The sequence below is a fragment of the Salarias fasciatus genome, chromosome 5, assembly GCF_902148845.1.
Source record: "Salarias fasciatus chromosome 5, fSalaFa1.1, whole genome shotgun sequence".
NCBI lineage: Eukaryota > Metazoa > Chordata > Actinopteri > Blenniiformes > Blenniidae > Salarias > Salarias fasciatus.
In genome coordinates this window covers 7,581,429-7,641,314 of record NC_043749.1, presented here as the reverse complement: position 1 = coordinate 7,641,314, position 59,886 = coordinate 7,581,429, and the positions used below count along the sequence as shown (strand labels likewise).

The window sequence follows — 59,886 nt, the reverse complement described above, 5'->3', positions numbered from 1 at the left end:
TCCTGGAGCGAGCTCGCTGAGTCACTGAAAAAATAGGAGATTGCGTTTCAGTATTTGATGATCCCAAACCCCCGTCCTCCTCTTGAAACTCCCATATGTTTCAAAGAAATAGCTGAGGCTTGCTGTGCCAACCATTCACTGGCCGGAGAGGCAAAAAAGTCTCCGCGCAGAGTTATCCACAATGACAGAAAGGAAAAAAAAAAACTGCTTAAAATCCAAGTCTTCAGTGCAGCTGCCAGGCGCTCTCTCCAAGTCTGCTGAAATCCTCTCGGGGTGGCTATCGGGTGTTAATCGTACAAGCCCGGATGAGTTGAAAGGGAAGATGACATTTCACAATCCTCCGATTTTCTTTACAAGCTGCCGGGAAGTGACCTGTTGTGACAGCGATTCAGATCCAAGTGCCACCAGCTAAAATCCCATGTACACCACTTGTGACTGTGATGGAGCCCGGGCGCTGGAAAACTTTGCTTTCAAGTGGAAGAGAGGAGAGAGAGAAAGGGTGAAGAATCGGATTTCAGTGGTCAAATTAACAATGGCTTTTTGTACGTGGATGTCAGGGAGGCCATCGGAAGAGGTGGACATTTAAATAAACAGCATCAGTCTGATCTACATTCAGACAGGACACTGGTCTGGATCGATTTGCTCCTGGATTTTTACAATAGTTAAGATAATTTAATAATTACCGCTTTAACATAATGCGTTCATCATTTAAATAAGTCACAACCCATTCCTTTTTAATGTATTTCTTGAATTTAAATCTTATTAAATCGACCTATTTGTGTTGAATTTATCACACAAAAAAAAGAAAACAAAAACATGATTCTCCTTCATATCTTACCTGGTGAAAGTTGTCAGAACATTTTAGAGAAGTTGACAGCAGCTCTGGAGTCCAGGACAGGACAGCGTGGCGCGCACAGACCACACAGGCGCGATGGCGCACAACCCGTCTCCCTTTTTATTCCACTATCTCGTGGACTGACAAAGCCCCAGCGACTGCCCATATTTATCGAAATAGATTCAAAGGTTTGTTAACAGCAAACCCGCGAAGACAATCGCCTCCGATGGGAGACTCATTAATTTCCCTGGGTGACAATGTCATCCGCTGAGTGGACTCTATCGACTTCCTGATCAGAGATAATCAGTCTGACAAAAAAGGAGGAAACATCTCTTCATTGTGAGGTTAGGTCAAAGACACTCAGTCTGATTGAGTTTGCATGTTGCCCTCTAATCACACAAGACAGAACAGACGGAACACAACAACAGCCCTGACGGCCCGAACGCACTGGACGCGGAAGCGCCGCGCGCGGTAGCGCCGCGCACTGCGCTTCTGATCGCCTCCCATGTTAACCTATCTGACCGGCCGCACCAAACGCGCAGTGGAGCGCCGCGCGCGCCGCGGCTCGCGCTCTGCAGCGCGCCCGCTCCGCTTCGTTCTATTTTTCACGCGAGCCGCGAGCGCAGGGAGCGCCATGTGTCAAGCTGGATCAAGCAGATCGGACCAGACAGGAAGTCGGAAACAGAAAAGGCAAGAGAATCCGGTCAATTTTCAAAATATAACAAATTAAATAACGATTAGTTACGGGCGGTGTTGCTCGTCCGTCTATAATTTGTCACTTGGGTCTAATCAAGACAGATGGACACAAACAGACATACGCATGTACGCACCCACACACACCACACACACACACACCACACAACACACACACACACACACACACACACACACAGCGACAGACATTCACGTGATGCAGAAAAAAGAGGACAGGAGGAGAAAATGTTCTCCACTGGTCACCAAAACACACACATCCATACTGGCAGAGCGAGACAGAGGGAACAGGGAACAAACGTGAAAACCGAGAGCTGACGGAGCGAGCCGAGTGCAGCCGATGTGTGACCAGCGCGGAGAGCGCAGGCGCCTCCAGTGCGAACAGCCAAGCGCCGGCGCGGAGACGCGCGCGGCGCGCGCGGCGCCTCCGCTACGCTTCCGCGTCCAGTGCGTTCCCGGCGTGAGATGATTGAAGACATATTCTGGCACCACCTACTACCAGTGATTAATAAGAGACACTGCAGTGATTCAGAAAAGCAAATGAATTCTACAACATGAATTAGATTAGTAGCACTGATTTCTATTGATTCCTAAGTTTTCAGTGTTGTTCTTGGCACATGGCTTTATGTTGCTTTCAGCTGTGGACTACTTCTTCATAATAACGCTGAATGTACCCAAACAATGGAAGATAAATCCTGAGAAGACACACACACACACACACACCCACACACACACACACACACACACACACACACACACACACACACACAAAAACTGTATAAGCTGCATTAGCAAATATTACATTTCCAATATCTTACCATTACTTTCCCCAACATAAATACATTCTACTTTGAAAAATTAGGTTTGTATCCAAAAATGGAAAAACTCACAAAAAGCTTTTTCTTCCTGACCTGAAAATTAATGAAAAGGCAACAAGGACTTCATGAGTAAAATGTATGAACAAACCTTGATTCTATTCATGCACAATATTTCATTAACATTATTGAGATGATAATGGGAACCTTTCTAAAATAATTGTAGTCATTCTCCTGCACTCTCCGAAGTGTTGTAAAACATTAGATTTTCACACTGCATACATGACACACACGTCTGCTAAAGAAATAATAAAGAAGGATGTGGAAAATAAGTTGGAAATATCACAGATGCTTTGACTCCAGTTAAGACCTGGAGTCTGAATGAAATTATTCCCAGATAAATGTTGTGCTTTCTTAAGAATGCATTTATTAACATCAGTTATAAAAGTTAATTTAAGAAGAAGAAAAAAAAAACAGGTTACAGAATCTAGTCATCTTCATCACAAACTCCATCAACAGAATGGCAAATTTGGCAAACCTTTTGGTTTTCTGATAGTTTTAAATAACGGAACAGTCTTATTAGAAATTTCAACATCAATTTCAAAACATCACACACAAGCGTGTTTAATCAGTGGTCTTCAAACTAGTTAAAGTCACACAATGCAGCAAAGTTAAAACAGACATGAGTCACATTTAGAACAGTTTCTGAACATTAAAAGCTTTGGAGGAATCGTGGGAGGCTTTGTGGAAAAAGCCTTGCGAACTGAAGACAGACGTACGGAGCCAATGGCAGCAGGTCACAGTGGCGACACAGGAAGTCAGATGTGGCATTTAAACACAGGGATGATGGGTCGTGCGTAGCCACAATAATATGAGGGACGGGGCCTTATTCTCATATGAAGCCGTCATGCCCTTGTCCAATCACGTGAAGCAGGAATTCACATTTATCGCAGTGTTGTCACCGTCGCTGCCACGCCGAAGTATTTACACTGTCTGCATTCCTCATGTGATTCTCTCGTCTAAAAACTCTCACTCAACATCCACATGGAGAAAATACACAAAATACTTTCCACATTGTCTGGTATCAACAGTATGGGAAAGGTAGCAATGAGATTTTGCTTGGTGGTGTTTCCAGTGTTGCGAAGTTGGAAAAATCTTTGTTGTACAAAGTTGGTAAAAGAAATGGAGAAACAGAAATAAAAAAACTTTATCTTGTGGTTTTAAGCAGGATGATTCTGGAGCTGGAAAAAAAAAGTGAAAATATGAAAACATTTAATAAACATTTTCTGTTCAAAGTGACTAATATACAGAATAGTTCTTAGTCTGAGAGATACATTCTTTACAGCATTGTTGCACATAGAATAAATAAAAATATAAAGTTAAATATTAGTAATACGATTCCTTGGAATCCTTTGCAAAACTGGCAAAGGATTCCAAGGAATTGCAACACTGGGAACCGGTTATCAGAGAAAACCAGTCTTGGATCCCAGACAGAGTAAGCCCTGCATGGTTAACAGTTTTTGGTGAATAATGCAGTCTAGGTAATCTCACAGGTGATACCTGATCAAGTAATCAAATGAATCCAAAATAAGGTAATTTGCTGAAAGCTGCAGTGGATTTTTATAGGCAGGGAAATTGGTGCAATTCTGAAAGAATTTTCCAGGAGAGTTTCAATTTTCTTTTCAAGTTCAATCCATGTTCTCAATGTAGTTTCGAAAGCATCACTTGTGTCTGAGAGAGAGCTGCATCTCCAGGGACCACATAATAACATGATGACAGTTATTTGCCACAGTTCAGGCAGGAAGAAATGAGACTGAAGAAGTGGAAAATCATCTGTCTGGAGACAATTTCATTTCATCATAATGACTGGATTTTTTTCTCCACTTTATTGCAAACTAGTCTGAACTATATCTTGCATGTTTCTCTTTTGGTCTCTCAAGTTTTTTAACAAAACGATAAGTTTCATTTCTGCGGACTTTCTGTTTTCTGTTTAATACATTTAACGTAGCGAAATAGCGAAGATTTTGAAATATTTAATAAGCTGCTTTTAATAACCTTGCATTACTATAGTTATTACAGCTTTCTAGAATTTAAAAACGTTGCACATCACCATGCTCACCTTTCAGATTCATCCCAGCAGAGAGATGAACATGACCACACCCATGAACTGTGTGAAGAGAATGAGCGGCGTGCAGAAGGACCACACCGGCCACAGAGCGATGTTGAAGCTGCAGGAGAAACACAGAGGCGTTGATCAGTTAAACAACATTATCTTACCTTGTCCGTTTCAACAAACGTTGCTGATAACAGTAAACACGTATGTTTCCATTCTCAACCTTGGGATTTGTTTAAGCAGGATTAAATTTTAACTGAATGCATTTGACACATATTCCAGCTAAAAGCAGCTGGTGACTCACTGCAGGACAAAAAAAAAAAGATGAAAATAAATTATTTCACGTAATCACGAGGACTTGAAATGTCAAATTACACTTGAAATCTTACTTAAATTCCACGATTGATCGGGATTAACTTTGAATGCATAATCCAACAGGACAAACAATTCATTCTCAAATTTCTTAAGCACAGAGTTTTCAGCCAGGTCACACCACAAAGTTAGCATGGTAAAATTCCTATAATCTTAATTCATCCTGAGAGCTGATGAGTGAAGAAAATCACACTGACCACTCGGGCTAATCCCACATTACACCGGCAAATAAACGCTTTATCTCCATGTCCTCCACCAACTATCTCTCTGTTTGAACTTAAACAAAAAAGGCATATATCAGATTAACGAGCGCCTTTTGCTCGGGAACATGAAAAGGAAACTCCAATTCAGGTCTTACCAGTTTGCTTACAGTTATGAAATGTTTTGTGACGGATGTACCATGAAATGAAGTGATTTTAGCGACATTCCACCCTGCTTCAGATTATCTCCTTTCCAAATGTGTTTCATCATCGATGTGAGACATGCAGCATGGTACTCTGAACTAGAAAAGTCTCTTCATTTGTAAAGCTGTTTGAACACACACGTCTGGAGCAGTGTATCACATTTGGTGCTCTGTGCTGAAATTATTTTCAAGTGTGAAAAGGTCTTATTTCTGCCTTTTGAAGCTTCATCGTCAGCTTGTCTTTATTCTGACAGCAGTAATGAGCCGCATTACCAACGCTCTCATGGAAAACTGAAATAAATTCATTTTGTCGACCTGCCACCCGAGTGGTGGTACCTTGTGCCATATGCATGCTGCCCATATTTACACACTGTGATGAAATCAGTGTCTCACTCCACCATGCTGTGTAGTTCATGTGTGTTTCTGTTGTTACCTGCATGACGCAGAAATGAAGGCCGCGGTGGTGATGGGAGGGATGGGGGATACTCCTGGTCGTAGTGCTGGATGCCTCTGAACCACTCAAGGTACACATACAAAACGCGGCCAGAGACAAGCAGATCCCGAGGAGAACCAGACCCGCATTGAACCACCAGCTGGAAGAGCAAGGGTTAAAGTGAAGGTGGCTCCTTTAAAAGTCAAAGTCAGCCTTTCACAAACCAGGAATCAGACACCCAAAGCTTTATCAATATGGGATCCAAAATAATAGAAAAATTATTGTAAAGAAGAGCATCTATCTTCATATGGAACACACATGTTTCCTTTGAAAAATATTTAATAAATATGCCAATCATTGTGTTTTAGTAACTCTGTCAAACAACACACAACAGTTGATTGAGAAACTGTCACTCAACCACTGGATTTACATTTCTCCTATATAATGGGAAAGAACTGACAGTGCAGGCGAGCCTGAGTGTGACCCTCATAGTTCATTCACCTTTTAATATCATCGTTTTCCAAGATGGTGCGAAGGAAATCTACATAGTAAGTCACAGCTACAGATGCCACAATCCAGAAAACAGAGTGTTTGTTAAAGCGAGGAAGTGGTTTGGCATCTTTTCTTCTTGACCTGAAAAGTAAGGAAAAAATAAAAAGGATTACATGAGTAGAATGTATGAAGTCTGAAACTCTGATCACATCCATGCATCATTATAATATCATTAAGATAATGATGGTAACATATTTAAAAAAAGATGAGGAGTGATGTAGGGATAAGTCCAACATGGACGGATGGTAAAACATTGAAAGACTCATGGAGAACTGAGAAGTAAAACCTGCTAAAATGGTTAAATTGAAAATGGTAAAGATTAAGAAGCAAATATGAGATTTGCCTTGCCCTAGTTTCATGTGCTAAATCCCTGCCTTTCAGGTTTGAGTAGCATCTCAGGTGAAACTGAGAGCGATTAATCTCTATAATTTACTGGCTGATTAAACGTATCAGAGCTTGTTGTTGGCTGCTGAAGTGGTTCGGCATGCTGGTCCACTCTGTGGGGGGTGAGCAATGAACTCAATGCCCCAGTCAAGAAGCAGACCTGATCTTTACATTTACATTACTTACTACTCCATCATCTATACAAGAAAGAAAGAAATCATTTTTACAGTGATGGAATGTGCATGTAAATGCTGAAACTTTTGTTTTTATAACAGACATTACTTCATTTTGACAATGACATGATGCTTGGATATGAAACTTTGCCAGAGCACAGTTTTTTGCTATTACATTGCTATGATGACACAGCTGAGAGAAAAAATTATCACTGCCAGCCTTCCAGAGAAATCCCATACAGCCTGGTCTGAACTTTTGTCTACACTTTCAGCTCTTTGACCTAGTTTATCACATGCAAGACAGTTTACTCCACTTTATGACATTGACAAGAAGTAAACAGTCTGAAGGTCGTCAACTCTATCCCGAGAGACAAGTCAACATCTCCTCACTGAGACAAAGCATCCGCGAACACATCCTTATCTGACTTCCACCCATTTCAAATGGATCTCTGCTGTTTTCTCTGAATGTTCTGATATATCCTAACTTCATCTATAACAGACTCTCTGTATCATCCTCGAGTCCAGTGAATTCCATCTTCAGCAGAAACAATCGGCTGCTTTAGCGCCAGTTAGTTGGAAAATTGTTCAGTGTTCAAACAGTGAACAAGATATCATAAAGACAAAGACAAACTGTCATATTTTTCCACCAGCACAGCTAGATTTTAACAGACTTGTTCATTCGCTGCACACAACTCTGAGAGTACAAATGTTCTCATCTCAGAAGCAAAAGGATAAAAGTTGACAGCTCGAGTAGTGTAAAAACAACACTGAGCAGCAGTGACACGTGCTCTTGCTGAGTAAGGTTAGCTGAGTTATTCACAGTGCGATTGGAGAAGCCTCCATCAGGTCCCATCATTTCAACAGTCAAAACAGTCAACTTGATGTTATCGACACTTACGCTTTTCTCCGTCCCCCCGATGCTGCTGCCTGTGCAAGTAGCTCGACATTTCTGTTAAATCGATTTCTCAGCGTTGCGAGCTCGCTATCGTTCAACATTTTCGACTGTTAAATGTTAATTTAAGCTAACTAGTTGTAGAGGCGACGCTTCCTGTTCACCGAGGCGCTTAATTATGACGTCATAAAACGGAGACAGTTGTAGTTTTTGGCTCATCTTGGTTAAACGAAGCACATTTATGGTTAACAAACAAAAACAAACCAATAAAAATCAGAAGCAATGTGCATTAAAAGCCCGAGAGCATTACGGTTTATACAATTACACTTTTTAAATTTACTTTTTTGTTGACATTCAGTAACAAGGACTAAAATACCTGTCAGCCTTTCTGTTTGCATGCAGTATGTATCTGTGGGTTTTCTCTAGGTTCTTCATTTTCCTCTCACTGTCCAAAAACATGTATGGAGGTTAATTCTCTTTGGTCTGCAGCTGTCCATCCACAGGTTCAATGTTGGGCTCTTTGTGAAAGTCATTTTTTGTCAAGGGCCTTTCTGGCTGCCACCAAGAACATATTAAAAAGATATTTGTCTCTCTTTGGCCATCTTTCGGCCATGAGTCCAAAAACATTTTTTACAGGTGACTTCCAAATGTTATTGTATTGCATTATGCATTCCCTTCCGTTAACACAACAACAACAACAAAAATGCATTTGCATGAAATGCCTTTCCACAGTTTTTCCAGAATGTCAAGAGGAGTTACCTTCATATTGAATCTTCTGGCAACAAAAATCTTTTAGAGGAAAAAAAAAACATTAAAAAACATGTATTAATTTTACATCACCTTTTCCTTTCCATTGTGCTGACATTGTCGTCAATCAGAAATACTTACTAGTATTTCTTCCCATGTGAGGCACATGGTATTAGGAGCCTGGATCAAAGTTCATCAAGAGTATCAGAACAGCTGATCGGCTGATCATGCCAAAATCAAAACAGGTACAGTTTTTGATATTTGCCTTAACAATCAGTCTGAGCAGTTTCTTGAGAGGACAAATGTTATTTTTACATTTGAAAGTCTGCTTTTGTTAGACAGAAAGCTCTGGCTATTACACTGAAATGTCTAACAATCATACAGCAGTTCTTAGGACATTTTCTTACTGCTAAATAGTGTTTTTTTTTTTTTATCTCTAACAGCCTTATCCAACGTAGCTTGCTAAGGATATCCAAAATATTGACTATTGCACTAAGAGCACATTATTGCACAATTGAACCTTTCCAGAAGGAAATGTATTAAGAATAAGAATCAAAATATTTTTAATCCTTATGACTATTTACATTTTCTTGATCAAAAATCAGGGCTGCTGAGTTAACAAGAGACCCCTAATTTGCTGTAGTTGTGAATGAGTGTGTGCTTGTTGTTGATGTCTCTCAGGGTGTACTCAGCTTTCTATATAGTTTCAGATGGAATGGGGCTCCTGCTCCATATAAGTGGGCCCATGATGGAAGAATGAAAGATCTATTAGCAAAACAAACAGAAGTCTTCTGTACATTTCTCACACAATGAGCACAAATCAAATTGAACCGCTCAGCTGAAAATAGCACATCAGCACCTTCCAGGTAATTGCATATAGACACATTTAGGTTTTTTCTCTAAGTTTTATGCAGTACTACTGCCACCATACCTCAAAAACTGCAGGACGCATAGTAGCTGGCTATATTCCAAAGCCCATCTTGAATGTCTACCTTCACATAGCTCTGGCAAGAATCTGACACTTTTGATACTGCTGTCCTACTTTTGAACCCTTTGAATTAAAAACTTTCAATTAGGCAGAGTGAGAGCTACGAAGGGAATGTAGAGCAAGGAACCGTGAATACTTCATGGATGGCTGCTACCATTTATTTTTACCTCAGCAGCAAAAACACTGGCTGCCCACTTTTGGTGTAGTGGTTATCCTCCCGATCTTAAAATGAATATCTGAGTCTAACAGGGGGGCACTTGTGGAGTTTGCATGGACTCCCTGTGTATGGGTAACAGTGATAATTTGAGGTTAACTGATTTCTAAGTCACCCAGAGGAATGAGTGTGTGCCACTTGTTTTTCTAAAGTCAGTTTGATGAAAATTGCTTGTTGGTGTAAAGGTTGGGTGTGCAGCTGTCGCTGTGTTCGTCCTGTGACGGATTGCCCCCAGTCGGGTGGGATTGGCTCCAGCGCCCCACGGCCTTAAGCTGAATCGAGCTGCTAGGATGATGGATGGAGAGCTGAAGGATTGCCCATCAGCTGCTGCGTTGGTTGAACTATACCTAACTGACATCGTGACACCAAAGATAACACAAGTGGGTTAAAGCAGCAGTCAACTTTACATACGTAGCTCAATATCGAGTTACTAATCTTATTATACACCTGCAGTTGGTTCAAATTTTGATTCAGTACAGCTTCAAGCCTTCAACGGTCTTCTGATGCCCTCAAAACTATTACAATTAACACTCACCACAAAACAAATTGAAATAATACTCAAGTCGAAACAAAGTTTCCCATATCTGGCCACAATTGTAATAAGAGACATAATAGCTACTAAGCCTGAGAGTAATGAACTTCATAGTCAACATCCAATTTGTGCGTCGAGTAATGTGCTGGCATTGAACCTTCAATAGGAGGTAAACAGAAAATGACATTCAGACAACAACAGCTTCCTTGAGCAAAAGGTCACAGGGTTCATCCTGGAATATCTTCATGGAAGAAATAAAATATTTGTGACTTGCTTTCCAGGAAAGGATTAGTTTCAGTATCCTGTGGGGTTGAGATTCAAACAAAAGAATTAAGCACTACTGAGCTCCACTGGACTAGAAAACATCATTTTAATACTAGCAAACCTGAGTAACAGCTTCACTAAAACCCAAAGTATGCAATATACGATTACAGGTGAGCAGTGTGATGAATGAGCATCAGTGTTAAACCAGCTGGATTAGAAGGGCTTCATAAAGCTGGGCAGATTTCCTCCTGTAGCTCCTCCTGGTTGTGTGTGAGCGTGCGTGTGAGCGTGCGAGTGTGTTTGTACAGGGGTAAAGAGACTCATTCTAGCCGTGGAAAAATCAGACAGCATTAAAACCTCACCCGAGGCTGACACCAAGCGTCTTGCCTCTATGGAGCTTCTGTGTCCCCGGCCAAGCGAACCCCGTTCGGGGTGCGGAGGAATGTGCATTAGCTTCGTCCCGTGTGAGAGTCAAATTCACCTCAGGTGCACCGCTCCCATTTCCCTTCCCCCACGCCAACATCCAATCCCACAGATAAGGTGCCACTTCCCAGCCTCACCGTGCGCTTGGAATGTGTAACAGAGCAGCCAGGAAACAACATTTTATACATTAAACAACATAAAGGTGGTGTGCAGAAGCTTTACTGGACTCATGACCATCAGCAAGAGACAATGCAGTCAATAGAGCATTTAATCTTGAGGTTATGTCATCTGTATAAAACATCTGCTGGGAGATGACAGACAAAATCCATGGCTTTTTAAATTTTAAAAGACTAACAACATGCATTAGATGCCCAAAACAGATGAGATGGGTTACTTCACGAGTCGAACTCGTTCTTTCAGAACTCTAAACTTTGGATTGTTGTTGATCTTCTTGTTAAAAATTGCAAGAACGTCCTGCTCCGTTTTGAAATTCCTATCACCGGTGAAAGAGTAGTAGGCTGCCAGAACCTGCAAAAGATGAACAGGTTCGAAATATCAGGTAAAACACTAGATTTACTTTAAAACTGTGATAATATATGGAACACCAATACAAACACACCACACACAGCTCACCTTCTTCTTGAGTTTCTTCACAGGCAGTTCCTGGTCAGGTGACTCTCTCAGGATTGCCTTGATGTTCCCCTTCCAGTTGAATTTTCCTGGAAAGCAAACAAAAGCATAAATGAATTTCCAGGATGACGAATCTGGAACTGAAAGCCATTTCCTTTCTGCACACAAGACAAGCACCACTGACCTCTGGTGGCTTTGTGGTTTATTCCCAAAAGTCCAGCAGACTGGTGTTCCTGCCTTACTTTTCGGCGTTATGACCGAAAAACCTCCAGCTCCAAAACATCCGCTTCAATCAGCCCACTCACTATCAGGCTCCCTCAGAGCTTATCAACATTAAATTTTTTAATTTGCTTATCCCACAGTGACAGTACAAGCTTTGCTGTAAATGTGCCAGTTAGTGAAGCTTACTTTTCGTCTTTATTCCGTTTGCAGAGTGAATAACTCACTAATCTGAAGTTGATGTCTTTCGAAACACTGAACACGGAGCCAGAGTAGGGAAGCATGTTACCTGTCGAAGCAGGCTGATCCTCACTCTCCTCTGGTGTGAGGTTGTCCTCAGTCTCTGCTGCTTTGTCCACTGGAAATAAAACAGATTCAGAAAGTAAATCTTTTCGTGCACATGCTAGAAAAAAATAAATGACAAAAAAAAAAAAAAAAAACAACAAAAAAAAACCACTACAGAGTTGCATTTAGAACAAGACGGACGGCTTCTTCCGGAATTGAGTCCTTCAATTTTCCAGGTAAAAAGTCATGTTTTTCTCTGTGTGTGGATGCTGTTTTGGAGGTTACTGAATTTTGATTAAATAAAAATTTTCTGTCCTAACTGACTCATATCAAAGGTTTTAGGATCGACATTACAGAAAAATGTCTAACTTACACTTCATTTTCTTGCTGGAAGTCTTGTTTTCAGCTCCAGGCAGGTTCTGCTCTTCATCCCCAGCTGCTTCTTCTTCTTCTCTGTGCTTTCTCTTCCTCTCCTTTTTCTTTTTGCCAGTCTCTGTTTCCTCTGGCTCCACTGCCTCAGCAGCTCCTTTCGCAGCTTTCTTGTTTTTTTGTTTCCGGAGCTCTTTGCGTTCCCGTTTGTTGAGCTTCTTCTTCTCCTCAGCATCTGGTTGGCCGTTCTGTTTTTCGTTCCCATTAGTCTTCAGCTGAACGTCGGAGGTTTTCTCTTCGCACGTTTCTGTCTCCTGGGCGACCTCCACAGCCTGTTGCACGATAGACAGTAAAAGTTACATTTATCTCATTTCCATGGGACAGCTGTATCTACAAAGTGGAAATGTCTCTCAAATCCCGGTTGTTTCTTACCAAGGTAAAATAAATTAAATGTTTCATAGTGACGTATTGAATTTTACCCTCTTGGACTTTAACAGAACTAAGTAAACTGCCTTTGCTGCCTAACGGTATCTGTGCAGAGTTTTTTCTTCTGAAATCAAACCAAACAACTTCATTAACCATTAAACAGAGGATCTTACAGTATCGGATGCATTGATTATTCCCCACACTTCTTCCTGCAGACTGGGGTTGTATATTTTAACACTGTTTTTTATCCAGTTCTGAAGAAGAAGAAGAACAAGAACAAGAAGAAGAACGAAAATTAGACCATGCGTACATACTAATCCGGTCAAATTAACAATAAGTGATTATTATCGCTGTTGTTTTGAGTCACGCTCACCTGAAACTTTGCCTTCTTCCTTGGCACGTTATCGTATGTGCTGATCTGCCTGAGCACATCTTTCAGCTTCGCACTGACTCCAGGTTTGTTCATAGCCTCATGGACTCTCTATGAGATCAAAAACAGTCAATTGTGTGTTGTGAGGGGAAAAAAAGTAAATTCAGCAATATTTCTATATTTCATGACACTAAGGCTTATTTTGACACCACTTCCTAACAAACATCCAAAGCATTCAAACACTACACTCACTTTAAACTCATGTAAAATAATAAAAAAACATTCATATTCATGTTAACAATGTTGGTCCCCGAATGCTTTAATGTTATTACTGTTGTTTAACTGTGTTATAACATGTTCATGGCACAGTAACCTTGGTTGTCTTGAAAGGCACTCATAAGTGACATGTATTATTAATAGCATTATTAATGTTAGGCTCATTCTCTTCTCCACGTGCATAAAGCAGATGTAATGATGATGATCGCTGAGTAAGGGTTACCTGAATCCACTGCTGTTGTTTCACATCTCCTTTGTTTGCCTTGGCTTCGAACCCTTTGCCTCCATATTTTTGATCTTCACTGATGCATTTAATGTGTTCTTTGTAGTCATCGCCCCTGATCAAAACACACACACAATCACCACATTAGATATATACGCAGACAGATTCAAACATGCCCGGACAAAAACTGCAGCTCCTACTAACCAGAAGTCTTTGCCACAGTCGATGCAGGACAGGACCTGGCAGCCCCGGCACCAGCTCACGTGCTTATCGACCTGACCTTTTTTCAAAGACTCTCCACAAGCATTGCAGGTGAAAAACACCATTTTAACCTCACTTCTCCGGTGGTACTCAAATAAACAGCTCCGCAAAACCTGCGACTAAACGGACTGCACCGGCGTACAGGAAGAAATGGACGTGAGCGTGAAGCAGGAGCGCAGAGAGCGGCTCCGGGCTGGCGTCCGAGAAACAGGAGAAGCTAAAACTAATTCACGAAGGAAAACGAGAGAAGAAAGAATCCTGTCTGGCGGTAAAGAGGCGCGTGAGCATTGACGACTGGTCCCATAAAAATAATTCTGTTTCAATGTCCACGCTTCGTCGCCGCAAACTTTTCAAAACACACGTGACTAAACGCCAGGACGCGGCTGCTGCAATTTTAGTCTTCCGTGTGAAAGCGACCCCAAAAACACAGTTCCGAGTGAATGTGATTGAATACAGGCATAATAATAAATAATATAATAATAATAATAATAATAATAATAATAATAATAATAAAGGAGTCCAAAAAACAGAACCAATGCGAGCCTATTAGGGCAGGTGATAATAATAATTAATTCGCTGAAAATGTGATGCTTGGAGGTCACAAAGTAATAAATAAAAGTGTTTGATTCCTCCGTTGGATCGGTGTGATTATTTCATAAGAGAAAAAAGCATTGAATTTTTTAAGGTCTTATTTATTATTCATGAATTTCCACATAAATATGCACGTTTGTAAAGCATCAATAAAAGAAATTGGTAAAAGTCTACACTTTCTAGGTAGAGGTGCAATTGAATCTTGACTCGAGTATGAAATCATTCTTAGAAATCTTTGTGTGTGTGTGTGTGTGTGTGTGTGTGTGTGTGTGTGTGTGTGTGTGTGTGTGTGTGTGTGTGTGTGTTTTTTTTAGAAATATTTGATTAAATCTGAAAGAATGGTAAACAGTCCATAAAATGCAATTATGTGAGGTATGGATATATCAAACTATGATACAGTGGCATTAGATATGACTTAATGAAAAATCATCTCTATCTTAATGTTATTGCAAACTTCCTCGTTGTGGTTCCCTCATGACATGTATAATTGTATAATAACAGATTCAAAATTATGAGACTTTTTGATTTGAAGGCATGTGAATTATTATATCAGAGTCTGAGTAAAAACCTTCCTGTTTGTCTTTAACCGTTTCTGGGTTTTTCTGTTGAGAGAAGGTAAATATAATTTAAAAGAATTGTTTACTAGTGAGTTGCTTGATGTGGGAGCCAATGTACATTATAAAAGGGGGTTTTGTTCTGGGAGTTAAACCCATTTTAAATGTAGTAGATCACTGTTAACCTTTTTAACTGTGAATTACAACATAATTAAGGGTAATAGAGAAAAACAGGAATATCATTGTTCATGTTATTTTCCATCTATGCTCTTTAGATCTTCTCTCTTTTGTTGTTGAGTTTGTTGTTTTTGGTTGTTCTTTGTAATATAAACATATTTTAGGTTATTCATATAATTTATAGAGCATAAATTAACCTTCACTGTTTCCTATATTGGTCACTTAATGTTATTGTTTATGGTGTTTGTAATTTCTTGTTGATTTATGACCAGAAATAGACCATTCATTCAAAGCAGGATAAGGAAATCAAATAGATCTTTTTAGATTAAACAATTTGAAGACTTAAACATATATAAACTTGAACTTCCGAGAGGAACAACAATTCGACTTGACAGGAGCAGGTTCGATCCGGACTCTTATTCGAGTTGTACAGGAAGTGATGTAATGTTTACTGAGCTAAAGTGACCCTTCATCCAAATAAAAGGTGGGCTCAGTTAAAAACTGTTAGGTGTTTCTTTGGGCACAAAATGAGCAGCTATGATTAGGGCCAGCTGTCGGCTGTAGCTGTCAGTCTTTGTAGCGCTGTTGCTGCTCCACTTTACTGTACTTTGTTGTTAGTTAGCTTAGCTTTGGAGTTAGCTTAGCAATTTTTGCCTGGGCGGTCTCGGAGCTCAGACATGCTGGAGTCTGTGGATTTATGAATGAATATATGCGACCAGAAGAAGCAGATGTTTATTGTTTTTCACTTGTGCCGTCTTGTTTAGGCCTACCAAGAAGAAGACAGGGCTGAGAGGGTGAAGCATGGACACCCTGTCCAGCCACAGCTCCTACCTCCTCCAGCAGCTCCAGGAGCAGAGGATTCAGGGACTGCTCTGTGACTGCATGCTGGTGGTTAAAGGGTCTGCTTCAAAGCCCACAAAATGTCCTGGCTGCTTTCAGCTCTTATTTCAGGTACCTTTGTGTCACTTCTCAACAATCAGTGGCATGAACTTAGTGAGCTTTCATGATTTGACATATTCTACTTTTACAGGTAGAAAAGATTCAAGATTTTATCCATCGAAATGTTTAAAGCAATCATCAGGAAACATATATGCATCTATTTATTCACTTAATTCAAAACGCAAGGTAGAAATACTGTGCTGGGCTGTAGACTTCACAACCACATGATTTCAAATCAGTCTCCTAAAATTAATTTCTAAAATGACTTAATTTAACTTTGAGCGTAGGCAGGCAAGATTACTTGTATAGCAACATTCACACACAAGGGAATTTACCGTGGATTTAGAAGGAAATTAAAGAAATGCATCAAAACAATGTGATTCTCAAGCTTAATATTAAGTTATTATGAAAAACATTCAAACAAGACGATTAAGAAAGTCTTGAAAATGAAAATGAGAATAAAAACTTTAATAAGACAAAGATAATGAAATAAGTAAAGTGTATTATTTAGTAATAATCATGATTAAGTGTCAAAGTTTCAATTAAAATACCGTAATTGAGTGTGTCAGAAAGAAGCTTAATCCACAAGTGAGAAGTGCAGTAACTAAAAGCTGCTTCTGACTCTCAAGCCATTAATAAACTTCATCCTTAGGACGCCAGGGTTCTGGACCTTTCATAGAAGATATTGAGTTAAAGGCAGCGTATGCCCTGGAAAGCTCATTAGTTACATGGCTAACACAGAGAAATTGACCATCAGTATGTTTACCCACCAACTGGCTAAATACCCACCCATTAGTTGAATCACTCCTTAGAACTAAAGATCATGGGGTGGTTGGTTTAAATTAACAATACAAAGCAAAAGAAAAGGTTTTTATTGTAGAATTGTGATATTCTGTTGTTTGCAGGTCTTTGTTCCAAAACTCCCCGAGTCAGAAGAATGAAGTATTCAACCTGATTATCCAAGATGTCAGTGGCATCGGTCAAATATTGGACTACATGTATACCTCTCATCTGGACATTAACCAGGATAATGTACAAGCTCTACTGGACATCGCTCAGTGTTTGCAGGTTCCAAATGTGCAGAGCATGTGTAACACGTTTCTCAAGCCTTGTCCTCCACCAGTGGAAATACCTTCATTTTCTCTGGGAATGCTTGGCTCAGAGGCCGACTGCCTCTTGGGGAGTGGTCTTCCTCATGACGTCGACCTGCAGTGTCCCACCGAGTCCCATCGGCCCAGCTTCAGCAGTGATCTGGATCACACCAGAAGGATGCCGGTTTCTGTGCCTAACAGCAGCACTAATTGTGACTTAGTGAACAGCTCTCAGGCCCCTCCTGAAAAACAGCTGGTTCATGGTTACAAACTTCGTAACTTTTACAGTAAACAGTATTTCAAACAAAGTGCAATTCTGACTAACAGCGCAACCTTGAATCAAGGCGGCGGCCCGCTGGCGGCGGTGGAGGAGCAGCAGTGCCAGCTGGGAATGAACCAGGGCAGCGGCCAGCACTCCTGTGAACTCAGGCAGTACGGTTCAGTCCACAGAAAAGAACCCCATCTCCTCTCTAACGCCATCCGATAATTTAAACACGCCCGACCTGACCCAGAGACTCCATGCTCAACAATCCAGTTCGGCCAAAGAAAACGGTGTACCTGAAGAAATACAACTACCTTCGTCTCAGAAGGCCCTGTGAGGAGATGTGTAACGAGTCAGTTATCGATCCCGTCCTCAGCTGTCCCAAAGAGAGCCACCAGGAAGAGTCAGCGGTCCAGCCTGAAGCTCCAGAAGCTCCGGCAGGAAACGCCCAGGCGGACAGAGAGGAGACTCCCGTCACTACACCAGACGCTTCACTTCCCAGTCCTCCACCCGCCAGCCAGGACGAGCAGAGTCTCCAGAAGTCGGCGCCAGAGCCGCCGCGCAGCCTGGGAACAAGCAGTACTGTTGTGAAGTTTGTGGGAAGATTTTCAAACATCCCAGTAACCTGGAGCTGCACAAGCGCTCGCATACTGGTATCTTCTGGCAGTTCTGCTTTCTAATGGCAGCAATCTGAATAATTGTAAAAAGATCATCGTAATTTAACCACTTTTTTCTTTTGCAGGAGAGAACCTTTCCAGTGTAACATCTGTGGGAGAAGCTTCTCTCAGGTATTTTGGTGTGTCATTCTGATTGACACAGTTCATGTATTGAGGGTTTTTTTTTTGGTAACTGATTTGTTTGTTGTTTTTTTTACTGGTCATGTTTTGCAGGCTGGAAATTTACAAACGCATTTGCGGCGACATTCTGGAGAAAAGCCATACATCTGTGAATTATGTGGTAAGAGGTAAACCAGCCTCCTTTTTTGTATATCAAAAATATAATGACTTAAAAAACATCCCCCTGACATTCCTGTCAACTGTAATTATTTGAAGAATGCTGTATCCATTTTATTGCATCGTATGATGAAAGGATCTTTCTGTCATGATTTGCAGTTGGTGTTTTCTCCTGTTGTATACAGTCCTGATTGTGCCTGCAGTTGTTTTACTGCTGGTAACTGAACACGTGTCTGTATTTTCTAGTTTTACTGCATCGGGTTGATGTTCATCGGCACAAAGTGGTCCACACCGGAGAAAAGCCACACCTGTGTGATATATGTGGGAGAGGTATGTCAGTCAGAAATCATCTTTATCTGCAGAATCCACTTCTCTTTGGCATGCGTGTCAAACATACAGCCTGGTGTGTCAAACATGACTGCCTGAGAGTCTGATCCAATCTGTAGGAGGAATTCTGACAGTTTAAACTTACAAGGGTGGATTTCAGGTTGTTCATGTGTGGAAACTTAAATTAAATGTAAACATTTTAGGAATATATTTGTGCTTCTTCCACTAAAATTAAGTATTAGGTATTTTAGGCCTTTTTTTTACCTGAGAGCAGACAGGGCTCCATAGCCTCTCCACTAAAATGACTTGAAATAAACGATTGTGTAGAATTTCATTTGGTCTGTAGGAGGCGCTGTGCTCCAGTTTGATGGTAGACGTCACAGCAGCAGTGTGTTTCAGAGTAAATGGAGTTGCTTGGTGGTAGGAGGTCACGGATCTTAAGAGTTTTTACTGTGAAATGGCTTCTTTAAGCCAGAAGCGCTACACTGGACAAACTAAAGATGTTTTCAATGTCATGATTGTTGCTCAGGATTCAACAACTTGAGCAATTTGAAGGAAGCACAAGAGGACTCACGCAACCGATAAAACATCACCTGTGACCAATGTGGAAAGTCCTTCAACACACACAGAAAACTGCTGAAGCACAAAGCTCGCCACACTGGAGAGAAGCCTCACAGCTGTGCAACCTGTGGTGAGAAGAATTACCTTTATGTCATACGATTGCATACGAAATGTCACTGAATAATAATTCAGATGATAAGTGTACAGTGTGATTAATTCAAAAATCCAATACACTCATTGCACACGTTTGTCTGCATGAGTTTTTTAATTTTTTTTCTCTTTAAATGAATGCAGGAAAGTGCTTCGTTGGCTCAGGAGACTTGCATCGTCACATCCGATCACACACTGGTGAGAAGCCCTACATCTGCAGCACCTGCGGGAAGAGCTTCACCCGCGCCGCAATGCTGAGGAGGCACGGCGACATGCACTGTAAGGGGCCGTTGGTGGACAGCCCGACCAGCGTCAGCACTGAGCAGACACAAAGCTCGGACAGGACCAAGTTCTCCAAACGCGCCCGCCGGCGCCAAACCCCCCCCTGCTGCCGCCGAGCCACACTTCTCCACCATGACCCCCTCCGGCGGGGTCGGAGAAATCCCCGCCGTCCGCAGCGTTCAAGCCCGCCTTCAACTCCGCAGATAGAGAGTCCGTCTCCCAGCATGCATCTCAGTCCCGCGTCCAACGCCGCTTCCGGAGCTGCGCTCCCTGGTTCCCATCACCTCCTGTCATCCAGCCACCAGGACCGGAGCGCAGCGCTGCCCGCTGCCGACCGCCTCAAACTCGGCGGCAAAGCCCACCTGTCCCAGGAGGCCGAGTACGAGCCGTACGTGGAGAACGGCGGCATGTCGGTGGACCTGGGCCGGGGGATGGTCGGGAGGTCCTACCTGCCTCCCACGGACAATCACAACAGCTCCCTCACAGGATCTTCCCGGCCCTACAGGTCCAGCGAGGGCCAGTTTACAATCCAGCGTAACTCTCTGGGGCTCGCAATGAAAACTCTGCAGAATGACAACGACATGGAGCAGTAAAAATAAGAGCTGCACTTACACAAATGTTTGACAAATTTCTGTTTGGCACCGTCATTCTTTGCTGGCAGTAAATCTGGTACCGTTGGAAGACCTGTTTATTTCCCTGAGGCAACATGCATTTGTGGGAAAATCATCAGAGAAATGTTCATCATAGACTCATTTCCACTGTTACAGGCATAATCTCAAAAAAAAACAAACAAAAAAAAAAACAATCCAGAACTCACAGTGTGTGATTTTTTTAATGATTTATTTGTGTTACTGGGGTTCATAAGTATTTGCACTCATGAGAATCAGCATAATTATTACTCTGAAAGAGCTGTCAGTCTACCTTAAAAAGTCCATCTTAGCCCACGACTACGTAGTGTTATGGTTAAAATCATGCGTTGCACAGAAGGTTCCCCTGTTGAAGTCAGCACTTGTGCAGGCCCGTGCAAAATTTGCCAGGGACCATCTGAATGATCCCGCGGGGTCATGGAGAAAGTCATGTGGTCAGATGAGACTAAAATGGAACTTTTGCTATAAACTCCACTCGTCATGTGTGGAGGAAAAAGAAGGATAGTACAATCCCAAGAACACCATCCCTACTGGGGAATGGGTATGGGGGTGGAAGCATCATGCTTTGGGGGGATTTTTGGCAAAGGGGACAGGACGACTGTACTGTATTAAGCAGAGGATGGATGGGGCCATGTATCGTCAGATTTGAACAACAACCTCCTTCCCTCAGTCAGATTATTGAAGATGAGTCGTGGCCGGATCTTCCAACACGACAGTTATGTCTCTAACAGTGGAAATGGATCTACGATGAACATTTCAGACCTCTCTCTATTTTCTAAGTGGGAGAACTTGCAAAATCACAGGGGGTGTAAATAATTATCCTCCTCACTGTATGTCTTGACAAAATTCACTCTGCTCATCCCACAGGTGCATGTTCCTCTCTAACAGGGCTGCCTGTAAGTGTGAAATAACCAGACCTTTGTTTGGGATATACAGCTAAGAGGCATTGCTCCTTCAGGTAAGTGATCTACCAAACACACATGTCCTCACTTCTTGTGTGGAGTTTATTTTGACGGAAATTGAGTGTGCACTTTTCCTTTCAGTTTGATTTTTCACCCGGGTCTCGATGGTTTTAACAGATTTCAGTCCCAAAGCTGCAGCCTGTGGCTCTGGAGCCGCATGTGGCCCTCCAGCCTCTCTTCGTCTCTATAGCACAGTTCTTGATAAAGTCTTGGATAATTTTAAAAAACGATTTCAAGAAAGGTCGTTTTTGAATTAAAGGAGAAACATTCATTTTCCATGTTGCCATTATACTTTGAGGCTCTGGGTGAAATGATTCTTGATGTGAAGGGCAAAATGGCATTTTTGAACATAAGGTTGCAGAACTTGTCCCACAAGAGTACGAAAAATACACATAAAATGTAACATTTCATTGCTCTTTGTTGATTCATCACAATATCCATCCATTCACACAACCGTTCCTGCACTTAAGGGATACTTCTTCCATTCAAGGTGCTTGTACGCCATTCGGAGTCTTGCCAAGGACTCTTTGAAATCGAGGATCAACCCACAAACCTGCTCTCCCGCCCGAGCCTCTCACCTCTTTAATAATATGAGTTTTCATCTGGAAATGTGCTTTTGGTGTTGGAGTCACTATAATAAAATAAAAATGGGTGCTTCAGAGCTGCACTTCTGAACTCAACTGTTATTATGAGACTGCAAAAACGTTTTTTGGAAAAGAGAGAGTGGCTTCTAGTGACATGAGCTTTGAGGGCCAATTCATCAGAGAAGCAGTCGAGGGAACTGAGGTTTGCAGGTTCAAATCCCATGACTGAGAGGTTACCACTTCACCGTTACTGCTCACCTCTTTTATTGTAAGAGTCATAAAGATAAACTCCTAAAGAGAGATCAAAAACTAAACTCCTGACTTCATTTAGAACAGTATGTTAGAAGTATTGTGCTTTTTTTTTCACATTTTGTGGATTAAGTTTAAATGGAAAACGATAAATCTACTTTTTCGGCTGAGAAAGTTGTTTTTTTATCTTAATTACTTTATCTTACATTCCACACAGAGAAATGCTTCAAAAGCTATATCAGTGGTTAATAAGTATTTTTAGGATGTGTTTCTGTTTGTTTATGCTGCACTGCAAATTTGAAAATGTTGACTTATCAACTCTTTATCATACAGTAATTTTATCATTTATCTTATTACTGGAGAAATTCAAAGATTCCTTGTGTTTCTTGTTTTGTTTTGTTTTTTTGTTTAAAGATCATTTTGTGGCATTGTTTTCATTGTTTAGTTGTATTTAAAATGTAGCAAAATGAGGAACTCAACTGTAAAACATGTTTTAAAAAGATTTATCTATATTTATTTACTAAAAAAGGAAGCAAAGAATCAACATGGCCTGTTGATTCAGTTAAGATAAGATTTATCTGAGTGTCCTCAGACCATTGTGTCCATCATACATTTAATAATGTATTTTACTGCCCTCATTTAAATGGCCTTGTTTCACGGTCCTGTGATTTTCACTGCCTTCTACTTCCCCTCCGTGATCCTTCTGTTGTAACTTTTTTCACTGGCCAAATGAGTCATTTGTAATTTCTGTCGCAGTTTAATGTTGACGATCAAACCTAAGTGCCTTTTTCATTTCCACAGCAGGATGCTGCGTCCCATTAGGAGCTTTTACTGAGCAACCCCCCGCCTGCAGCTGCACTGCAGATGGAGCTGGAAAGCCACATCTTGCCCATCAGGAGTGGTACTGCCAAGAAAAGTTTGACACAGGCTGGAATATCATCATATCTCTTTTGTTTTGTTCAGGTTTTCTAATCTAAGGTAGTCCTGGAGCTGGTTCTTGCTGACACTGTGTGAAGCCAAGGGGCAGCTGGGGCAAGTCACAGTTCTTTTACAGGAAACCACACACACTTACATTCACTATTTAGACTCATCAGTTTCACGTTATTAGGTGAGCACAATGCACCAGCAAGCATCGGCTAACCCTGCTGCAGCATGTGAAACCGTAAGAGCCCTCGGAGGCAACAACATCCACTGAGAGATCGCCGACTGATAATTGGCCGTCATTGGTCGCAACATACAGGCCCGGTCCCTACATAGCTGTTGGATTAGTTGCCTAGCAACACATAGGAAAGGTCTGTTATGTTGGTATTCATTCTCCAGCAATGTCCTTTAAATCAGTCTTCCAAACAGTGATGGACACAATACAATGGAGCATACCTGACCATGAATTATCTGTGTGTGTAAGTGTTTATTTCTCAGCCATGGTGGCATGTGGCAACATGTTCCTTTGATTATATTTATCACTGTTTGCTAAAATAAACTAATTCCTCCTCTGAAGGTTGCGAGAAATTCACCACACTACGACCAGCTCAAGTGTGTCCTCACTTTCCAGCAGAGAGAAAAGTGTGAAGTGGAAACTAACTCTCACCTGTCCTATAAAAAAAAAGGACAGAAAGCAACCGAGTGTCTCAAAGCAGATTTTCAAGCTTGTTTGGTCTGTTTAATTGCTGTATAGTGTATTCTGAACACATATACATACACAAACACAATAATTCAATGTTTTCTAGAACTTTCTGTACTTCCATTCAAAAGCTGCCATTAAATGATCAGGGGAGATCAGGCTGCATCTCTGTCATGTCACGTGATGCATTTTGCTCCAATATGGTTTCCTTCTTCCTGTTTGATGACTTCATTTAAAACTTTCCTGACTGTGGAGTTTGCAACAGTGTATCAGTTTTAAATGATGTCATCATCTATTTGACCTACATATGTAAATGTGCAGCTATGCAAATTAGATGATGACATCATTTAACACTGTCCTGACTGACTTTGCAACAATGTATCAGTTTGAAACCAACTCCTTTTTACAAAACCCAATAAGTGCATCATATTTAATTTCATTAATAAGCATTTAATTTAATGTTATCATTATTTCACATTATGCACTTTCATTTAAATGATTATGCCATCGTAAATGTAACACACCTCAGCTTTCAATTCAATTCAGCTTTATTTATAAGTACAACACAGTCATTTCTAGGAACTTTTACAGATAAAATTCAAACAGTACCACATGAACAAGCATAAGAAACCGAGGAAAGGGAAAACTCCCTTTATCTATAATCCTTATTTTAAAAAATATGGTAATTGTACATAATATATTCAGCTTTTTTTAGAAAGTGCTACCAAGTTTATTATGTGTTTGGGCAGGTGATGACTATATGGAGTGAGCTTTAACCTCGAGCAATACTAATTATTTAATCAGTTTCTTTGTTTAAATGTTTTTATTCATTCCATCTGCGCATCACTTGGCATGAAAAAGTCTCTACAATAAGTAAATGAATGTTCTCCTTTGAATAAGTCAAATTAATACATTAATAAATGAATTACTGATATTTAAAATTCAGAAAACAATATACAAATGTAAACACTGTAGTTCACATGTTTTACTTCCTTCAACCTTTATGATCTGATGATAAGGTTTACAGTTTTATGCGAGCAAAACAAAACAAAATTCAAAAGCTTAATTGAAAAAATCTTAAGCATTCATTTGTATTGTTTTTTCAACCACATAGTAACTACACAAGTGAATTATTTCAAACCAGGCTGATATTTAATACCAGTAAACAATAGTGCTTGTTTTGCATTCATAGCATGATAATAGGGGCATAAGTGTTGTTGGTAAAATGAGTGACATTGAAGCTCTCTCTCCGTCTCTCCGTCTCTCTCTCTCTCTTTGCTGCTCGCTCTCGTTCCCCATCGTACTGAAGTTAAGCCTGATTATATACGCCATCTAACTGGTGTAAAATGAGACCCATACTAAAGCCATTTTGCACAAGAAAACGTTTCCAAAGCCAGTCTTTGTTCTCCTATCTAATCATGTTTCACTGCTTTGTGTTGTCACAGCGTATGAGGATAGGTTTTAATTACCAAGTGAGTGGAAATGTATAAATCTATTCAATTTGGGCAACTGTGATATTATTTGTTTCTTTCTTTCTATTTTTTTTACTGTAGAAAATGAAACCTCAGCGCACATTTGTAAGAAAGATCCTCCGTCCACTTCTCGATTCTGTAATGACACAACAGAAAAACCTCCCCCATCCTGCTTGAACGTCATGGATGTTTCTAACTATCCAGCTCTGCTGCACCGTACTCATGTTTATGATTATTGCTCTTGCATCAGCAGCAGCAGAAGATGCAGACGTGTTCTGGCAGCAGTTCCAAGAGCGAGCAGTAATTGCTGCAGAGCTGTGGCTTGTTGCTGTGTTGGATGAGATGGATAAGTGGCTGACCTAGTCTCCGCGCTATATTCCTCTGTGTGTCACAATATAAAAGGGGCTTAAGCGGAGGAGCAATGCAATTGTTCCCACTGTTGCTCTGCCGTCGCGCTCTGCTCTGTTTCTGACTGCTTTTCACTGCGACTTCAGATCGTAACCTGCTCAGCTCCGAACATGCAGATCGACTCGGAGGGCGCCATCCATACCACGCATAACTGCAGTATATGTAGTATAGTGAGGTTAATATGACATTGATTTGTTCAAGCTATATCATCAGGTTCACCTGCTAAAAGGTGCTGCAAAGCATATGTCCGAAAAAGAGTTTCTGCTTAAAGGACACATGTCCTGGAGGAATACCAGCCCATACAGTTGTACCCTGAAAATGTTTCCCTTGCCTAATATCTGCTGCTCTACTTCCTCTAAATCTTGTCCTCTTTCTGCACCCAACACACACACACACACACACACACACACACAACACGCACACACACTGGCCTTAGCTACTGTACCCAGGTGTGTTTTCTCTCTAGGTCTGCAGTACACTGCGAGTTCCCTGAGACATTTGGACACCTGTCAGTGTGTGTGACATGTTGTTCTCCGTTTTGCCCCCTCGAGCAATGAATGCACATACAGTACAGCTCAGGACATAGAAGAAGGGCGAGCTGGCTGTGCAGGTAATTATCCAGCGGTTTGTCAGCATAAATGCCACCAACTCTTTTCCAGATATTCCTCCAGCGCACTGAGCTGACAGGAAGAGACAGACGACAAACAACTCTCTCTGTTGACTGTTTATTGGTCTTTTGCTTGTACAAGGTTTATTCCTGTTCAGAAGTTCACAGAGGTGGAAAAACCACTGAACATTTCATCTTTATTTAAAAAATGTTTGTCTTTTAAGCCAATCTTCAATCATTTTTTCACCATGCTTTAATTCAGATTCTTCCATTGTTTTTTTACCCTGACACTCTCCTCTTTCTTCAAAATGATCAGAATTCTCATGACATAATTCCGTGTTCTGAATTATGTCATATGATTTAGATCCTCATGCTCCTCACGACTACCGCTAAACAATGTGGCACAGTTACAAACGCCCCCACCATCGAACCCTGGCGTTGTAGCCCACATACTGTACAGTAGGCTAACATTCCCATCAGATCAAATGTCAAACGCTCGCAAAAGCCATGGACAAGCCACAGCTTATTACTTGAAACAGATCATAACTAATGGATGGAGAACACATGCGGGACCTCATTCTTCTTCTTCAGGTTCTTTTGATTTCCTCTTGTGCAAATGTGAACCAATCGATCCAACAATTCCCTAATCACATGGACAGAGCCCTTCAGGCAGATTGTGTGTGAGGGAGAGGGAGAGCGAGGGTGGAGGGGGGTAAATTGAAAGAGGAAGGAGCGATGGGGGAGATGTTGTAAAATTAGCCACGCTGTCAGAGCAGTTTGCACTTGGCTTTAAAGGAATTGTCATCAGTGCAGCAGACCAGGGAAGCCCCCCCCCCCCCCCCCCCCCCCTCGCTCTCTCTATCATTCTGCCTGCAGTGAGACTCAGGCTTTCTCCTTTCATTTTCCCTCACTTTGCCTTGGCAAACTCATTAGATGTCAAATGGCCCCAGATCCTTTAGATCTGGATAAATAAAGACGTTCAGACAACCAAAGGCTCATCACCCATCACCCAAAGTTACCTGTGTGTTTGTGTGTGTGTGCATGTGAGTGTGAGTGTTTTTGAGTTGATTCATATGTGAAAGAGAGCATGCATGAGCGAAGCCCTGCTTTCTTCCTGGATGTTATATATTGCATAATATTGCAAACAGTGAGTCATGTGTGACTTGGTTTTATGAAACTGTAACTTCTAAGTGATTGCTCCAAAGTTTGGGAGTATGGCCTAATCACTCGGTCATCACAGAGTGGGTCTGTACACAGCATCTCTCTTTTGGTTGCATGTATTTAGATTTTCATGTGATATGATTTAAGGTTTGATTATGATCGGTTTGTCTGTAGCAGTGATTCAGTCAGAGAGGATAATTAGCCTGAAGCCATAAAGATACTCAGTATAACATCATGATCTGGAGTAAGATATTGCTACAATAACCATGTGTATTGGTTGAAAGCAATAAAAAAATAACCTTTATTTATTTTATGACTGTTTTTTTTCCTCTGACAACATAAATCCACAATATCACTAAGTGACTGCTGCTGAACAACACTACTTTTCATGTGTATTTTGTTCCATTTCATTTTTATTTATTCATACATTACCATAGTTTTAAACTTCTTTTTTTTTGGCACTATTTGTATTTATTTGTGCATCTCTATTCAGAAAAACATACCAGTGCCATTACAAGCAACCCAGAGATAGTTGTTAATTAACTCTTGTATTGTTTTCCCATTTGTTGCACCTTTTATCCTCCCAGGACAAATGGAGTCTGAGGTTTTGACTGATTCAAAGCATGAGACATAAATCGTACACATATATTTTACACTTTCCTTGTAACATATGGTATAGTAGGCCTGATTCATATCAAAACATTCATTTTTATTCAGAATACTGTGATCACAGAGCAAATCAGTTAAACACATAAATCACCAGATATTGTCAAAATGAATTTGATTTGCAAAGAGTATAGTATTAAGCTACACATTGATTTTTTTTTAGGCGATTACATGAAATTAAACTAAATGACACATGAACACTTGGAATTGGAATTTGTGTCTAAAGTCAACAGTTTGAAGACTGACACATACTTTTAAGTTTCTCAGTGCTGTTATCCTCCTAATATAAGCACTCATAAAAGAAGTCTCTGACCTAATTAGATTAGAAACGTTCAAAATATTAGTGTGATTTTAGAAAATTATATTCAGTATAATACACGTGTTTCAACCTACCACCGTGACAAAAGCATTTTAAAATACAGATGATTTTATATCAGTTCATACAAACAAGGGGAAAACACATTTTGTTGATTTACAATGACAGCAAACAAAGTCAAAAGGTAATTAGTTCAGACGAAAAGACCAAATGTGCGTAAAACGCAACACAACAATGAACCCCTCAATATCAAAGGAAGCGCGTAAAATCAATGAAATAACGAACGAGTGCCATCCAATGGCAAAAAAACTAGACGCCACTCCTTTTTCCGAAGGCCAATCCGGGGCTGTCTCCATGGGAAAATACTGTAAATCAAGAGAGAAAAAAAAAGAGGGGGAAAAAAAAGGAAAAGAAAAGCGAGAAGCACCAGAACTGCTCGGGTTTTTCCGGACGGAGTCGGGATGACAGCTCGGAGCGTCTGACTGTAAACGCGCCACAGATATCAATCTGGTCCCGGTTTGCGGTTTGGGGGTTTCAGGTTGTTCACATTCAAACAACAAGGAATAAAAAGAAAGTAACTCGCAGCAGAAATGGACACCGCAAACCAGGTGAGAGGAATATCGACTAAAACCTTTGTTTTTTTCCCTCTGCTCCCTATAAGGTGGTTAATTACCGCTCATTTGACTATCTTGCCTTTAATTGGTGGTAGTAATAAGATGTTTTCTTTCTCCATCTTCTTGCAGCTTGCATCCGGAGGGACGTTTCAGGTGCTTAAATTACCACTGGGATTTATCCGTGTTTTGGAATGGGTGAGTTCGAACTTATTATTTTGCATACGTAACTTAATCATGCAATGCACCATGGATTATATAATGTAGGGTGTCTGCTGTGTGGCGATATCAAAGCCTGTGTTTTCCTTTTCTGAGTAAACAATAAAGTATTGATCCGATTCTTACAGCTCTCTGGTGAAGCTTAAACTTTATCTCCCACTGCGTTTTTCCTCTTCAATATTTTTGGTAATTTGGTGGGATTTTTTGGTTGTGCTACTTCACACCTTTACCCGCAAATGTCTCAGCCATGATTATTCTCACCGTGACTAAACGTTAAGTTTATTTAAGGATTTATAGTGCCTGTGAGAACTACGTGCCAAGGAAAACCGCGATGTCCCTGTTCTGTTCACTTGTGCGTAATTTGGATGCGCTGTGCCAACCCAGGCGCGCTTTGCGCCACTCCACATAGAACTGGCCCAATTTAACCCAAGTGAAATGATATAACAGGAATCCACAACAGGAACGGGGTGGTCCTAGTCTGACTGACTCAAAGCTTTACTACCTCTGCCTGTCTGTGTGCTGGTTGGTTGTAGACTCTTGTGTTTGTTGTACAGTGCAAAGGAGCCTGGAGCCAAAAAAAGATAAGTGCATTTCTTTGATGTGAGTTAGAGAAAATTACTGTAGCCATGAGGGTATTCAGCTTTTGCTAAGATACTGTGTGTGTGTGTGTGTGTGTGTGGTGTGTGTGTGTGTGTGTGTGTGTGTGTGTGTGTGTGTGTGCGCGCGCGCATGTGTGTATTCCCAATTTTGCAAATACCATCAAATTTGCAGAGGTTCCATTTGCAGCTAATTTCACCCCATAAAATAACGTTTCTCACTGAATGAACCTATCTGAGACTCACAATGCATTTTAACGGAGACGACACAGATGTTTATCTGTGAGGTGAGTGAAGTGTGTCCCTTTCGGCACTGTGGATGTTGAGGAGATTCACTGTGATATTTGTGGACAGAGCCAAAGAACATGCAGATGATCCAAAGCACCATCTGTATGATGAAGATAACACTCTGCTGTAGCTTCCTGTGACTGACCGCTTATTGCCCATGGTGTGTGTGTGTGTGTGTGTGTGTGTGTGTGTGTGTGCGCGCGCGGGTGTTCATATCAGCATTACTGCATAGTGAATACCAACTTGTAACATACGGTGATATAGCTATGTATTCATACAAGATTGTATACAGCACAGTAATTACACACACACACACACACACACACACACACACACACGCACACACACTCATACACCTCTACATTATTATAAAAGTGACCTTCTCTTGCCTGCACTCCCACCCTCACCTTAGCAGATGGAAACTTTCCCATTGTCTCTGCTTGCCAGTGGCTTCATAGCAATTCAAATTATGACCCAGCAATTCAGATTTATTCCACATCGCCGACAGTGGTGCACTTGAAGCAAGGCCGTTCCTTTATAATCCAGCAGAGGAAAGGGATCTGCACTCCACGGATCCTCACTGTACTTTTTAGCCCCTGCCTGGAGTTTACATGATGTAACTGTACTATTGGTCTTCATTTATATTCATCATTGAACCCAGAGTGGCACAAGTTGTGAGATGGATACGTTCCAACAATAAAACAAACAAACAAACAAACAAACAAATGCATGAATATGTGATAACTGCCAGTAAAAGCATCAGTCTGTTGGTGATAGTGCATATTATTTTTCTATATATGACCAAAAGCAATTTCCCTTTTTGTCATGGTGAATATATTTGGGCATGCATGACATTTACAGCAGTAACTGCACAGAGATACATGCTCACGAAGCCTTTCCATGAAACTATCTGAAATACAAAAAACATAATCATACAAAAAGTAAAGAAGTTTGTGTTTGGTAGTTAGTTATTATTGGAGCAATGCCTCTTACCAACCAACGTTATGCTATTGGAAAGCCTTTTATGTCTCCTGAGTGTGACCAGGCTGGTGTGGAGGAGGTGCCAGGCCACTGTGCCTGTGGTAGTTCTTCTGCACACTACTGAGGCTTCTGTTTATGAATTAATTCTCATGTTACCATTTTTTTCTTCTTTCGTCAGTCTTCAGTCATTCAGTCCACAGGTTAACATGGACTTTGACATGTTTGTGGAGGAAATAAATGAACATCAGGGAGCGTCTCAGCACAAGCAAGTCTGAATTTTGCAAAAAAAAACCCATAAAGAAATAAAAACTTGATCTGAAAAGAAAGTCATTGAAGAATTTTGAATTTATGAAAACAATGCTAGCCACACTACTTTTGTCTTTAAATTAGTGAGAAAACAACGAGTTCCCTCCTTGGAGTGTAACCCTAAATGTGTGTCAGCTTTGTTTGTTTACGTGTCCATGGGCACTGAAAGCTATTGTTTAGGCAGCCATTGACATTTATTTTGCTAATGATGAGGCCTTGACTGTATGGCTGATTGGTCATGTCGACAAATAGAGTTGTTTAAAGGTTATGCTTAGCTTAGTTAAGATGTTGGAGAAGACTAGTAGGTTTCCTGCATCGTCAGTCAGCGCTGCATTTGCACGATGAGGAGTCGCATCCTTAATCAGTCATGTCTGCAGGAAATGTGTGTGTGTGTGTGTGTGTGTGTGTGTGTGGTGCATGCAGGCTCATGGCCTGTTTGGCACACTGTCAGTGGCTGGCATATTCCGCTCCAAACAGCTGTAAGGTCCCTCCTCTCCACCATGGACCAACTCATGCAGAAGCTGTCCTTTGAGATGTGCCCAAACTCTTCACTGTTTATGTCTTCAGTGTGTGTGTGTGTGTGTGTGTGTGTGTGTGTGTGTGTGTGTGTGTGTGTGTGTGTGAAATGGAAATACAGGAAACGAGAGCAAAATTGTACAGTTGCTTGAGCACATGATGCAAATGATAAACATGCATTTTGTTCTGCACTGGAGCATCATCAGGGCCGCTGTACCATCTCCCATAGAGGAGTTTTACAAGTAGCACTGTACCGACTCATGGGATTCCTGTACTGGAGGAGAGCTCCGACTGATGAGTCAAAGAGACCCATCATGAGTCTAGTTCATGACTAAGAAGCCTTCTCTCATCTAAAACCCATTACTGACCCACTACCCTATGATGTCCGTGCCAGTACACAACTGTACACCAGCTCAGTTTCCCTCAGGATGCTCACAACTAAATATGTGTGCATTTTTTTTTTGTTCTATCTAATTGTTCAGTGAGCAACCTACTGAGAAATGTATCTGAAGGATAAAGTAAGGCTATTTAAGTAGCAAAGATTCTGCCTGCTTCTTTCCCACGTTTTTGTACTTTTAGTTGATTTCATTAAAGCTAGTTAATTATCCATAGAATTCCTGAAAATGCTTACAAAACTGCCTTAAAAGCACTTTGTATCAACATATTTCACTGCACTGAAACATCACATGAGCCATGCATGCCACATACTGAAAACATTGTCTCTTTGTCTGTCAGCGTTGTGACATTTTGTCAGTGTTTGCGTTGTTGCTCTGTACAATTTTAATGAAATGCTCTTTGTTTTTTATTAGTACATCAGCCTGAAAATGTTTCCAGACCATTCATAGTTGTAGTTGTTTTTAATTTCAATATTGGTAACTTTTTTTTAAAGAAAATATAGTCCTGCTCTACTCCACAGTGATTATAATCATGTGTCTGAAAATAAGATAACTAGATATACAGACTAAAAATGTGTTGTGAATCACATGATTCCTGTAATCCATTGTGAGTACTGCTCTTTGACCTTATATGCTGCTGTTTACAGGATTTTTTTTTCAAGCTCCTGTGTCGGCCAACTGTCGGTGTGTTCTGACTCAGTACACCTTATGTTTGGCTCGTCTGATTTTTTTTTTTTTTTTTAGGCCTATAAGCAAAGAATAGTTGTCTGATATTACTCCCATATCTGCACCAGTTTTCTCATATGCACAAGTAACCTATCTGGAAAATGAGAACGTAAATCTATCTAGAAGTATGAGCCAGACTTCAGACAGGAGCACATGACTGTATTAGTCGTTTTTAACTGGAATTATTATGCAGTCCAGGTAACAGTGGCTCCATGAGGACAGTAATCAGGTCTGGTTGTTTGTTCTCTACAGTCTGTAGACGTTGGATGACTGTAAGGTAAAAGAAGGTAAAAGAAGAATGAAGCTTCACTGCTTTACACAGTGTTTCTGTGGTCCAGGCTTAGACTGAACATGGCTTTTTTTTTCTTTTTCTTTTTTTTTTTTTGCATTTGAAGAGTCACACTGCTTGTTTTCCAGTCAGGTTTATTGCAGATACAGTTAGGTTTATCCTTTCATCCATTTCACCCATCCGTCCATCCATCCATCCATCCATCTCCGTGTGCACTGTGGGTGTGAGCAGCTGTGGGGTTAAGGCCTGTCTTAACAGAGACAGGGTGTCAGGCAGGTTACACAGCAACAGGTCAACAGTTCATTGTAGAACAACCATAGCCAGAAGGATCATTGCCCAACAGACAATTTCACAGCTAAGAACCACAGTGAAAATGTCCCAACTTATCTTTAAAATGTGGACAGAGTATATTCAGTAAACCTAGAGGCAAATGGAGAACATATCCCACACAGAAAGGTTTAAAAATCCTCCAAGTTTAGTTTGAGAGCCTTGTTACTGTGAGGCGATACAATTCAACACTGCATTGCTGTCTGAACATTTTCATTGATAGGCTGAAGACAAAGGTGTGTTTTGATATGCAAATGGTAAAATGGCTTTCTCCCACACAGTACATTTTCCACTGATCACATTCAGTCGTGCATACAGATACACCAAGGCCATTAGAAACAATCTGTGGTTCACTGTCTTCCTCAGGGAGATGGCAATAAACAAAGTGGGTGAGAAGGGATCAGACTCACCGTGTCGAGACTGGAAGACAACCTGCTCTAACAAATGAGCCACAGCCGCACCCGATCACAATCTATCAGTGAAGTTTCTAAAAGTTTAATATCACTACATGACTGGAAGGCTTCTAAAATGTAATTAAAACAAAAAAACAAACAAACAAAAAAAACATTCTTATCATGAAGTGGTATTTCAGTAAGCATGGCAGTGGTTGCAGATTTTAGTAGCTGATGATCTCCTGGATGTGACCTGACCTTTCTGGACAAATCAGTCCAGAGCTGGACCTGTGCCTCCATCTGAACCCTGAGAGTGGTCTGCTATCTATGACTCAGATGAGAAAAGGTTAACCTGTCTTTTCTTGTAGAGACGTCTGTGAAATAGAACAACCAGCGCAGATACATCTGTAGGAAAGAGCAGAACAGTTTGTTCTTTTACCTAAATTCCCAAATTATTATAATGACTAACAAAAAGCACACACACTCAGAAAATATTAGACCAGGAAACATGAGAAAGAAAAGCTTTCTAAGTGATTTTCTTCACTTGTTGATTTGAAACCCAGTTGAAAAGAGGTTTACCTCATCTGCCACCTGTCTGCCTTGACTGCCATTTGCAGTGTCTCCAAAAAAATTTGGTTTGGCATTCAGATTTGATGGATCTACTTTTTTTTTTCACTTGCTTATAATTTAGCAAAATTCCAAAACTGTTTCTAATATTTTCAGCAAATGTTTCAAGTTTTGGAGTCACCATGAATGCAATTTCATGGTATCAAATAGTGCTGCACGATTTGGGGTAAAGGTGCGATTGGCGATTAGGTGGACAATATTGCGATTGTGCTTGCGATTTAATAAAAAAAGTTGGTTCATCATGAGTCTACAGACTTGCTTGGTTATCACGGAGAATAAATCAAGGAAAAAGCAGAGATGGATTACTGAGGAATTTAATCGTGTAATAATTCTCAAAATATCCAAACTTACTGTATACAAACAACAGTGTTCAGCACAACAGTACTGTTTTGTTTTTATTCAAAATAGCATAATTATGCATTGTACAAACTAAAAAGTCGCATCTCTGTAAACTGAAAACAGTGTGAAGTATCTTCTGTGTGATACATACACTGGAATGATAACGCTATGAACAAAATCTTATATCACGGTATCAGAAATTTCATATCACGGTAACGGAATATATCATGGTATGTATTTTTCCTCTGAAATTCGCGAGCGCACCCTGTGCTTACCTGACCAATGAAACGTAGCGAACAAACCCCGCACGACGTCTGGACACGCTGTGAAAATAAGCAAATGCACCCAAACAATTGCGCTCCAGCTGTCCTGTTAGCGAGTGCAGACAACTTACAGCAGACATCTGCTCGCTCTCTGGGTTAGGGTTTTTTTGTTTACACTTTTTTTAATAATTGCACAATCGCACCCCTTTTGCAATTACGTAATTGCACGTGCTGACATTGCGATTGCGATCGCGATTGCGATAATCGTGCAGCGCTAGTATCAAACAGTAGCTACATTTGATGCTTAACTGTCTTTGATGCTATCATAAATACAATATAGTGTTAGGAATTGTCTAAAGCCCCTTTCCCACTGGCCAAAAAACCCGTTTAAACCCGTTTTAATAATCGGCTCCTCATGGCAGTGTGAAAGGGTTTAATTGGCATTTAGACCCGGGTCTTTCAACCCTGCAATTTGGGTTTTTGCTGTGTCACTGCTACTGGCTTTTAACGGGAGGGATACATCCGGGAACTTACGTGATGACGTCGACGCAGTGTGGCTACGTTAGCACGCTAGTTGTTGTTTCTGGACAAAGCGTGAGATTTCTTTCGATAACATGACCCAGCATGGGCAAGATAGCGAGACCAGAGAGCTGCTCCTGATCCGTGGGGAAGAGGAGATTCGTCTACAGGTAATGGGAAATGTGTTTTGCTGCATTGTTTACTTTCGTTGCGCTCCATCGTGTTGATGATGTCATCAACGTGGGACACCATCAGCGCGGGAAAACGCAGCGACGCGGCTCGCCATCAGGCGGCTAGACCCGGGTCTGCAGGCAGTGGGAAAGGGGACTAACCCATGGCGCTCTGAGCCTCTTTGCTGGGACACTGAATCCTAAACTTCTCACCGTGCTGTGCAAGCACTTTGCTTGGTAGCTGGTGCCATTGTTGCAACAATGAACAACTTCAGAATGCTGTAATTGTGTCTGTAGTCAGAGACGATTACTGTAAATTCTAGAAACAGAAGTTGGACAGTCGCATCGAAATATTGCAAGATTTTAATTCATTGACGTATTCATACAAATGAAGTAATTAAATCATATCCACTGCATTTATAAACATTTTAGATGTAACTAGGAAACTTTTTAATGAAAACTGCTTTGTTTCATACCTTAATTCTACACTCTGGTCCTGAAAATTGATTTAGTCCAATATGTGAGCGCAAAGGCGGTGATATAGATTTATCCCATGTTCTTCTTGTAAGGACATCTTCCTTTCCCTGTCCTGTTAAAATCTACTTCACGAAATACAAATGCACACATGCACATTGGGTTTTGTGATACATTAAGACTGGAGGCCCCTGTTCAGCTTCATATGAGGAGTGACAGTCCCTGCAGGAAGCAGGGTCCTGGTTCCAGCTCGGCCACCTGGCAAAGTAACAGAGGAAACCCCGTCAGGCCAGGGAGAGCTCCAAGAAGGGACACAGTTACAGGAATAAATGGAAAATTTTTCTTGTGGTCAGTCAAGCTTACTGAGGGATAAGAACAGAGAGATAGAGGGAGAGATGAATCTGGGCTGTGCTTGGCACAAAGTGCTCCCTGTGCTGGGGTGGATTAGCCACCACTAAATGAGCTGCTGATTTTGTTCTGTCGCGCCGGTACGGAGGCAATGATCACACGGCTTTCTGCTGAAGGCTTGTATTCTTTGCCTCTTTGTGTAACTTGGTCTATTTCAGTGAAAGGAGTGGGATTTCCGACTAACGTAGCAGCAGCTGAGCTCAGTATCACCCAAGTGTAGCCACATCTGTGTGTGCAGGCATGAAAGCCGTGAGGATTTGGTACTCAGTTGTGAAATTAAAGATGTGATAGAGGATAGTAAATCCTATGTTGATTCTATTGTCGTTTGGTCTTAGGGGTGTTCGCCTGATTCATAATTCGGTTCAGCTTAGTTTTTTTTTTTTTTTTGACACATGGCTTGCTTCCAATCTCAGGTTTCATGAAATGAAGGACGTAGGGAATGTGGTGTGTTTTCCTGCATGTTATATTTATTTCACATTCAGGTTTTAGCAAGAATATGTAATAAAAAGAAATCGGTTGAGCTTGAACCTATTAAATGACATATTTTTAGAACTGACTGTGAAATAAAATGAAGTGCTAGAGGTATGATGGCAGATGATATCAAGCCAAGTGTAGCTCACGATTCAAACCAGCAAAGTTCACTTCTCTAACCTCCAAGTCACCACACACTAATGTTTGGCAGGACAGAAAGGCATCTTGAGATGTATTCTTTTAACCTTTATATGTTTTTTTTTTAAACAATATAAAAACAACCGCAACAGCATTTTGCTCTTTTTAGCAATTAAATATATTTAGAAAAAAAACATACTTTAATTTGAATAATATCAATCAGCAATGTTCACTTGAAATCTGCGTGTGTTTGTTCGCCTCGCTGTGTCTCCATTTGTAATCCATGTTTGTCATTTTGTTTTGTACTTAACTAGCTGGCGTAAAATTGCTCGTGTTTGCACACAGGCGGGCTGCAGCAGTGATAGCAAGTGAGACTCTTTGTGTGTGTGTGTGTTTGTGTTTGTATGTGCGCATGCATGCGTGTGTGTGTGTGTGAGAGAGAACTCTGGTTAATGCTTCTGCCTGAATGGAGAGAGTGAGATATTTTTTGCTGCACGTTCACATACTTACACATTGCTTGCTCACGCTGTGGCCCTTAAACGCTCTGATACACGTGCACTAAATCAGTAAATCAGAGCCACACGTGCAACCAAGCACGCACAAAGATATTGGATGTATTTTATGGATCTACTAGCTAAAAAAAAAAACCAAACATAACATATTCCGTTAAATATTTTTACTTTCTGTCCCCTCCATTTGTTTTCTTTTCATGCCACACTTTCTATATGATTGGCTTGTGCAGTTTTCCAAGGCGCCTGCCTCTAAATTACAGCTGGGGATAAGCGGTTTGAATGAAATATGCCTCCCCTGCTCAATCCCTGTCCCACTCACTGTTTCATCTTTTCCCTCTTCTCCAGATTCATAAAGAATGTCCTAGATTCCCCCCCATTTCCAGTGAGGCAGGGAGAGGTTTGAACATCTGAGGCATTTTCCTTCTCCTGAGGCGGCCACTTGACATCGCTGTGGTTCCTATTTACTTGAACAGAGCAGGTGGACGGTGTTTGTATGAGTGTGGAGCATCAGCGATCGGGTTTTTTGAAAATGTCAAGTGCACCTCATCAGCGAATGCATCTCAGCGCTCACTTGCCGGTCCTTACCTTCCCACCCGTCACCGCCTCCTGATCCGCTGCGATTAAGGCCTTGTGTTTCAGCAGCTTGCCACTCCACCTACTTCATTCATTTTACCTACATATTTAAAATTTTCCATTTTTTTTAAAACATTTTTCAAGTTTTTGTGGTTTCTCTTTGCTTTTTTGTTGCATCATTTTTGTTTTTCTGTGCCTTGAACATCAGGTCTGATTGCTGATGGTAAATCTGGGAGTTAATGAACCAGACTGATAATCCTAAGCCAACATCTCCTTCTTGAGAGCGCTCACTTGCAAGTTTTTCCGAGCCTCCGGATCTCGTCACTTCTATTCATTTCTCTCTGTAGATAATATCACAAGTTTCTTTATTCGTCTTTGATTGAAGTCCACTGGTTTGGAAATCAATTTATGATCGTCACGTAAGTGCTGTGCTTTTCACGGCCATGTAGGTCAGTGGAGAAAAAGGCAAACAGGGAGATGTTTCAGAGCTTTGTTTACACTGTCGACGGGTTTCATTCCTGTGCTGTGGCTTTTCTCTCTTCTCTCAGTCCCTTTTTTCCTCCCCCCTCCTCCCTCCTCTCTCTCTCTCTCTCTCTCTCTCTCTCTCTCTCTCTCTCTCTCTCTCTCTCTCTCTCTCTCTCTCCCTCTCTCTCTCTCTTCCTCCCTCTTTCTATCTCTTGTTCCCTGAGGAGCCCAGCTGGGAGAGGCAGATAAACACACGGGGGCGCGGAGCTTAGCATCCACCCTCCTTCCACAATGCCACGCTCTCCTGTTAAAAAAGCCCCAGCCAGAAATGCGATGGGCTAAACCCGAGCCGAAAATCACAGGCAGTTGAGGCAGCTGCAGGAGAAAGCATAGAGAGATACACAAAGCGAGATAGAGAGAGATGTTTATCTGGGAGTGTTTGTGATGATTAGGATGGAGTATTCATCCTCTCATTGTTCAGTGTCATTTGTTCCTTCCCTTCAGATAACCAAGTGCTACAGTTTTCATGCACAGCGTCGATTCTTCAGTAGGTTATATGTAAATCGACTAAATTTGTTTTTGTTTAGACTTATTGGCATGGTCTGTCACGTGGACCTAAAGTAAGGCAAAAGCAGATTATTGGCGGAGAGTGTAAAAAGCTTCTATCACAGTCAGGTATTGGAGCATTCGGTCTCCGCTCAGGGCCTGAAGCTGCCTGAATGTAGTGAAAATTAGGTGCTTTATTTATCCTACATTTGGCTTTGATGTGGGTTAATGTAACCAAAAAAACCAAACTTAGCCCCCTTTTAAGACAGGTTTGACAAACCAAGCATGTCTGAGCTTCATGGTCTTAACATTTGAGCTGTGATCATTCTTAAAGTTCAGTTTTCAGAAGCGGGAATAAGTAATAAGAAGTGTTTGAGTGAATTTTGGTGGCTGGATGTCTGGGTGAGAGTGTTACTGGTCTCCAGGGATCAGTATCTATCAAATGTAATCCCAAGAAGGAAAAGCAGCGATCCGGGGGCCAGTCATTGGAGGCTGATTGATGCTCATGTCCACCAGGATGACAACTTGATCACATATCTGTTGTTTTACACGGACAGTATGTATCTTAACTGCTTTCTCGTTATGATTTGTTTGCTTTTTCTTTACTTTTTTTGGTTTTATGGACATTGATTTTACGGCCCCTTATACTGAGTTTAATTTTAAAGTTTTGAAAATCATCATTAAGTATAATTTTGTGTCCACTTCCATCTTTAATATTGCTATATCGACTATATTACATGAATGTTTGGCTACTACCTTTGTATCTTGGCTTCATTCAATCCTATTCCAAAAACTCTTTATCTAAAAAAAAAAAAAAAAAAAAATCAATTATGCAGTGTAAGGCGGGTGTCATCTGCATACCAGAACAGACACCTTCCTTCACAAACAGCAGCATCTCTTTACCTGCCTGTTCTGATTTTTTTTATATGATAAAACAGTCAAATTAATTTCTTAGTTCATCAATCAGCCCATTGGTGTATTATTTTAGTGTTTTGGTTTGATGATCTGAGGTCTGATGGGCTTTTGCAGTTCTTTTGCCTTTTTGGCAGCAAATATTGGGGCGTAAGATGATTTCTGGATAAGTATCAATAATTGCCAGTAGGCTACTCTGATAAAACTGTAAAACGGAGTGTGGGACATGCACACACTCAACTTGCTAACACACTTTTTCCAAGATGGGTGTATGCAGTCCAGCTCAGTGATCTGATAGTGCCCTCCAGAGGAAAAGGCTCTCTCAGATTGGGAGAGAAATAAATATTACCCCCGCTGCTGGCAAGCTGCATGTCCAGCTGCCTGTAATATGGGAGTAGGGATGTTCATGCTAACCAGGCGTCAGGTCTGATTATGGTGATTATGGCTGTGAGAGCTCTCCAGGCTATGCGAGCTTCATATGGATAACTGGGCTAAGAGAGAGAGAGAGCACATATTCAGGGCAGAAGATGTGAACCTGATTATGTTTGCTGCTCATTGATTTTATCAGGAAAACTCTTTGTCGGACATATCGTGGCATTAGTTTTAATTCCAGAAGTTATCTCAATCAACAAACTATCAAAACAGAAAAAGAAAAATACCACTGGAGACAAATTGAACTAAGACCATTACACTGAATGAAGCTATGTTTGCATATTATTGAACAGATTGGAATCTCCAGGGCGTCACTGTTCCACACCATTTGTTGGATTATAATTATCTTGTGACTTTTTACACATTCAGTGCCTGGTGTGCGCTTGGCACATAAAATGAATGAGTTATGGCTCAGGAAAAAAAATGTGGAGTTTGCTTGTATATTTGATTATAGACAACAAGACCAAGACGGTTGAACTCATGTACTTATCTCCATTTAGTCTTGTGAGTTCTGTTTTTCGTTGACCTGTTTTCCAAGTCCAACCTTCTCACAATTTTCGTACTTTCACAAACAACTTTTTGGGTATTTTTTTTCTTCTTAGATTACTGTCTTGACAGGGTGTAAATCAGAGTCAGAGAGTTCTTCCGATAATTACTAAAAGTCTAATTGACATGCATTTTACACCTTGGTGTATAAAACACACTGGTTTTACTCTTGGTCCATCAGTCTTTGTTCCTTTCATGCAGACAATAAAGCATCAGAAGAACAGCATAACATTAAGTTTCACATCTTTTTTGCCTATCCCTCACACCAAAATGCTTCTGGTTATCAGTTATAGTAGCCCTAAAAAAATAGTCTTTATATTTCGGTGTCTTTATATGTTGCATGCTATTTTAAATGGAATTGGCTTTCACTCATCATTTAAAGGGATACTTCAATATTTTGGCAAATTGGCCCATTTAGCACAATTCCTTAGTCATTTCGAACAGCATACTTACTTTTTTTGTGAGGGCGAGCTGTTGTTTATTCAGAGGCGAGTCGGGAAAGGTTTTCGGGATGGACACAATGGAAGTGAATGGTATTTTTGCTTCCCCTCGTCAAACTCATCAAATACACAATCCAACAACACCAAAACACTTTGGTGGACACGTTATAATCTGCACATTCACTACGCTGTGGAACACCAACAAATAATATTGTTGGATTTTGTATTTGATGAGTTTGACGAGGGGAACCAAAAATACCATTCACTTCCATTGTGTCCGTCCCGAAAACCTTCCCCGACTCACCTCTGAATAAACAATAGCTTGCCCTCACAAATAAAGTAAGTATGCTGTTCGAAATGACTAAGGAATTGCGCTAAATGGGCCAATTTGCCAAAATGTTGAAGTATCCCTTTAAGTCGGTTTATATTGATCTGTAAGACATTAGGTTTAATTTAATAACTACAAAATTTAAAAACAACCTTTTAGTTTACATTGTGAATCAATATGAAATCGAATCGAGATTGTTTTCACACTTTTGTTGATGCCTAGTTTGCAAATGTTTAGATTTTCTTCCTGCGTGCGTCCATCGCCCTGCGAGCGTTCCAGCTTGTCTCGTAAGCCCAGAGGTGATTCAGGAAGAACGGGAACCTCTTGATTTTAAACAAATCTAGAAGTGAATTTATCCTCAAATAGCATTGCGAGACTCAAACCCTCTGTCCCTGTATGGCCTCTTTCCGCACAGCCCACACAGTCTCTGCAGCTATTGTAGTCAATGTGCTGATGTGGCCAAAGCGCTATCAGTTGGTGTAAAATAGGCTTCATGGTGGAGAAATCGTTGAGGCGTCCATAAGTAAAACGTTATAATGGTGGAACTGCTGACACCCACGATATGCTGTCATTGTTTGATACTAGAAATTCATTCGGGTTACATCTTTTGGGTCTGGCGTTACTCGGTTGGGAAGAATAACATCTTCAATCAAATCTGAAAACCGATACTGGAGAGTTAATGGATGTGTAAATCCATATATTATTATGGCTACACTAAGTATTCACAATAAAAGGTAAAAGTAAAAGTAGAGGTGTTTGTCATGTTGATGAATCGCACCTGATTCCTTTTTTTTTCACACCATTAGCATGTAAGTCAGCTTTTGTTCTGCATGGGAATTATAAGTCAAAGCATGTTTTTGTTTTTTTTTTAACATGTTTTTGTTAAGAGGTCAAGAGAAGAGCATGTCACTTTAATTTGTTATTCTGCACAGCTATATTGATTGCCACTGTTTTCACTGCATCCATTTCCAGCAGCAACAGGCCGTTAATTTGAGCAATTTGACAAGTATTCCGCATCATGATGGTTTGTTCACTTGCTTCGTTTCATTTCGAACATAATAAATAAAAACAAAATGATTAGTGTAATGAATACATGCTTTAAAAAGGCATATTGGAAAAAACATCAGCTCATTCAGTTCTACCCCTTCTCCAGTCAGCCATTTGCATTTTGTGGTTTGTGTCTATATGTTGTATATGCATAGATTATTTTTTTAACCAATCATATTGTCATAATCTTTCATAAATTTAAATAATCACAAAATAAAGCAAAGAAAGCAACCAAATTGGAAATAAACAAAACATAAAAAAATGACAACATGACAATATATATTTCACCCTTCTTCTTCCCTGTACCTGCTGAACACCGTTTGTTTGTACCCCTGTGTGAAGTGCACTGCCTGAACTCCCCCATCAATTTCTGTCAACTTTAATTCTACAATTTCACTCCACATGTGGAAATACTAAATGTTTTTGAGGAACTGAATGTTCCCTGGGAGCAAATTATTTGATGCTCTCGACATGATTTGTACTGTTTGAGCAAAAATCGCATCTTTGAATTTTAGTGTTTTTGACTGTAACTGGACTAGTGGATAAATGTGACCTCTGTATCCAGTGTCTCAAATGTTCCTTATAGACTTTTTTTTTGCAGCATAGACAGTGAATGTAATGTACATTTTTAAGTATTGGCTCAACTCTCCGCACAGTAATTTGAATATGGTGAAAAACAGAGGTGAAAGACTTGCACAATAACAACATCAAAAGGCAATCATTCCCTTGAAGATTTAGGTGTTGTGAAAAAAAAAATCATCATCTTGATTCTTTAAAGATGAATTTCATCTGGATAAAACGTAAGAATGAAGGTTACAAAGTAAAAACAGCCTCTGCTGAAGGTCCATGTAGATCATGCAAACGGTTTCTCAAAATGTGTTGAATTTCATATTTTATTTTAGGGTTATGGTAATGTTTCCGTTATCACGTTCAACAGTGAGAGCAAAAATATTCTCATCAGACCAGAGGATGTGGTGACATCCAAACTTCAAAGGGCAAAGATATCTCAGTGTTGTCTGCGCAGTTTATTCTGTCATAAGTGTCACATCGTCTACCACCCAGGGCAGCATTACAGCTCACATTCATCAGGATGCCAGACCCCAAAAAAACTGTTAAGTATTAACATTGAAATGTAATTTATATGCACATAATAATACCTCAACTGAGCCTCAGAAGAATATATTTCAGATCAGAATTTATTAACTTCCCTGATAAATTATTAAGCTAAAAATACACAAATAAATATAATGATGTTTGAAGAATTAATCAATAATAAGTTTCGAAGGTTCCAGAGGGCCGTTAGTTGTGAGTGGGGTCCTTTAAGGTACAGCTGGCTTTCTGCTGTAGCGTGCCAGGTTAAATATCTTTGAGTGGAAGGACTGGTCTGTTTACTCTGTGTTCCGCCGCCGCCGTCAGGTCTGCAGGTTCAACACGGCAGAGGATGAGGGAGGCAAGCTGGTGTCAGCTTAGTGAGGAAGCCGAGCCTCCTTCACCTCATGGTAGATTTTTACGGTTCAGGTGAGGTGAGGATTCCTTCATGCCAAGGAATGTGAAGCCCTTCTCTCTCAGCATTGCCTCGGTCATCTGACGTTTTAGTGTCAGTGTGTTTTCTTTGTGGTAATGCTGAGCATAGTAGAATTAATCCGCCCTAAAAACTGTTGAGGTGTCACAGTCACCTGACTCGTGGTCTGGATGGTTCCATCTTCTCATTTCCAAGCCAGAAAATTCCCAATTGATTAATCAGATCTGTATCCAGCTATGTCCTGTGGCCTCAGTTTGTAACAGTTTTTGTTTTGTTTTGTTTTTTTTTGTTTTTGTAAGCGAGCGTGTGATTTTTCAGGACTTTCTTTTGTCATTCTGCAGCTCTTTGCCATATTTGCCTTTGCAACCTGTGGTGGATACACCGGGCAGCTGCGGGTCAGTGTGGACTGCATGGAGAAGGCCAGCAGCAATCTCAGCATCGGCATTGACTTCGGTTATCCCTTCAGGTGAGTGGACTCCAGCGTCTGTCTGGCGGTTCTCCATCTCCAAGGTTCTCATGATCATGCACCAATACATGTCTTTGTGCCCGACCTGTGTGTTTATTGTGCTTAAGGTTGCATCAGGTGTCATTTGAAGCCCCCGCATGTGAAGCAACACGGAGGGAGCGAGTCTTCCTCATTGGAGACTATTCGTCCTCTGCAGAGTTCTTTGTCACCATTGCGGTCTTTGCCTTCCTGTATTCTCTCGTGGCCACCGTTGTCTATGTTTTCTTTCTCAACAAGTATCGTGAAATCAGCCGGGCGCCACTGATAGTGAGTACTTGTTTCACTTTTAGCATGTGGTAATTTAGCTGGGCAAGCAAAAATGTCTACTCTTTTGACAAACTGATTTAACACTGCATTTATAACTTGATGGCTTCCATTGTCTCCGCTCTCTTTCAGGACTTTACAGTGACAGTAGTGTTCTCCTTTATGTGGCTGGTCAGCTCCTCTGCATGGGCCAAAGCCTTATCTGACGTCAAACTGGCCACTGATCCAGATGAGGTGCAGCTCCTCATCCCCGCCTGCAAAATCCAGACCAACAAGTGCGGCTCTGTGCACGGAGCGCGGTGGTCCGGGGTCAACACTTCAGTGGTATGTAGACAATCAAGCTATTGTGAGAGACAAACCCCAAAGATGTGAGTTGCAGTACAAATGCCTGAAAGTAATTTCAGGGAAAAGTAAAGACTCAAAGCTTCAAAAACAACTTGACGGTCAAATTGCATCCGCATAAGTTTGAGGAAATTAAAAAGCACAAAACAAAGTGAAGGTATCACAGTAAATAAACTGTATATTATTTCTGAACACCATAAAATGGATATTTGATTCTATTTGGATGTACTGCTGATGTGACTCAACAATTTAACAATGAGGCCATTTTTTGAGTATTACTGACATCCAGGATTTTTTTCGATCCAATTATTTAATTTTTTGTTTTAGGTTGTCTCATAATAAGCAATAGCTACACCTCAGCTCTCTGTCATGTTCACTATTATTCTGATATCTTCCTTCAGCATATCGATATCAACTTAACGACTGATTTCCTTTGCTACTTGTGTTTTAGGCATTTGGGTTTCTCAACTTCGTGCTGTGGGCCGGAAACATCTGGTTTGTCTTCAAGGAGACAGGCTGGCACAAAGGTGCCTCCCGATTGGCAGGCGGAGCGTCCGAGAAGCAGGCCGGCACCTTTAACCAGCAGCCCTACAACCAGGGGAGCTTCGAGCAGTCGGGGAGCTACAGCAGCCAGGGCCAGCCGTCCGAGTACAGCGAGGTGGGAGGGCCCACCTCCTACTCCAATCAGATGTAGCCGTGCCTTTTTATCCAGTGAACGGCACCTCTGCGTCTTCAACCAGGGCAATCAGGAGACGGTGACAGAGGAGAAGTGAAGAGTTTGTCATCAATTTGTCTGTACAAAAAACAAAATGGGTGATCGTTAAAAAAGCAGCTTCAGGGTGCACCTACTGTATATAAAAGTATTGTCAGGAATTGTAAAACATTCTTAGAAAAAGTATTTCGCTCTTTCTCCTTCAGAGGTGTTGTTGTTTGCTGAATGTTGTATTACTTGTAGTTGGAGACTCATTAGTGACAGTTTCTTTCTCTGTGCTCTGTGACCGACCAACACTGTCTTCACTGGATGTCTTTTTTCAAACTGGTCCGCACTCTGTCGTGGAAGGAAAAGTGCTCTGCAGTGCATTTTTCAATATCTTCAGGTTATGAATTGCATGATGTTATATGTACTCTATGCTGTTATGCTCTCTGTGAAACTGTGAGGGTAGAATGAAACGTGGTCAATCACTGAAAGTTTACAACATTCCACACTGCTCTGATCCATTACTGAAGGTGTATCAGGTTAGTACGGTATTCGTACATCACCTTTTTAATCACACAGGAAGTATATTTTGATAACAGGCCTTTCTAATTCAAATCTTGATCCAGGATGTATTTTTTTGTGATACTTGTGTTATATTTATTATGTTTACAGTGAAACGTATTCCTGACATAAGACTTTGATAGTGTTAGACGTAAAAACCAACAGCAATAACTGCATTCTGAAACTTGCACCACACAATTGTTGATACAACCATTCAGTTTTTCTCTGTGCTTTTCATTCTTGATTCACAAACACCATCATGGCATCATTTTACTTTTGTAACTCAAAGAAGGAGATTGTCTCCTTTACTGTTTACAAGGGCCCCGTCCTGCTCCAGATTACTGCGACTGTTGTCTCTCATCAACAATATATCTTGACATATGTTCCACCTCTCTACAGCACGTTCACAGTGTCCATATGAACTGTTAAAGCCCAGCAAAAAAGCTTACAAGTACCACAGTGAAGATAGAATAGAAAATAGTGGGCTCATCTGTAATTAACACTGAGCTTTTGTCATAGTCATACTGTGTGGATAATGCCCGGTTGCTGTTTGTTTACATTGACATAACTTGTGCAATCCTGTTTTTTGATCTTCTATGGCATGTGGCTTGCATCAGTGTTACAAAGTAGATTGAACATCCATGTGTGTATATTAGTCATGAAAAGAAGTGTACATTAAGTGTGGATATTTCGAAGGAATTAAAGTAAATAAAGATGTACAAATTTGTCCAGAAATGGCTCATCCTTTTCTGTGGTTCACCTCGGACATTTGACCCTTGATGTCCAAAGTGTTCTTTTTCTGCCAATTACCAAAATGTACGATGTGCACAATTATTCCAGTATTTTCGAACAAAGAAAATGATTGATATAAACATTATCTCCAGAATTTTTACTGATGTATGACAATAAGAAGGTGATTTGTACGGTAGTTAGAAACCTGGTTACACTGGTGCACTCTTGAGGGATATATTTCACTGCAAATAAGGAATCCCTGAAGGAAAACAATCCATCAGTTTTAAAATGAGGCAGCAAAAACTTGAATGTTTAATCTTCATTTATGTGAAATCTGTGAATACTGAAATTAGTAGAAGAAGTAACACAACAGTTGTTGAGTAGTGGAGTCAAATAATTCTTATATGTGCCAAAATATGGTGCTGGTGTGATGAGGCCACCTTGTGGCTGTTGTAGCTCTGTACTACGGAACTGGAGCGCACACTTTTTAAACTGTAAGATTGCTTACTTTGTCCCCAGTAGCTGGGATCACTAAATCCAGCTAGAAATTAGAAATTAACTGATCATCTGCTCAGCTGTGCTGGTTTGTTGTTCACAGCAAAGTGAGGGTCAGCTCTATAAAGTTAGAAGATCAACTTCCACCTAAAAGTGAACAGTTTAAAGCTCTAAAGCAGTCAGTGTGCTCTTTTCTCAGTTAAGATTATTGATATTTTACTTTGCAACTCTGCGTATCTGTTTTTTCCAAGTAAGTCTCTTATCACATTACACTCCTAGAAATTTGAAGTCTTTGACTTTGTCAATTGGTTGACCATACACACATAAACCAGCACAATATCACAGATATAGATTGTTTCCAGGTAACTAGGAGAGTTCCCTCTTGTGATTAATTAGCGACAGTAATTCACTTCCACTTTGAAACGTATCATAGGTAACATTATTCCCAGTGGCTGTTGACCTCCCTTTTTTGTGGCCAAGAATAATTCTTCTAGAGACAAATGCTAATTACAAACATCAGTAATATCATTATTTTCCTCAAGTCTGCAGCTATATTGATTTAAAGTCACGATACTTTCCTGAAAACCTTCCAACCGATAGCTTTGGAGTCATTTATTAAACAGACTGAATCCAACCAATCCATAAATTCCTCCAGCATGATTGAACATGTTTCTCTTCACGCTAGCTTCTTAAAAAGAGCTAAAATTCCTAAATTTACTGTTTTGTATGGGCATCAAAAGTATTAAAATTTCATGAGCTGCTTTAGCCTCATTTTAAAGGCGAAATATGCTTTGTGGCTCCAGACCAAATTAACTTGGTGCAAAGTCACAAAAATGGCTGTTTTGGTTATAAAAGTTGCTGACCTCTGACTTCTGGTCTGGAGGCTGCAGATGTTGCTATTGTCCATTAGTGAGAATGAGTAGAAGAACTATTTCCTGGGGCCTTGGTGCACATACTACACATTAGTTGCACTTGTGTCGTTAAATCAGGATAAGCCTCAGCATTTCCAGAAAGTGTTGTTTGTTCCTGTTTACATCTACAATTCGATTCAAAAATGAGAATGATTTCATTTCAGTAAGGTTTGAGAATGAGGTTGAGTTCAGTGTTGATGAAGTGCAGCATCTTGATCATGATGGATAAATGACAGGAAAGAAGATGGATTGAAAAAGTTCTATCCTGGAGGATCGACTTCCTGAATCCAACTCACAACCTGGGGGAGAGCTTCCTGTCTGAACAGACAGCTCGGCTGTGCAGTGGTTTACAGTCACTGCTGAGTCCTTCCTGTTGACTTCCAGCTCTGCAAAAAAAAATAAAATAAAAATAAATAAATAAATAAATAAATAAATAAATAAATAAGAAAAGAAAAGAAAAGACAAGTTCCCCGTAGTTTTGCTCGAATGTTTTACTTGTAATCGTGATTTAAATGCCAGTTCTCGCGTTGTTGACAGTCGTCAGTATTGACAGTGCTTTTGCGTGCCCGCGCGCCAGCTGGCGGCGCGCGCCCCCGCGCTGATCACATGATATGACAAAGCAGCTAGCCGCTTCCTGCAGACTGCTAGCACTTGACTTCACTTCACGCTCAGACGGCCGCGGAGACTGCCACTACTGTGTCATTCAAGATGCTGGCTCTCATAAACAGGCTCCTGGACTGGTTCCGGTCCCTCTTCTGGAAGGAGGAGATGGAGCTGACATTAGTGGGACTTCAGTACTCCGGGAAAACCACGTTTGTGAACGTGATCGCAGTAAGTAGCTAACCCTAGCGCAGACGTCGGTCCGGGCCCAGGCTAACACCTGAGAGAGGCTCTGCCCGGAGGCGTCTGTGACTGTCTGACATGGAGTTTTATCACTGCGACGTTTTTCAGACTGTAGCTTAAGCGAAGTGAGGCCGTGGCTGCAGTGCCTGTTGATGTGACGGTTCGCTTGGTTTCGCTGGGCGAACTGGAATGACGAAGTTGTGGGTATGACTGTGCTTACTCATGAAACCGGTCATGTGAACGGGCTCCTTACTGTTTCGTTGGCTGGGTGTCAATATAAACAATCTGGATTACAGCTGAGAGCCTCTGTCATGAAATGATGGTTAGGAATGGTCACAGCTGTCTGTACTGTCAGAGCATACATGTAAACCAACTGCTGCTCTGTTATTGTCAGAATCCATGTGATCAGGGTGGGTTAAATGTTTCTGACTAGCTGTGTCAAAGGTCGGGTATCATCTGTTGTTTTTTTTTTTTTTTTAAATTGTATTATTGCTCCCAGTCCCTGGATAGATAAAGGATTTATGAGTTATGGTTGTCGTACAGTATTGTTTATGTTTGTGTTTCGAGGCCTTGGTGCAGTCTCAATAAGTTAGAGAGATAAGTCTGTGGCCACATTTCTCTGGGTTCCTCTTTCCACACACAAGGCTGTGCTGTGGTCATGTCAGGTGATCTGTTATTAGATTGAAACAAAGCTTCCTTCTCCTCAAACAGTCACTTTCATGCTGCTGGTTGGAGCTCAGGGCACAGGCCAAACGCAGACCGCACAAACCCGAGATGCTAAGCCAGTGGAATATTTGGTCGCAGCACATTGTTTTGGGGATTAAGGGCCTGTTTTTATTTTCTGTTTCAGCTCTGTTTAGTTGTCCTCAGCTTCATTCCTACTCATACAAGTGATGACAATCTGTAGCGTCATCATGACTGGCTGCAATTCCAGTTCCCGATATCCACAGTTAACCCTTCATTGTATTAATTTATTTATAAAAGCATGTTGTTTTTTTCACAGCATTGTCCTCTGATATCAGTCTATTGAACCATTCCAATAACAGCTCTGCCAAGAACATATTGATTATAGCTACTCATATCTCCACTTTGATTGAAGGAAAAGTTTTGTAGATGAAGAATTCCACCTCATATTTGGAATACAGCTCTGCTTGTGTGATAGCTGCACATGGAAGTGGTGTTCTAGTATTCATTCTTAAGTTTATTAACAAGCACAGTTCGAAATATGAAAATACACAACTTTAATTATTAGGACAGTAATTGAAAATGTGTGATCAAACATTGCAGAGAGGTCAACTGAAGACCGAGATAAGAGTGAGTCCATAGAAGTGATGTCCATAGATCCAACAACTTGAGGCCTCCATGGCGGCTATATGAATTAGATGACTTCCTGGAAACAAATATCTGTATTATTGTCTAAACAATAACTATTATTAAGACTTGTTGCCTAGAAATAAATAGCTGTAGCTCCTGGCTACATGAGTTTATTGACTTGTTAAATGAATCGTCTAATCGTTAAGCCAGCTAGATGCAGGCATCCATACTGTGGATGTATTGATTTAACTTGATGGCTAAATCTACCTGATACCTGTAAACCCTTGAGCTGTAGGCACTGTGTGTGAAGGGAAACATCTCCTACACACATGCAGAAGTAAACCTCTTCAGCCTGCTGCTGCTGAAACTTGGTCTCCATGTATTAATTTGATGTAATTTGGGAAGTCTGACAATCCAAAAATGCTTCTTTTCCCAGATCTAAGATCTGAACTGCATGCTGACGCACAGATGAAACCACTGTATCATGAGTCATTATTTAGAAGGAATCACAGCTCATACCCACACTGCCTATGTGACCTTTGAATTGGATGAAATCATAGTGACTTCTTGAAAATAGAAAGCTGTATTGACTAACCTGCTGCCTGTCTTCTGCTTGTCTTGCGCAGTCAGGACAGTTCAGTGAAGACATGATCCCCACAGTCGGATTCAACATGAGGAAGGTCACTAAAGGCAATGTGACAATAAAGGTAAGATAGCTGTTCCTGTTCCACTGGAATCAATATTTGACTGCCTGACAGTGTGTGCTTTGCACCCTGGAGCTATAATGGTGACATGATCCTTTTATGACTGAAATAAAATGTTACACTGCTTCAGATTTGATTTTGTTTGCTCTCCCGCATCAGATATGGGACATAGGAGGTCAGCCCCGCTTCAGAAGCATGTGGGAGCGCTACTGTCGAGGGGTCAACGCTATTGTGTAAGTCTGCCGCCAAAGTCACACACGCAGTTCTAAAAAAGCTCTTTCCTTGTACGTCTAAGCAAAACAACATTTTAATCAACAGTTACATGGTGGATGCAGCCGACCGAGAGAAGATAGAAGCATCCAGAAACGAACTGCACAACCTTTTAGAAAAACCACAACTACAAGGAATCCCCGTAAGAGGCTGTTTTAATAGATTTGGGAGCAATAAAAGCTTTTAGAAACAGTGATTAAACTCATAATTTACAGTCACCTCTAGTTGCAATGACTCATGCATGATAAAATCAGGCTGAAGTGAATATTTGAAACTGTGCCAGCATTTTTTTTTTTTTTAATTCATATTGAATTGATGGATCAGCTCTGTACGATCGACTCTCTCTCCTTGTGTGACTTGACTGCTCACAGTTTCTTTGTATTGGCAGTATAGATTGTGTGATGGGTGAAGGGAATCCTTTAAAAAGCTTGATTACGTTGTGATAGTGTTGATACTTGGCTGTTTGTGAGGTATTGATCAGCTCTTTCTTTTATTGCCCCTTTCACTTTCAGGTTCTAGTTCTTGGAAACAAACGAGATCTCCCCAACGCACTTGATGAGAAGCAGCTCATCGAAAAAATGTGAGAACTCCGTTGTCTTTGTTGTTTTTTTTTTTTTTAACTTATTTTTCGTGTTTTTCTTTTTTTTTTTTTTTTTGGCTTAAATATTTTTTGTGTCTTAATATTTCTGAATCATCGTGATGCTGGGAAATGTATGTTTACATCTGGACTACTGCAATGCTTTAACATGACTACTATTGATCAATTACATGTTCAATATTTAGTTAGAATTCTAACTCGTAAAGAAAAGAGGATGTTTATCACACTTGCTTCAGCCTTCTTACTTTGCTACGTGTCTCGTTTAGATAGACTCGAAAAATCTTTTCAGTCCCTTTATAGATTTTAGATCCTTCATGGATCCTGAAAGCTGTGAAACTGATGCGTTTGCAGCACTGCGGGATTAAGCTGAAGTGGCAGAATCAATCCTGCGTGCACAGCGAGGCTCAGCAGTGATGTGGAGCTAAAGTCTGAGCTCCAGATGTCTGGAGTAAAAGTAGAAGTGGCAACCTCTGGGTTTAATGTGGTTTGTCTGTTGTCACATAGTTTGTAAAAAATCAAAATCAAGAGTTATCTGCAAGGCTTTCACTTGCTGCCATCAGTTTGTTGGTTTAGTTTGCCTTCGTGCAGATGCGACGGACATTAGAACTCCTTCGATCCAACTGCCATTGATCTGCTCAGTAATTGTAAATAGGCGTGTCAGTGCTTGTATTCTAGACATTCTGTTTTCTTTCCTGTATGTCTTACCGTTAGCTGTAACAAGAATGTTTACCGTGAGGCTGCAAGACGTCACCCAAGTCAAAAACTTTACATTGTCACAGACAGGAATAATTTTTCCTTCTTCATGAGATGTTTACTTAACACGGCACACACTATCACTATTCTTTAGAGTTGTGGACAGCTGGGAGGCATTTGCTTTCAGTGTTCTTCAAATTTCAGCTTTGAGGTGCACCGTGTTTGAACCAAACACTCAACCAGGTCGACCTGAATATGGCCGTTTTAACACCACCAATAGGGAATCCTCCATCTTCTGCTGCATGTTTACTTTGTAGATATCCTATCAAATTGGTTGTATTGAACACAATATTGATAATTCCACCTCCTGAAATAGTGGCATCGCAGATATAAAAAGTGACCTTTCGACTGTTTTTACGTTCTACCTTGAAATGTTAGCTGTTAAAATGGGATTATTATTACATGTCTGCTTCATACATGTCGGTGGTCAGCAAATATTTTAAAAAATTACAACTTTATTGCACCTTTTATACATAAAAATGAAATTAAAACGAGTCAAGATTAGTTGAAATTATTCCTATTTTATTTATCCTGCATCAACGCAGGTACTTACATGGTGGTGGCCTGATGCTAACCTAACTCAGCAGGGTGAGTTATCATTCAGTGGGTTGTTTATATCAATATGATTTCAGACGTTTCTCATCTGGACTTAGTATTTCGCAAACATGCCTGTGTGAATTGGAAAACATGCGGGAAAGGTTTTGGTAGCTTTCAGTGTATGATGGACAGCACAGCAGCAGTGAGTGTGAAACAGATGTTCAGGTACAACATAAAGAGTAGTACTTTTGAAATGCACTGAACTTTTATTATGTTGTGCTTTATGTGGAAAACCAGCCTTGATATTCAAAGTGTTTTGTGTTTTTCTTTAATTTTCTTATTGATTCTTACTAAACTGAAATTCACGAGATTGGCTCTTCTACTTATTATTTTAAGGCAGTTGGAAAAAATGGTTCAAATAAGGCTCTGAAGTCGTGTTGATGGCCAAGTGTTCATAGATGGATTGGTTTCAGTGGAATTCATATTTATCTCTTTGGGTTCCAGGAACTTATCTGCCATTCAGGATCGAGAGATCTGTTGCTACTCTGTCTCCTGCAAAGAGAAAGACAACATAGGTAAGTATGCCGGTTGTGTAAGTAAATGAAAATATGCTGCATTGGCATTATTATCCCGTGAGCTTTCACACTCTGGGATCTTCCACTGCTGATCTACAGGTGGTGCTGTTTGACCTGTTGAACTGATGTTTTCAGTGTCCTAGTTTGTCATTGATAGCTGAAAACAGAGTGATATCATCACTAAAATCAGATCACACAAGCAGTGAAACAAAACCACTTAAATAACTTAAGATGGAGATGAAAAGCAGGGTCGCAACATTTGAAAATAAATCATTACATATTTTTAAAAAAAGGTCTTTGGTGTATTTTAGAGATACATTCAAGCACAGTTCTGACAGGACAGTTGGGCCATTTAGTTAAAAAAAACTCACAACTCTGTTAAAAAAAGAAAAGAAATGTGTATATGCCTGAAAATTGGAGAAAATAGACATCGTTAATTAGGCAGCTACCTGAAAATAGTAGGGCCAAAAGAAAAACAAGTATCATAAAATACTGGGATCCTATTTCAGGCCCACATCACCTCTAATGTGGACATTTATTATATAAAATCCACATCACTCACGTTGAACCGGAGCCAAAAGCAGATTCCTGCAGAGCTCTGCAGCAGAGCGGAGGACTCCACCGAGGCTGGATGAAACACTTGTCGTATCATTTTCGACCAACCCCATGAAGGCAAAAGGTTTTTTAATAAAGTTTGAACCTGCTGGGGTGATAAATAATCTCCTCCTCCCACAGATATCACGCTGCAGTGGCTCATCCAGCATTCGAAGTCTCGGCGAAGCTGAAACTGACGGCGCGCCCTGCTCCACCGGTCGCTGCTCCGGCCTCAGCCCTCCCTCTTTCCGGTCATGGGTCCTCGACAGTCATCTCTTCCACTGCCTCTGCCAAGTGATCCGGCTCTCCGCTCAGCTCCCGCGCCACCCGCAGTACACACTACCACAGCCGTGGAGCTCCTGTACAGCACTACCAACTCCCGCAACCCATCCCAGGTCATGAAAGGTCGTCTCACTGCTCTGCTCGAAGGTGGACTGTCCGCGCCCATCATGCCTTATCGCTTGACATTCTCTGCGTCTGTGTACATCTTGGAGGATTTATCCTTTTCTTGATTTGTACAGGAATCTATTGAAAATGCAGTGTACTGTTGCCCGGCTACACTAGAATGGAGCACCTCTAATCAATCAATCAAGCCCTGTTTCAGTTGCCTGTCGACATCTGGTGTTTACGTGACATTTGTGTGATTGTAGTTTTTAAACGATGATTTTGCCAAAATGACGATGGTCGCTTCTGCTAATGCCTTTGACTCCTGATAAACTCTGAGCGATGTAGCCCGCATCTTCATATTGCCGGCTTGTTGGAGTACGCGTATTATTAAGTGACTTGATTAAAGGTTTACACACAACTTGAAGATCAATAGAGGGTTAAGTTTTTAGAGTGGCTGCTGTGTCTGACGCGAAAATCCTCAGCAAAGTTTTTAAGTGCCTTCGGCTAAAAGAGAGCGCCCCAATCAGACAGTTATTGCCCAATTTAATCTCTAACCCACTATTATAAATAAACACTTTAGTTACAGACTCGGTATAAATCCCTTAATCACACTTAACGCCACTGCTCGACAATCTCATTTTGTGTTCTGTAATCACATAAACATGCTGTGATGCCTGAGAAGACGCTGTACTGTATAAACGATGAAGAATGAGGAGTGAAGACATGGGTGAATGAGAAAATGTTACATTTTGTTTTTGTTGTGGGGTGATTTTTAATCATTTTTTTTTCTTAAACGCTTCACTCGTAGCCTGTGACTTCGTAATGTAGCTTTGAAACGTGGGCTGACTTTTGCTTGCAGTTCTCAGGTTGTTAAAGGATTTAAAACTAAATAAGAAGACATGAAATAGTCTGAACGCGGTGTGGGTGTGCCCCGAGTATCTGCCCCATAATCCACTGTTAGTCATGATGGCTGAGCTTAGAGAGAACAGAGGACGGCCGCTTAGATCAAATCAAAGCATCGGATATTTGATGCCACACCCTCGTCTCAGTCCTGATGCCGTTTTTCGTCTTTCTTTTCGAGGGGGAACCTCTCTGCTAGTCTGATGACAACTTTGACTTTAAAAGAAATTGATTGACTTGCTGTCTCTTCCAGTGACGGACAATTACTCCTCACAGGATCGGCCACGTGTATATCGACCCGCTCCTCGCTCGGCCCGTGCATCTTGATCAGATGATGCTATCTCGGTTGTGCAAGCGTCTCCAAATCGGGTTAATCCTCCCAGACACTGTATGTAGGCTTACACTGCTTTTGCTTTTCAGTGTATTATTGCCCTCCGATCAATCACACTCTTCTCTTATCTCACATGTTCTGTGTCTTGTTGGTGATCGTCGTTCTCATAAAGGTCGATTGTTGGGACCACAGCAGCGGTGAGGGGCTGTTCGACTGGGTGACTGTGTGGGTACAATTTGGGGAAAAAGCTTTGTTACCTGTGTAATAATGATAATAATAATAATATAGCCTATTTGCAATTTGTATGTGCATGTGCTCAGTTTATTCACATTCAATTGCAGACTTTGTAAATAAGAAGTTAGCATTTTTATTCCAACAAAGGCTCCTGTAGATGTCATGCATTCTTTCCCTGTGATTGCGAATAAATTTGTTTTTATTTTTAAGGATTCCACAATGAATGAGCTTGTTATTTTTTTTTTGGGAGGTGGGGGGACTTCAGTTCAGTTATCCGCCACTAGATGGAAGCAGAGCACTAAAAAAAGACATGGTTTTGTCTTTCTCTTCAGTGATGAGTGAGACCAAGGTTTCTGCACATCTCCACAACTTCTATAAAGTAAAAAGTTGTATTTATTCACAAATGAGGCGTTTCATCCACGTTCTGACCGCCATCATGACGTTTATCTTGGGAGTGCCTTTGTTGACAGAGCTGGCGCTGTATTTCCTATCACACAGCCTCACGTTTCCCACAATGGATGGTTAACACCTTTTCGGTGTTTCTTGGCCTGGAAATGCAGCGCTCATGTAACGCGGGGAGCATGTGGCAAACTGGGGGCAATAAAGCGAGCCGTGGCCTTGCGGCCGAGGCCGTCGGAGATCAGGCGGGTCTGGAACAGCTTAATTAATCTCATTTCTTAAATGTGGCATTTAATGAACAGCTGCTGGCATTTATTGTTTGCCAGGGTGGTAGTTAGAAGGTGCGGACAGACCCAGGTGCTGTCTGACAAATTCCACGGGTCACTGGAGGGTGGAGCATGTGGGAACTTTGAATGCGTGTGTGTTTGCTCGTGTGTGGTTTGGGAGTGATTGAATAGTGGTTCCAAACGTGCCGCGGGGATTTATGTAGAGAGAAGGTCACGGAGACGACCCTAAGGCGTGACGTACAATTAATGTAGTTCCACTCCATTACCAGCGGGGTCATTATGTAACACAACATGTTCAACGCCTCCCACCTGTCACAACGCCACTTCTTTAGAGTCCAGGCTGTCGGCTTGTCCCAGGAAAGAGCATCCATCACCAAAATCGCCGCTCGGGTATGAATTGAATTATTGAATATCCCTGCAGACATGATTCACTCCCCCACAGTCTCCACTTGATTTAACTGAGACAACTCTAAGCTAAACGCGTCCTCTTCAAAACCTCCATGGATGCCTTTCAAAATGCAGGTTTCTTTACGGACCTGCTCGCAGCGAAATGCTCAATCGGGAAGAGCGATCAGAAGCATGGCGCAAGATTGAGTTTCCTCTCAATGAATATTGAGTCAGAGCAACAAAAAGCAGCTGTGTTACATCCATCCAGCGCAGCTTTCTATAAAACGCACCAAAGCGGTCCCCGATTGAAACCGTTTCACCTCCGTCTTTACAGCAAACGGCTCTGGATAGTCTCAATCTGCACCGCAGGCGGAAGAAGCTGCCAGAAAATACTCCTAACCCAGTTCAAGTATTGCGATGAGAGCAGGGAGCGCTCACACTATCTCTGGATTTAAGTTTAAATGAGTGCTTGATTGCAGCTACAAGTTATTAAAAAACACTGGGAAATACTTGGAGCTTTTGATCAGATTCAGTTTTGCAGGTTGTTGGATCAGTGGATTGGGTTGTCTTCCAATCCGAGGGATGAAGGTTTGAACCCCATCCTGTCCCGTCTGTTATGACGGGACTCATGGACAAGACGTGTGCAATGGTGTATGCGTGTGTGTGTGTGTGTGTGTGTGACTTGGATCATGCAATCATGCAAAGGACATTGAGATTGCTGAAGCAGTGAAGTAGTTCATAATGACAATTTTCAATCTAACACACTTGCATCTTGATATAAGTGCTTCGGGCTCTGCTCAAGCAGAATAGAAAGTGCTGTAGAAGTGTAGTCCATTTACCATTTACATGCTGCAGCTGCATAAGTACATGTTTGTTTTTCAGGTCTTTTTGAAGCTACCATGGATTTAACGGCAACTTCTTCACTCTCCCCATTAAAAACCTCCCTGTTTTTATTCACTGAGTGATTTTAAACAGGTTTTATATCTTCCAGACAGGCCTCTGATAATATTTGCTTCACACTCGGTATATAAACTAGTTTGGTCATAATATTTACAGTATGCAGCATTTTCTGTGCTCCCATGCAGCATTGGGGTCATTCTCAACGCCAAGAATATGTGGCTCTGAACGTGAAGGTCGTTTGATGAGTGATTTGCAGCCCACCTGTTGGTGACTTCTGAACAGCACGATATTCGGTCTGAAAGTCAGTTTCAGGATTACAAGGATGGGTACATTTATTTCAATCAAATCTGTGAGAGAATCACCTCCCGGTCTGAACGTACATACCACTCTTTGTAGTAGTAGACACACATAATCGAGTTTGTAATTTTTTTTTTTTGTCCGCTGTTTTCAGCTCTCTTAGTTCAGCGTGACGTCTAAGCACAGGCGTGTTAAGCTGAG

The 59,886-nt window shown here is 41.0% G+C and overlaps 5 protein-coding genes across 5 annotated transcripts; 3 read left to right on the top strand and 2 right to left on the bottom strand.

Annotated features, from left to right (window-relative positions):
- Nucleotides 1-3,464: 3,464 nt before the first annotated feature.
- tmem128 (transmembrane protein 128) lies at nt 3,465-7,841 on the bottom strand. The gene is given in 7 exon segments (XM_030092110.1): nt 3,465-3,602; nt 4,481-4,589; nt 5,683-5,728; nt 5,731-5,781; nt 5,784-5,842; nt 6,184-6,315; nt 7,690-7,841. Coding segments are annotated over 6 exon segments (486 nt in total). The 5' UTR covers nt 7,788-7,841; the 3' UTR covers nt 3,465-3,602; nt 4,481-4,489.
- Nucleotides 7,842-10,433: 2,592 nt separating this feature from the next.
- On the bottom strand, nt 10,434-14,287 carry lyar (Ly1 antibody reactive homolog (mouse)). Its single transcript, XM_030092109.1, has 8 exons — nt 13,854-14,287; nt 13,650-13,764; nt 13,154-13,261; nt 12,954-13,034; nt 12,359-12,686; nt 11,990-12,058; nt 11,485-11,570; nt 10,434-11,379 (listed from the first exon to the last, which is right to left on the bottom strand). The coding sequence occupies exons 1-8, from the start codon at nt 13,973-13,975 to the stop codon at nt 11,242-11,244; spliced, it is 1,047 nt and encodes a 348-aa protein (XP_029947969.1). The 5' UTR covers nt 13,976-14,287; the 3' UTR covers nt 10,434-11,241.
- Nucleotides 14,288-15,662: 1,375 nt separating this feature from the next.
- On the top strand, nt 15,663-22,276 carry zbtb49 (zinc finger and BTB domain containing 49). Its single transcript, XM_030092111.1, is given in 20 exon segments — nt 15,663-15,716; nt 15,997-16,127; nt 16,130-16,147; nt 16,150-16,183; nt 17,077-17,671; nt 17,673-17,767; nt 17,769-18,082; nt 18,085-18,190; nt 18,270-18,312; nt 18,415-18,488; nt 18,724-18,739; nt 18,741-18,807; nt 19,334-19,362; nt 19,364-19,391; nt 19,394-19,495; nt 19,660-19,855; nt 19,857-19,950; nt 19,953-20,042; nt 20,044-20,071; nt 20,074-22,276. Coding segments are annotated over 19 exon segments (2,340 nt in total). The 5' UTR covers nt 15,663-15,716; nt 15,997-16,033; the 3' UTR covers nt 20,391-22,276.
- Nucleotides 22,277-29,011: 6,735 nt separating this feature from the next.
- On the top strand, nt 29,012-46,807 carry LOC115388385 (synaptoporin-like). The gene is made up of 6 exons (XM_030091508.1): nt 29,012-29,098; nt 29,234-29,299; nt 45,210-45,334; nt 45,442-45,640; nt 45,770-45,961; nt 46,431-46,807. Exons 1-6 carry the CDS (start codon nt 29,081-29,083, stop codon nt 46,671-46,673), a joined length of 843 nt encoding a protein of 280 aa, XP_029947368.1. The 5' UTR covers nt 29,012-29,080; the 3' UTR covers nt 46,674-46,807.
- Nucleotides 37,412-57,639, top strand: arl8bb (ADP-ribosylation factor-like 8Bb). The gene is made up of 8 exons (XM_030091509.1): nt 37,412-37,418; nt 50,048-50,206; nt 52,159-52,239; nt 52,396-52,469; nt 52,555-52,648; nt 53,019-53,086; nt 54,899-54,969; nt 55,705-57,639. The coding sequence occupies exons 2-8, from the start codon at nt 50,084-50,086 to the stop codon at nt 55,752-55,754; spliced, it is 561 nt and encodes a 186-aa protein (XP_029947369.1). The 5' UTR covers nt 37,412-37,418; nt 50,048-50,083; the 3' UTR covers nt 55,755-57,639.
- Nucleotides 57,640-59,886: the final 2,247 nt, after the last annotated feature.

Coding starts and splice junctions, on each gene's coding strand:
- lyar (XM_030092109.1), bottom strand. CDS start 13,975: ATGGTGTTTTTCACCTGCAATGCTTGTGGAGAGTCTTTGAAAAAAGGT. Junction 13,765..13,853: donor GACTGTGGCAAAGACTTCTG/GTTAGTAGGAGC, acceptor TGTTTTGATCAG/GGGCGATGACTACAAAGAAC. Junction 12,687..12,953: donor TAATCAATGCATCCGATACT/GTAAGATCCTCT, acceptor ATCGTGCAACAG/GCTGTGGAGGTCGCCCAGGA.
- LOC115388385 (XM_030091508.1), top strand. Junction 45,641..45,769: donor TCAGCCGGGCGCCACTGATA/GTGAGTACTTGT, acceptor GCTCTCTTTCAG/GACTTTACAGTGACAGTAGT. Junction 45,962..46,430: donor CCGGGGTCAACACTTCAGTG/GTATGTAGACAA, acceptor CTTGTGTTTTAG/GCATTTGGGTTTCTCAACTT.
- arl8bb (XM_030091509.1), top strand. CDS start 50,084: ATGCTGGCTCTCATAAACAGGCTCCTGGACTGGTTCCGGTCCCTCTTC. Junction 52,240..52,395: donor AAGGCAATGTGACAATAAAG/GTAAGATAGCTG, acceptor CTCCCGCATCAG/ATATGGGACATAGGAGGTCA. Junction 52,470..52,554: donor CGAGGGGTCAACGCTATTGT/GTAAGTCTGCCG, acceptor TTTAATCAACAG/TTACATGGTGGATGCAGCCG.